This window comes from Pantherophis guttatus, chromosome 4 (genome assembly GCF_059756535.1).
Source record: "Pantherophis guttatus breed Tessera chromosome 4, ASM5975653v1, whole genome shotgun sequence".
NCBI classification, from domain to species: domain Eukaryota; kingdom Metazoa; phylum Chordata; class Lepidosauria; order Squamata; family Colubridae; genus Pantherophis; species Pantherophis guttatus.
In genome coordinates, this window is record NC_142066.1 from 107,991,240 (window position 1) to 108,063,328 (window position 72,089).

The window sequence follows — 72,089 nt, forward strand, 5'->3', positions numbered from 1 at the left end:
AGCATCTGTGTTATATTAGGAGCAAAATCTTCCCTTCACCTAACTTTCAATACTTTCCTACCAATTAAAAAATCCTATTAATAAAACTAGGTTAAGTCTCCTATGAAGAAAAGAACTAAGATGAGCATGTGCTTTGGTGTATATTGAAAAGCAGATATTTGCTTTATTGTCATGATATACTGACAGATATACTGCAGGAAAGGATATTTGCTGATCAATATTTCAAAGAGAGAATTGTTTATAGAGATACAGTATTGTTATTTTTTTTCCCCCTGTACTTCTTTCTGGGAATGAATTTTGATTTTTCATCCTCAGTGGCTATCTACTGGACACATGTCAACAGAAATATAGTCCAAATATTAACCTATAATAAATATATGAAATGGTCAGTACTATTAGATTTCCCCCCTCCCACTCATAGCAAAAAAATACCTCCCAACTTCATAACGGGGGGTGGGGAGGGGGGCTTTCTAGAGATGTTTACCTTTTGCAGGACTTTCTAGGACCAATCATATAATTAGAAAATTCATGTTCAGGTATTTTATATATTCTCCAGACATAAATCTGCCAGAGAATAAGTATGTCCGTACTGGATTTCAACCAAATTGCATATCTCTAATCCCAAAGAAGTACCGGTTTTTTTTTTCATTTACAAGGTAAGCCTTAGGAAAACTGAATTTTGTCACAACCTTCTGATTTTTTTTTCACAGCATTCATATCAAACCATATGGTTTCTTTGGATTTGTATTAGGTTCTCCAGGTTTCGTCTGATTGAAGAATCCATCTCATTTATCATTTATTCTTTTAATAGCACCAGAAATAAAACCTAACGATGGGAATTGTGCTTAACATTATAAGCTTTCCTACTCCTTATATTATGTAATAGTCTTTCTGGTAGTCTGAAACTTTTCTACCTTTGCCCACTTCAATGACATTCCTGAGGCAAAATATAAGAAGAGGCTTCTTCCCACTAAACTTTGCTAGATTGGGAAGAGTGGGAAATCATTGGGCATCAGAACATGGAAAGAAAATAAAACAATCAGCACAATCCTTTCCATGTCCAACAAAAATGTCAGCTCAGGAAACATTAACAAAAGTCATTCAAAGGCTTTCTCAAGGACCCTGAGAATAAAATGGAAAAGCAAAGTTCTTTCACAGGATAGAGGGGGGGAAAAATATAGGGCAAATTTCAACACAGATTTATTTAGAAAGAGATAGAGATACACTGTTCTATCTTCTTTGTCAGTGAAGAATCACTGCTTATATTCAGAGATCCTGAGTCCTGAAGAACGGAATGATTTTTTTGGGGGGTCAAAAAGATCTCTAAAAGATATAAAAGATGATAAAACCATTGTTTTAACTCACCAATCTTGGCCTAATCTAATCTCCATTCTGCCCTAGACTCATCCATAAACCACAACAATTATTCCTTTTTATACTATTGCAGTAGTATACAAATATGATAAATAAATTAGGGAATAGAAAATTAATTTATAGGCATCAAGTCCCCCTCTCCCCAATATAATTTGAAGTATACTCCACTACACTTCACTATAGTGTATACTCCGCTACAGTATCACTGAACTGTTTTTAGCTTTGATTCTGAAAATTGCAACCTTGTTAAAAAAAAAAAAAAGCTAATATTGTCATACACAGAATAGTTAAAAAACTTCTCTGTGAAGTTTTGATTTGTATTATGTCTGTTACTTCTTTTCTATTGGTTTTTTTCATGTAAGCATTTAATTTATTATTAATCTTTTTATATCAGTCTACTGTATTAAGCATCAAGCTTCAAATTTTGACCAATTAAAAGCTTTCAAAAAGGTCCTACTATTGCTTCTTGTGGTTTGTACAGCATTGAGGTTCTGTGCTCCTTATCTTGAAAGAAGCAGATATAATTATTAAGGCTTCTGCAACTGATGGGAACTATCTTCCCAGCACCAAGGGACAATAAATAAACTGCTTATTGACTTTCCAGAATTTCAGCAACTATGTCTTACTAGTGGGGGGTGGGAACCAGATGAACAATCTAATGGGATATATCCTCATCTTATCTGTGCTGTCATCAGTAATGAATGAACCTCTTGACCAGTTAAACTACATGAAATGGATCACTGTTTTCTCTCTATTCAGGGCAGAGGAAAACCAGAAACACTTAGATGACCCTCTATAAGGGGAAACAGCAGAATTCATTTCCAAAATAACAACTGCTACAAATTCTCAAATATTTTGCCAATCTGACAATGATGTCTCTTAATCTTGGAAGATACTTAACAAAATAACAGAATAACAGAATTGGAACAGATCTTGGAGGTCTTCTGGTCCAATCCCCTGCTCAGGGAGGAAACTGTAACATGTCAGACAAATGGTTGTTCAATCTTTTCTTAAAAACCTTCAGTGTTGGAGCACCCATAACTTCTGGAGGAAAGTCATTCCACTGATTAATTGTTTTAACTGTTAGGAAATTTCTCCTTAACTCTAGGTTCTCTCCTTGATTAGTTTCCATCCATTGCTTCTTGTCCTGCCTTCAGGTGCTTTGGAAAATAGGTTGATCCCATTCTTTGTGGCAGCTGCTTAGGTATTAGAACATTGTTATGTCACCCCAATTCTTCTTTTCATGATAGCGTATGATAATATAAACTCGGAAAATATTTTTAAATGTCCCTTTTATATGGATGGGGAAATATGCTTCCAATATTTAAGTGGGACTGGCAAGACAGATAAGTCTGTAATCAAGATACCTGCAGATATTATAGTGTAGGGAGTTTCTAATGAGATGTGAATAGCCTGCTGGTTTACTTGCAATCATCTAAGCCATTGAAGAACAGAAGCAATTAATTGTCACTGGAAAAGTGGCAATGAACATGTATTGGCTTAACATTCTATGTATCCACTTAACCTAATGCTTCGATATCTATTTAATAAGACAGTGTTCTGCTCTGGGTGCAGAGTAATTAGAGACAAAAGGTTGGAAAACAAAGCTATATGAAAGTGCCTGGCTAGAGAAAAGAGTTTAAGGAAAGAAGGAAAGTAGTTCTTGCTTCTTTTCTGTGAGAGATTTAGTCCAAATTTTTGAGAAAGAAGGTAATAGTGTAGTGAAGCACAACTTAATAAATTCTTCATTTCATTTTCTCCATGCTTTATACCACATTTTTGATAGGATTGCACAGTTCTGAGGCTGGAAAGTTTTCACCCACATTTTTTTATTTCCTTTCTGCATTTTATTCTAGAGACTCTAAGAAATAAGAAAACACAGATGTGCAGCCTTTTTTAATCTGATGCCATTATGGCTGCAAATTATGTAATTGTACACAGGCAGAGCTACAGAGTTTATCCAGCAAATATACAGATGATGTTATTTGAAATATCACTTAGAATACCCAAAACAGTTTGTCCTGTTCTCATTATCAAGCTAAAAACAAGCATGGTAGAAAAGTAGATTTTCTGTATTTCTAAAAAGTATTAAAGGCAGAGTTTATTCACACATGCAGATAGTTTTCAGGTAAACTCATATATTAAGAAGGGTTGGATGTAAGGCTCAAAACTTAATTTTTTAATGCACTTCTTATGTATACCAAGTAATGGAGGAAAATAGGAGTTGGCTGGGTTCATCAGTCATATAAATATAATATAATGTGTTTATTTTTGGCTCAATGTGATACATGATTTACAAATAATGGTTCATAATTGCAAATGTAGGCATTGTAGAACAATCATTAATCAGCATATATTAACCCAGTTGTCTGCGGGGGAATTATTTAGAAATATGTCAATATGCCCCATTTATACTATTTAATGATAATGAACTATGTCCTCAAAATAATGACATTGCACACAACATCAACTGTTGCAGTTTAAGAGATACCCATGAAACAGAAGTTGTAAGAAGTTAATTGAAACAAGCATTATTTTTCAGTAAGAACCCTTCATGTTCACAATTAACTGTTTCAATTGAACTTCCATCTACCAAAACCAAAATGTACATAATTATATTCAAAAATGGCTACTGATGACTTTATGCTGTTCATGTTCAGGCTTGACTTAAATGGAGAACAATGAAATATCTCTGAGCATGCCATTGTTCTGAACAACATTTTAAGAGTAAATATAGGCTTGACTGTATGATTTGTCGCTCCAAATATGGGGTCATCCAATAAAGCTGCTGCAGGTCCCTAGACTCTGCATCAGTCAGCCTGAGTAGAATCCTAATCTGTGCTGTGTAGCAACCTTTGCTATGCAGTCTGCATGTTTATATGCATGTTGATCCCTTGACATTTGGTAAAAAGAAATTCTATTCACAATAAAGAAGTCACAGCTTGAAGCAGACTTAATGCAGCCTATTCACTCATAGGTGCCAAGAGAAAGAGTAACATAAAGAAAGTGTATTATTGTCAGGACTGACTTGGTTCATCAGGTTATCCAGTCCTTTGCAAGAAATAGGGTCATAACTTTAAATAAGTCTCTGAGTATGACAGAGCAGCTGTGGAACAATGCCAATGCAAGATTGCAAAACATGCTGCTCACAAACATGAACATTCTTTCTTTTTTTTCCCATCTACATCATTTCATTTTCAATCTTATTCTGCCATTAAGGATCGATGTATTCTGCACTTACAGAATATCCAATATCTCTACAAGTAAGCCTAGAACTGCAAACAGTTTGTTCTGCTATTAAGATATAACCATTTAAAAAAAACAAAAACATTTTCAGAATTCAGGAAAGAAGGCAGAGAATAGCAAGGATAACTGCAGTTTGAGATGTGCTATCGCATGAGCATATGGAATTGTTCTAGACATGATGATCAATCCACCTAGTTTACTCCTATCTCTCTGAATTAGTTTGTTTTCAGTGGTTCAGACAAAGACCTTTTCTAGTACTGCACTGCTAGTAGAGATGTGTTGAACCTTGAATCTTCTAAAGACTTCTGTTCTTACAAGAACACTAGATTAATCAATAGAAAACCTAAGCAACCTAAGGAACCAAGCATCCAAATATCAGGCAACAGCACATATCCTGAGATAAATCTCAAATCTCAAAAATATGTCATTTAAAGATACACTAAGTATTTTTTTCCTTCAGATCAGAAATATTTTTTTGCAAATTTCAATAATAATAATAATAATAATAATAATAATAATAATAATAATAATAATAATAATACTCGGAACAGCTTACATCCTCCGACGATACCTTAACAGTTCCTAGGTCCTTGGTTAGGACTCGAGCTGCTGAGCTATTAACCAGCCTCAAAGGCTGTGAATCTCACTAAAGATTAACCAATAAATAATAATAATAATAATAATAATAATAATAATAATAATAATAATAATAGTAGTAGTAGTAGTAATAATAGTAATAATAGTAATAATTTTATTTCTATACCGCCCTTCTCCCGAAGGACTCAGGGCGGTGTACAGCCAATTTAAAAACACAAGACACAACAATGATTACAAATTAAAATAATTAAATAGATTTGGCCGATTTAAAACCCCAAAAATTTAAAATACCCCAATTTAAAATTATTATGTTGATAGCCCGGCCTGGCAGAACAACAGGGTCTTCAATGTGCAACGAAACACCTGGAGGTCGGAGATCTTACGTATTTCCAGGGGCAGTTCATTCCACAGGGCTGGGGCTCCCACAGAGAAGGCCCTCCCCCTGGGTGTCACCAGCCGACATAACTTGGCTGATGGCACCCTGAGGAAACCCTCTCTGTGGGAGCAGACTGGTCGGTGGGAGGCTATTGGTGGCAGAAGACGGTCTCGAAGGTACCTGGGTCCTATGCCATGGAGCGCTTTAAAGGTGGTAACCAACACCTTGAATCGCACCCGGAAGACCACTGGGAGCCAGTGCAGCTCGCGCAAGAGGGGTGTCACGCGGGCACAACGAGTTGTGCCCATAACCACCCGTGCAGCCGCATTCTGGAGTGCGAGTTGGAGCCTCCGAGTGCTCTTCAAGGGGAACCCCATGTAGAAAGCATTACAATAGTCCAGCCGGGAGGTGACAAGGGCATGAGTGACCGTGCGCAAGGCATCCCGGTCCAGAAAGGGCTGCAACTGGCGGATCAGGCGAACCTGATAAAAGGCCCCCCTGGCCACGGCCGTCATATGCTCTTCTAAAGACAGCCGTGCGTCCAGGAGGACACCCAGATTGCGAGCCCTCTCTGTGGGGGGCAAAGATTTACCCCCAACAGTCAGCGATGGCACCTGCTGACTATATCAGGACGCTGGCAGCCACAGCCACTCGGTCTTGGATGGGTTGAGTCTGAGCCTGTTCCTCCCCATCCAGACCCACACGGCCTCCAGGCAGCGAGACATCACATCAAGGGCATCGTTGGGGTGGTCTGGGGTGGAGATGTACAGCTGAGTATCATCAGCATACAGATGACACTTCACCCCAAAACCACGGATGATCTCACCCAGCAGCTTCACATAAATGTTGAACAGAAGGGGCGAGAGGACCGACCCTTGTGGCACTCTCCATGCGAGACGCCTCGAGGTCGACCTCTACCCCCCTGCCAACACAAACTGCGAGCAGTCGGAGAGGAAGGAGGAGAACCACCGCAGAACGGTGCCCCCTATTCCTAACCCTCTCAACCGCCGCAGCATGATACCATGGTCAATGGTATCAAAAGCCGCTGAGAGATTTAATAGGACTAGGACAGAGGAGCAACCCCTGTCCCGAGCCCTCCAGAGATCATCCACCAACGCGACCAATGCCGTTTCTGTGCTGTGCCCCTGCCTGAAGCCCGACTGGCACGGGTCTAGATAGATAGCTTCATCCAGGTGCCCGGGCAGTTGTCGTGCCACCACACTCTCAACAACCTTAGCCACAAAACGAAGGTTGGAGACCGGACGGTAGTTAGCTAATTCAGCCGGGTCCAGAGAAGGCTTCTTGAGGAGGGGCCTCACCACCGCCTCTTTCAAGGCAGCGGGAAAGGCACCCTCACTCAGAGAAGCAGTTATAATCCCCTGGAGCCAGCCTCGTGTAACCTCCCGGGAGGCCAGTACCAACCAGGAGGGACACAGGTCCAATAAACATGTGGCGGCACTAATCCTACCCAGAACCCTGTCCACATCCTCAGGAGCCACAGGATCAAACTCCTCCCAGATAATATTCTCAAGACCTGCCCCTGTCTCCTCCCCTGGACTCATTCAATCGGAGTCCAAGCCATCCCGAATCCGAGCGACTTTATCATGCAGAAATTGCACAAAATCCTCAGCGCGGCCCTGCAAGGGATCTTCCCGCACTCCCCCCCGAAGAAGAGAGTGGGTCACCCTAAACAGGGCGGCTGGGCGGTTCATAGAGAAATCAGGTTGTTGTTGCATGAAAATAGGGTTTTGTCATTCAAAATATTCACATTGTTTTCTTAATAGAATTATTTGCCATTTATTTCTTTTGAATGAAATACATAAACAAACAATTCTAAACAGTAACACTAGTTCTATTCATGTTACATTCTCCTAAACATCTTACCTATTTTAGCATCTCCCAGATATTAATTAAACCCACTGTTCCCAACTAGCAGAGCTAATGGTATCTGAACAGTTATCATTTCAACACATCTGGAAGAGAGAAAGTTGGAGAAGGCTTCTTTAAACAAATTAAATAAGTAATTCAATGCTTGATACAATGCATTTATGCAAAAAATCCTATGGAATCTCAAACTGTAATTAAAGGCCTGCTTTGTTATTTTATTTGTTATTTTATTTATTTATTTATTTTTATTTTATCTATTTTATTTTTTAAATCAACTTTGCTTCATCAATTAAATAAAGCAATCTGGCTTCATCTAACTTTTTTATAAAATAGCTACAGTGGATTTAAAAAATCTGTACGGTTAAAATGCCAAGTTTTTAAGATGTAAACAAATAAGACCAAGATACTATAAATCAATTCAGAATTGATTACATGTTTAATATGACTTATAAACTGTACAATTCAATTAAAACAATCTGAAATTGTTTAGGCAGAAAAAATAAAAATGTATAATACATGGTTGCATAAATGTGTAAATGTTCTTATAAGAAGGAATGTGTCTGTGTTTAGAATTAACAAACTACATTCAAATTGATGATTAATAGAATCAGTAGATACCTGCCAGCAATTAAAGTGACTCTGTTCAGGTCCAAATAAAGTTCAGGTGTTCTAGTAGGATTTTTATGACATTTACTCAGTTGTTTCTAATAGCAAAAGCAGGATCAACAAATAGCTTACAAAGCATTAAAGGGATCTAATTGTTAGAAGGTATCAGGCAGTAGAAGAGTATAAAAAATTTCTAGGCATTTGATATATCATGGAACACAGTGAAGACAGTCATCAATAAGTTGAGAAAATTGGCTCAATAGTGACATTGCCAGAACTGGATGTCCCTCCAAAACTGGTGAAAAAAACAAGAGTCTAAGAGGCTGCCAAGAGACCTAACAGTAACATTAAAGGAGCTTCTTGAATTTCTGTCAAGTATTGGTTATGTATTACATGTGACAACAGTATTCTTCATATGTCTGTACTGTCGGATAGAGTGGCAAGCAGAAAGCCTTTTCTTAGAAAGAAAAACATCAAAGCCTGGCTACATTTACAAATCCTACATTAAGTCTGAAAAAAACATGTGGGCAAACTTGTTATGCTCTGATGAGACCAAGATTGAACTTTTTAGCCATAATTCCAAAAAAGCATGTTTAGTACAAAAATAACACTGCACATCACCAAACATACACCATACCCACAATGAAGCATGATGGTGAGAGCATTATGCTTTGGGGCTTCTTTTCTTCAGCTGGAACTGGAGATTTAGTCAAGGTGGGGAGAATTATAAATATCTAAATATCAGTCAATTTTGGCACAAAACCTTTAGGCTTCTGCTAAAATACTGCAGATGAAAAGGAATTCCACCTTTCAACATGATAATGACTCAAAGCATACCTCCAAATCAACAAAAGAATGATTTCACCAGAAGAATATCAAAGGTTTGAAATGGTCCAGGCAGAACCCAGACCTGAATCCAATTGAAAATCTGTGAGGTGACCTGCAGAGGGCTGTGAAGAAGGCTCTCACAATCTGACAGATTTGGAGTGCTTTTGTAAAGAAGAGTGGGCAAATATTCCCAAGGCAAAATGTGCTATATAGATAGGCTGGTACCCCAAAAAACTGAATGCTATGATAAAACCAAAAGGTACTTCAACAAAACAAAGCAAAATTTGTTTTTCACTTTAATTGTTCAGTTATAGATTATATTAAAGGTGAAAAAATTCTAAAGTGACTTATCTTGGCCTGATTTTTTTACATCACAAAAACCTGGCATTTTAACAAGAGTTTATAGACTTTTTAAATCCACTGTATGTCACAAACTTTCCCTCAGATAAAATCTTTGTTTAAGCCAGAAGCCACTACAATAAATACATAAATCATAACATTCATAACAAAAATATTCAGTAAATTTAATAAAGTAATAATGCAGATAACAGTGGCAATCAATCAAAATTTGTACTAATCTTCAATTGTAGGTAGGACTGGGCACACTAAACAACCTGTAAATATACGTCAATGTCCAGGTCAGACTTAAAAAGTGGCAGATACATATTGAGCTCTCTACCAGAGTGGGCATAGGTATATGTCTTCCTAAATTCCCTATAAAGAAAGCAATAAAGGAGTATGTGACTTGTGGTTTCCAGAAAACCATCTCATGAGCCTTCCCTAAAATAATTGATCTACAATTATCCTCACACCCCATGTAGTCCTGAGATAATGGATTAGCTGTGATTTTTCTTTTTGGTGCAAACAGCTACAAAATTAAGCTTAACTTCAAATTTCTTACAAAAGGATTTTCTCTAAACATGTGTAGAAGACTGTTATAATTATAATCTTTAATAAAATTATGATTACTATTACTACAAATGTTTACTACTAAATATTTGTAGAAGCAGAAGGAATTTAGAAGCAAAACTATTTTCTTTCCTTCCTCTTACATTTGTTCCACCTGCTCAAATTCAGTGGAATTGACAATTCTGAGTCCCACTAGAAGACTGATGGTCTCCTCTTTTTTTTTTTCTCCAGAGGTCTAAAGTGCAGGTAGGAAAATCACAGTTTTAATACGAATCTAATCACTCCAGGTTTATTGCTTTCTGAGAAACAAAACTTGTGAAGGTAATTGCTGTCTATGTTCTCTAAGAAAACACTGGGATGTTCCTGCAACTTGAAAGTGAGGAGAAAAGCACACATTTTGGCCCATCCGTATCACAATAATTATTTACTGTAAAAGTCAAGATTGCACCACCGTGATTTTGTGCTTTCCATAATCATCCAAGGGTTATATTTAAATATAATTTCAAATTTATTTTTGAACCACTCTACATTTTCTCAGCAGCTTTAAAGTTTACCTGGCTGCAAGTCAGCATGTTAACTCTCTCACTGAATTAGTTTCATTGACAATTAACAACAAAATGGTATTAGGAAATTGCTTTCAGGAGTGGTGAAAAGACAGAAATAAAATGAAAAAGCAGTTACTTCCTTCCCTTGTGGCAGCAGTATTAATCAAATGCTTGGGCATGAATTCGCCTCAGTAGCAATCAGTTTTGTGAATAAGGAGCAGTTTTGATAACGCCAACAAGTTACTAATTTTGGCAAGAAAGCTGTGCTAAGGGAGAGATTACAACTGTATATAATATTACACCATCATATTACTCACAAAATTCAGAAAGCCTCTCACATTTAGTATTTTTCAAAAAGCAAGCTATTGGTTCAGAAGATTACTACATGTAGCAGCAGTCTCTTGTGACCAGTTTTTAATTAAAAAAAAAACCAAACCTTAATGGCAGGAGTGATATATAGACTATTGCCAAGTTAGACTATTCAGACTATTCTAGAATCATCAAATTAAAGGTTAGAATAGACTTTGTCCATCCCTTGCCCAAGTCAAGAATCTTAATACTTCTCCCTCCAGTTCATTAACATAATATAAATCACATTTGCAAAAAAAATTCATAGCTTACTTGTTACACTATGGTTTATTTATGTAGTTTTATCTTGCTTGCTCTGATTGATTGATTGAAATCAAAATGTTGATTGATTGACATTATTATAGTACTTTTATTTTCAATGGTTTCCTAACAACTGCTACACAAAAGCTTGCTGTTTTAGCTACACATTTTGGGATGAACACCCTTTGAATGATATGGGAGTAGGAATGGATTTCCAGAGAAAAAATTGCAGACTACAAGAACCAGAAGCAATACTTATTTGACCCTGAGGACACAGATAAACCTCCAAGCGCTTCAACAACCCTCTAAAAGGTGCAAATGACCAGCTATCTGCAAGGAATATAAATCTTCCATTCCCCACTATCCTGTCATATCTGAAGAAGCTTCTTGGATGAGAAGCAAAACATCTTCAAAGAAAAAACAAGAAAGTCCAGTTGCCTCCTGAAAAAGCATCTTTGGGTTAATGGATTGCATGTACTCTTTGTACTATCTGCATATATCTCAGCAAGATGTGTATGTGTGTGTATTAATTGGAAGTGGGTGATACTTCTAATGTAATCTACCAGATCCCCTGGATGGATCGCTCCTGTGACTATGTAGGATAGATAAGGAGGAAGGTAACCACCAGATTGCAAGAACACAAATGAGGGGTCAAATGAAGAGACCCAAACTCATTGGTATCCTCAATTTGCAATGAACAATGACATATATTTAATTTTACAACTATTAAGATTGTTGGCTGAGCAGGTACAAAGATAGCCAGGGAAATGATTGAAGCCTGGGAAATGGGCTCCTTGTCTGTCAACAGAAATGCTGATTTACCACCAGTTTACCAGATATTTAGGAGCCACACAAGGAAACAACAGCCAACAACTTAATAGCCAGACATCAACACCCCATTCAACAAATAAAAAGCTACACACAACCAGACACCACATAAATACTATGGATAGAATAGTCCAAAACACATATTGTAGTAGAGAAAAGTTCCCTGAGGATGGGCTACAGCATGAGTCTGAACATTTGGAAGACTAAACCTCTGATCTCCGTGACTGACCCAGATTATATCCTAGAGCCCAGGTGGTGAATCTATGTTCTGCCCCAGTTACGGACCCCAAAGAACACAGCACACACAAAGTCTGTACAAACCTTAGTTTACTAAATTAAATCAATCTTTTTCAAACAAAGGCTGTTAATTAACTTTCTTAACAGCCTACAAGAATACAAAGAATAAATAATCGTAATCTTACTATGGTTGGCAGAAAGCCCAGAAGCAATTTGCAGAGAACTAAGATCAAGACGAAGGAGAGTGAACAAAGTTGTTCCCTGCAAATTGCCTCAATCTTTGTCCTTCCTTAAATAGGCTAAGGGAGTGGCCAATTAGCCCAAGCCTTACTCTCAAGGAGACCTCCTCCTGAGGAGCCACTCCTGCCTTTTGGCAGCTCTGCGTGCCCGTGCATCGAGAAGAGGCTCCTCCTCTTCTTTGTCTTCACTTATGGGAGCTTCTGGAGGTTCTGAAGGCCCTGGCTGAATCCCCGCCTCTGGCACCACATCTTCTCCAGCCTCCTCATTATTTGACTCGAGTGCCAGCTGCATAGGCTCCTGGCGCAGCACTACACCAGCCTCCTCGCTGTCTGAATCAGCTACTAGCTGCACAGGCCGCATACAGGCCACAACAACCTATAGCACATGTGCCAGAGGTGGCACGCAGAGCCCTCTCTGTGGGCATGTGCACCGTCACTCCAGCACAGACAGGGACATCTGGGGAAGGGGTAGCCAGTGCAGCCCGAGCAGTGAGCCGCTTTGCTTTATGCACGCCAACCTCCACGCTTTCCTGGACCGTTTCCAGAATCAGGCTCCGACCGAGGCAGCAAAAATGTATGGGGCTTGCCGGGAAGCCCGGCAACATGTTACAAGATGGCAGCGTCCAGGAGGGCTGAAGTGCTGTGTTTTTATTGGGCCTTGCTGCAAGAAAGCCAGGCTTTCAATGCCTACGGCTATAGATAGGAAGAGGGGGGCATCTTGGAAGTGGAGTGGCCAAGTTCCTCTTCTGTCCCCATGAAAATCATCCCACCCCACTCCAGTTAAATGCACGCCATAAGGTGATAGGGTTTGTTTTAAATGGAGAAAAAGATCTGTGCTGCTTGTTGTCAAAATCCAAATGGAACAGAGGATGGAAATAGTTTTAGTTTTAAGCATTTATTTTTGACTTAAATACCAGAGTAGAGGGAAGTAAGTAAAAGAAGACTAGTTCACCAATCAAGAGTTGAAGTTTATAGTTTACAAAGGAAAACAAGACAGAAATATAATGTTTAAATTACTCTGTCTTTATTTTGGCATTTACTGCCTTGTCCTGTAAATGTGTTTTGGTTTCATAATGTTGTATAATAAAGGAGACATTATTCAATCTTGCTAATCTGCGTTTGCATCTTAGAAAAACAGGCTAGCGATGTGTGAATAGGTGCATAAAATATGTAAAGTCCAGCCCCTTAAATGTGGCAATTCTGAGAATACATGGGAAAGGAGATATTAAAAAGTTATACAAATTGAATGCAGTACAATGTCTTTACTAGGGTTCCAGATCTGATCTGGAACACTTCAGAGAACCAGAACAAAAGTGACAAAAGTTTACACTTTTCCATATCTATGCTGTCATTTAATAATCATTTGGAGTTTTGTCCTCCATATCTGGTAGCCTTACCCAGGAGGTGAATTTTTTTCTGCTGGATGCATTGGCATTTTCATCAGTTTTCATTTCAAATATTTTGAGCAGAGCGTATATAGTCAGAAATTAGAAAACAGTGTTGGTTTCTTTGGGACACTGCTAGAGGAAGGTTCATATGATCATAAAATATCTTAACCACTAAAGCCAGTTTTCCAGATAAGCCTTTTATTGTGCAATCAGTGTGCCTTATGGAATATTCCAGACAACTTTTAATATGATTTGTTGAACAAGCCATAGTAGTCAGGTTTTCTGTATAAAGGTAGACTGAACTGTAATTACAAAATCCAGTAAAATGGCTGGGTTTCTGGAAAAAAACCACTTCTCATGGAAAAATATGTACAAGAAAGAAAACAGAATTACGAACACAAAATTAACTGGCTTTAATTGTAATTTAGAAATTCACATTATGTTATACCTTGGCTTTTCTTAGGGAGTTGAAGGTGACAACTACATCCTCCAATTTTTTTCAACAATAATTCTGTTATATCATTCCGAGTATCTTAGTTTTTGCAACTATCTTTCTAGAACAAATCATCTGACAGGTGCCAGTTTTCAAATTTCACTATGCATAGCAAAACATGGTAAGCTCCTCTCTGATGTGGATATTATCAAAACGGCCATGTTGTTTGGGGGTAATTCCCTTTTTCATGATTTCCAAAACAAGGATAAAATTATTCAACGCATCTCTGAGATGCCACTTAGCAGAAATACTGTTAAAGATCAAGTCCAGTGCGTGGCAAGTGATATTAGTCAGCAGCTCACCACTGACTTACAAAAGGAATCTGTTACTCTATGTGTTTGGATGAAAGCACAGATATAAATAATTATGCAAGGCTAGCAGTAATTTTGCGTTATGCTGTTGGTGACATTATGAGAGAAGAGCTGGTGAAACTGGTGTTTTGCCTGAAAAAACACAAGGGACAGATATCTACGATGCTGTGATGGAGGCTTTTTTGTCATAAGACATAAGATCAGAAAAAGTTACTAGTCAATTACTAGTGATGGGGGACCTTCTATGGTGGGGGCAACACTGGTTTCATACAGTTCTTAAAATGAATTTAGAAAATTCTACAACATTTGCAGACAATCCTACAAGCCATCAGGAAATCTGTAAGGAATTTTCTAGCATTGTAGCAGCTGCAAAGGTGAATTTTAGTAACAGATTTTTACAGTTCCGTATGATGGAGACAATCCTCTATCTTACTTCTCCAGATAAAGCCAAATTTGAAGAACTTGAACTTTCCTGCTTATACTGGTTAGATTTAGGAAATTTGAAAATGGAGTTATAGGAATTTCAAGAAAGCTCTATCTGGAAAAATAAATTCTATAACCTGTGTGAAACATTTGAGAAGATAGAAGGGATGATAAAGGACAGCACAGTTAGTTCTAAAAATGAAATCCTTAAAGTGTGGAATTCTCTGCCAAATAATTTTAAATCAAAGAAAAGCACTTGGGATTGCTTTCCTTACTTTGTTTGGATCATCTTATGCTTGTGAGCAGCGGTTTTCAGCCTTGATTATATCAGATCTGACACAGAAACAGACTACCAGATGATCTGAGTGCTGTATGTGTTGCTCTCAAACTTACAAGTATGAGCTAACGTTAGACAAATTATCAGCATGCATACAACAGCAAAAGTCACATTAATCAAAAGCATTATGAATGTGAACTTTTACCTGTCAATAAAAAGTTGTTTGAATCATCGAAAACTCTGTTTTTGTGTTTTTTTTAAGACAAAAGGTATTAATCACATATGAGTTGTTTTTTCTAAACTAAAACCTCAGTATTCAGGTTAAATTGCCATGTTGGCACTTTGCAATAAATAAGTGGGTTTTGGGTTGCAGTTTGGGCACTCAGTCTCTAAAAGGTTTGCCATCACTCTCCTAGAGCATTAATAAATCAAACACCAAGAAGCATTTCATTATACAGACCAATATAATACTTCTGGACAAAGTATTCTACTGACAAGGTAATATGATAGAAGGCATCTTAAATTTCTCATCCAACACTGACTCTGATTTTGGTAACAGAATTATCAATGGAACTCAGAGCTAGGAAGAACCATAAAATGTGAAGGGATAAGAACCATAATCTTTGTCAAATATGAGATAGCAACCAATCAAATTAGGAAGAATGCATGGAAGAACTGATGCTGAAGCCACTGCAGCAATTGAAAACTGAAACATTAATTGAAACAGTTCATATCAGACATGTAGTTTTAGATTGTTTAGATGTAGAAATGTTAGTGAATTCTATGCCATCCTAAACTAATTCTTTAGTCTTTTGATGTTACATTGTGCCAATTAATCTTTATAGATTTGTGTTTTCTTAAAAAGAAATGTGCTATTTTGTTTGAGAATTAACTGAAAATAAGTATTTTGTATGTAAGGTGTCAGGGCGTTGATTAATCCCATTTTTGGCTCTGGGACAAATCACCCTGGTTAATTAGAGGATGGATCGTGGCTCCTCCTTGTTGCAATATTCTGAAAAGAAACGTGAAGAAAAGTTTCTAATAAAACTCATTTATTTGTTATAAAGAAAATAAAACACCTCATTAACTAAGAAAAGATAATGGTTACATTTTGAAAGTAAATCGGGCCAGTTGCTTTTCACAGCAACCGGCACTCCTGGCATGAAAACAAAGGAAAAAGTGTGTGAAGCAAGTGAAGGAATGTGGGTGGATGGACATGCGTAGTAGCTTTTGATAACAATTCTTGGCAAGGTATGGAAAGTCTGATAGTCCAGAAATAATTGGCTCAGCTGGTAAATAAAATAACGCAGTAACATTCCCCTTCTTTTGCCAGTTGAGCGAATATCAGTACATCATCAAATAAGGCACATCTTCTTTCGCAGATACTCGTGTTGAGCTGCTGGAAGTGGTTTGTTGAGCATATCAGCAATTTGATCATGTATAGATACATATTGCATTTTGACAAAACCTTTTTTCACCAAATGTTTTATGTTTTGATAATGAAGGTCAATGTGTCTGGACCTAGAACCTGTGAAATGAGATTGAGAAATATAAACCACCGATTCATTGTCTTCCATCACGGTGATCGGTCGGATCGGGTGTGTCCAGATATCTGTGACTAAAGCATCAAACCAAGTTAGAGAATTACATGCATCTGAAACACAAGCATATTCAGCTTCAGTAGATGAACAAGAAACAAAATTCTGTTTACGTACTTGCCAATAAACAGGACATCCATTTAAGAACATCATATAACCTGAAGTACTTTTACGTGATTTCTTATCACTTGCCCAATCAGAATCTGCATAACAACATAATTCTGCATAATCAGTATGTGTTGGTTCTAACAATAACTTCATGTGTTTGGTGTATTTTAGGTATCTCAATAATTTCTTAATACATGTCCAATGAAACTGTTTTGCCTTACCTACGTGTCAAGATAAGAGGTTAACACTAAGTGCAATGTCGGGTCTGGTCCAACTACTAATGTACAATAGTGACCCAATGACTGAACGATAAAGTGTTTGATCCTCGAACTCAGGACTTGCTTCTTGTGTCAAGTTGTGAAAATCTGTTTGCATGGGTGTCTTTGTTGTGTTAGCATCTTTCATGTTGCAATGATGCAAAACTTGTTCAATTTTATCTTCTTGTGAAAGACTAAACCCCTTCTGTGTTTTTTCAATCTGAACACCTAAATAAGTGCTAATGTGACCCAATGATTTCAATGTGAAGTATCTCTGCAAAACTTTGGCAAAAATCTCACTCATTTGCTTATTTGGACCAATATAAACAATATCATCAACATAAACAAGAACTATCTCATATGCATTGTTAGATCTTTTTGTGAACACACACTCATCAGTTTCGGACTTAATAAAGTCCATTGAATTTAGTTTGTCAGTAAGACATAAATACCACATTAAACCAGATTGTTTCAGACCATAAATTCGGAAATTTGTGGGAAATTGCTGTCGGAATCCTGGAGGACTTCTCACGTAGATCTCTTCATCTAGGTCTGCATGTAGATAAGCCGTGTCAACATCAAACTGGAAAACTTCTAAACCAAGGATAGTTGCAGTTGCTAAAGCAATTTTTACACTCTCAGTTCTGACTGTTGGTGAGTAGGTATTTGTGTAGTCCTCAGGATAACGTTGAGCGAAACCCTGAGCTACAAGTCTGGCCTTGTACAGTGACTCACCATTTGGTTTCTTTTTGATTCTGTAGACCCATCGAGTGCCAATGACCTTTTTGTTTGCTGGAGGTTTTTTTTGCAGGTGTAAATACTTTAAGTTTCTTTAGACTGTCCATTTCAACCTGCATTGCTTCATACCATTTGTCTTGCTCTGAATCAGGGAGCTGCTTGATTTGTGTGAAATTATCAGGTGGAAGTGTAACATTGCAAATCAAAGGCAAGAGTGCTTTTGTCAGTTGCCAAGAATATCATTGTGGAGGGATCCCTTTTGTGGCCCTCTTGGAAAGTCTCGGGACAACTGTCCAGTCTTCTTCTTCTTCGTCCTCGTCCTCACTTTTGTCGCTAGCGTCAGCATCTGCGGCTTGCGAAGACGGAACATCGGGTTGAGAAGAATCAGTGGAATCTTGATCATCAATCTGCGTAGCATCAGCAATATCATCTCTAGGAAAATAAACTCCAGGATCATTGGAATGAATCCTGGACCAGTCAATATCTTCCTCAAAATTAGCAGATTGGGAAATCACAATTACATGTTTAGAGTCAATAAATCTGCTCCATTTTGAGTTATCATCAATACCCATAAATCTCAGTCTCTTTGCTGCTGGACTTCCTTTTCTTCTTTGAGCTAAGGGAATGTTCACCATAGCATATGAACCAAAAATATGAATGCTTTTAAGATCGGGTATGTAGCCATACAACATGAAGAAAGGAGTCTGATTTGTTACACTGCTCCAAGTACGGTTGACAATGTAATTTGCATACTTGATAGCTTCACCCCAGTATATCATATCAAGGTTGGCATCTTCTAGGAGACAACACATCACGGTTTGCAGTACCCCTTGTCTTTGTTCTGCGACTCCATTATGAGCTGGTGTGTAAGGGGCCGAAGTCTGATGAATAATTCCATTCTTACGCATCCAGTCCTGGAAACGCTGAGACATGAATTCGGCACCACGATCACTCTGGATTCTGGCGATGCGAACTTGGTGTTGGGTAGAAACAAGGGTTGCAAAGTCTTTAAAGATCTGAAAGGTCTCTGATTTTTCTTTCATAGGATATACATATCCATATCTAGAGTAATTATCAACAATTGTTAGAAAATATTTTCTACCACCAAATGATGGCGGGAAAGGACCAACTATGTCAATGTGGACCAAATCAAAAATGCGTGTTGACAGGCGTGTAGCGTGTTTGGGAATTGCTGCTGCTTTGGATTTAGCCTTTTTGCATACAGCACAATCCAAAAACACCTTACACCCTTTTAGATCCAAACCTTTTGCGAACTCCGGCATCTTCCTAAGAACACGGAAACTGGCATGCCCCAATCTTCTATGCCATTTGTGGATACACCTGGAAAGCAAAGGTTTACCAGTTAGTGAATTCTCAACATTAACATTTTTATGTGGAACCTCAGGCTTGCTCTGAGCAACCTGCTTACCAATTCTATTTTTGTTGGCTTTAGGACCCTTAGGAATAGCAACAGGATCTCTCTCTGGAGCATCTCTTTCTGGGCCTGTGCGTTCCCTTTTTGGAGTTTGTATACTTGCCTGTGTTTGTGTTTTAGGCTTTGGCTTTAAGTAATAAACACCACCAATTAATATGGTTCCAGCAACAATATCTCCATCTTTAACTATGTAACTTGCATTTTCAAGGTGGTGAACCTGGAATTTTAATGCTCCAGACAAGTGACTCTGACTAAGCAAATTACTGGTTGCTGTTGGTATGTAATAAACATCAGGAATGAATGCATTGAGCTCTTCAACATAAACAGTTCCTTTTCCTTTGATCTGACAAGGATGATTGGAAAAAGAATAAAGTTCACATAGTTCTGGTTCAGGCTCGTGCATCTCTGTGAAAAGTTCCTTTCTGTAGGTAACATGCAATGCTGCACCACTGTCCAAAGTCCACAGGAGTCATCTGTCGTACTCTGGTTGAGGTTGTGGATCATTGGTTAAAGCCAGTGTGGCGAGTGGAGTTTGTGGATCACGCCGGGGACCACGACGACCTTGTCTTCCTCCTCTGCCTCTGGAGTCTGTTCCTCTGGGCTGGTACGTGACGGGAGCTGGAACTCGTTGGGGACAATCCCGGGTGGCATGTCCCACACGATTACAGGTGTAGCATCTTGGCATCCTTGGAGCATAGGTCCTTCCTTGGAAGGGGCGCCTAGCTGGAGCTCTTGATGTGGGTGGTCCTCTCAAATGTGGCGTGGCCAACATGAATGCCTCTTCTTCAATTAAAAGTCTACAGACATTGTCCACTGTGCGTTGAGCAGTTGGGACTTGGTTAATTTTTGTAACAGCATCTTTCCATTCATAATTCAAAGAGTTAATAATGATGCTGATCATTTGAATATCTTCAATATTATGGCCTCTTTCTCTCAATTCTGTTCTCAGTCCTTTCAGTTTGGTCAAATGTCCTCCAATTTGTTCACTGGGTTTCAATCTCGAACCGTGGAGTTCAGACATGAGTAAACATGAAGATTCAATTGAGACAGGCCTGTAGCAATTTTCCAATTCAGTCCAAATTTGTCGGGCCATTGTATTTGGTGGAAAAGTGACCTGCAGTTCAGTATCCATGGACATCAATAATGTTGTGCGAGCCCTTATCTCTAGATCTCGTATTGCAAAATCCCATGGTTGTGCAGGAGGATTAAAAACCATGGAGTGAGTGCCTTCTCTAAGAAGCAATAGTGTAATCTCACTGACCCAGGCTTTGTAATTGTGTCCTGACATTTTTAGTTTTGACTCACCAGTTAGTGGAGAGACAGAAAATGCCTGGTGAGGAGCCTGCACTTGATATGCTGGCTGTGCTGGCAGAAATGCCTGTGGTATTTGCTGTGCCTGTTGTGGACCTAAAAATGGTCTTGGTTGTGCCATTGGAGGTGGGCCAGGAGGTGGCCCTATTTGCATTTGTGGCTGGGGCACATATGCAGGCATTTGTAGCTGCTGTGGCTGATGCACTGGAATCTGTTGTATTCCAGTTGCCATTTGTGCTTGATCTGCAATATTGGCATGACCTGCTGGAGATGCAGTCATTTGCCTTTGCTGCATAAAGCGTGCCTGTGTTCCATCTAAAAAGACACCAACACCACCAGGGGGTGTTTGAGTTCGGGCCTGTGGAAACACTTGTGGCATTTCTGCTTCTTGTAGTAAATTACTTTTGCCAGCAGATGGTGCTGCACCTTTAGTTTCGGGCAGCTTTGCAGTTACAAGAAATGATTGCGTGGCAGGTTTATATGTAACTTGATCAGGGAGACTTTCATGTGACGTATGCAGTGCCTCTGTCTTAATTGGCCTGACACAGGATCCACCAGGGGGAGTGTCTTTGGCTCCGAAGAAGAAGACAATATGGCGCTTTTTGAAAATCTTAAGTTATCTCCCTTATCTTGCTCAAGCATAGATATAGTCATTTTTGCCTGGGATAGCTCCTGTTCATAGAGTTTTATACGGTCACGATAGGCTTTCATAGCCAGCTCATCCAGGGTGAGCTTAGAGCTTCGAGGAAAATAATGAATTGTTTCTCTCTCTGCGTGGGAGTAATTTTGCTCAGCAGTTTGCTTTGGCCTTGCACCAAGCGTTACAAATTCAGAAGTTTCTGGGAGGACTTTTTTAGAGCTTGGAAATTCAGAAGAAGACGTCACTGACCTCAGTTCCAGTACGTTATCTTCAAAAGCAATTTCTTTCTTATCTCCCTCCATTTCTGTTCCCACGGCTTCTTGTTCTAGGCGTGTGGCTGTAGTAAGGGGCTGGAAATCTGAAAACCTCCTTTCTGCCACCTTCTCAGCAAAATACATTTTGTATTTGTTTTTCTTCTGTTTCGGCATCTTAGCAATATAATTAGCGTACCTCAGTAGCTAAAAACTAATTGCCTATGTGCTCTTATCAGAAATAACAAAACAAGGAAAAAAGCCATAAATCAACCGTCCGAGCTACCAGATGTCAGGGCGTTGATTAATCCCATTTTTGGCTCTGGAACAAATCACCCTGGTTAATTAGAGGATGGATCGTGGCTCCTCCTTGTTGCAATATTCTGAAAAGAAATGCGAAGAAAAGTTTCTAATAAAACTCATTTATTTGTTATAAAGAAAATAAAACACCTCACTAACTAAGAAAAGATAATGGTTACATTTTGAAAGTAAATCGGGCCAGTTGCTTTTCACAGCAACTGGCACTCCTGGCATGAGAACAAAGGAAAAAGTGTATGAAGCAAGTGAAGGAATGTGGGTGGATGGACATGCGTAGTAGCTTTTGATAACAATTCTTGGCAAGGTACGGAAAGTCTGATAGTCCAGAAATAATTGGCTCAGCTGGTAAATAAAATAACGCAGTGACATAAGGCCCTAGGAAAGAATATGTCCCATGAAAGTTTGATACTATACGTCAAAGAATGTTAAGTGTGTTTGGAGATGCTAGAGAATATAAAGATAAAACCAGAAACTTTTCTTTTGGACTTAATGGATAAAGAGTTTGGAGGAAAAATGGAATTTTGATGTTTTATATGCTGACAGCAGCAAGAATACTTTATATACAAAAATGGAAGGATACTTTGATTCCCAGAATGGATGAAGGGCTGCAAAAGTTAAGATGGAGTTAAGCAGAGATGGCTAAATTGACTGCTTTAATTAAAGAAAAGAACACAATTGTGTTTCTACTTGGAAACCACTTTTGGACTTTGTGCTTGAGATGGGGAAAAAATTAAATTTTGATTTGGGGTTTTATTAGAGAGGGTTTTTTGTTGTAGAATGGCTTGTATATATTATTATGTAAAAGGAAAAAGTTGAGGTTCTATATTATTACCTTATTCTACTGCACCAAAAAGAATCAGAAGTCAATGCTTTTCTTTCTTTTCCCCTTTCCCCTTTTTCCTCTTTCCCTTTCCTATTATTTTCTTTTTTTTCTTTGTATTTCTGTATTTTATATTTTGACAAACTAATAAAAAAATTGAAAGGTTAAAAAAAGTGTTTTTGGAGATGCTGAATAAACCAGAAAGTGGATTTTTGAATATAAAGGCTCCCCCACCCCCCCTTATAAAAGGTCAGTAAGTTTATCAGCTAAAATAAAGGACATTTAGTGATGGACATTTAGTTGAGCCTTTCATTTATTTTATATCTGAACTGGATAGATAATATATATCTCATTCTAAAATATTATTAATCTCACAGTAAAAGAGATCTGAGGGTCTTCTGACAATCTCAGATATAGTAATAAGCTTCATGCCTTATACTTTACAACAACCAAATTGAGTCAAATATTCTGCCAGGATGGAAAATGTACAGTCACAATGCTGATACTTGCTGTAAAGTCAAACTTCTTGACCAAGTATTTTTTATCATAGTTTAAAATATCATTTTAAATTATGAAAATGTCTGTTAACTTTGCTCAAATATTTACAGAAAATCATTTTCATTTTTTATTAGAGTTAATAACCGGAGTAGTAAATACCGGTAGCTTATTCATACTTCCTTTCATAAGATAGGCAATTATTTCATTGCATAATTGCCACACAATTTCTTACACAAAGAAAAAGGCATGGGCAATGCCACCAATTTAGCTGCTGGTAAGGCTTTATTTATTTATTTATTTATTTATTTATTTATTTATTTAATCAAATTTCTATACCGCCCTACTCCCGAAGGACTCAGGGCGGTGAACAGCCAAGATAAAATACAGATAATACAAATATTAAAAATCCCTTAAAATTATTAAATATTTTGGCCGAAACACAGATTAAAACACCCAATTTATAAAATCACGAATTAAAAAATTTAAAAAATTTAAAAGAGGGGAGTTAGGCCAGGCCAGCTTGCTGAAATAGAAAAGTTTTGAGAGCACGGCGAAACGTGCGCAGGTCCATGATCTTCCGTATCTCTGGGGGGAGCTCGTTCCAGATGGTAGGTGCCCCCACAGAGAAGGCTGTCCCCCTGGGGGCCGCCAGTTGACACTGTTTGGCCGACGGCACCCTGAGGAGCCCCTCTCTATGGAGCGTACTGGTCGGTGAGAGGCTATTGGTAGCAGAAGGCGGTCTCGTAGATACCCCGGTCCGATGCCATGGAGCGCTCTAAAGGTGGTAGCCAAAACCTTGAAGCGCACCCGGAAGACCACTGGGAGCCAGTGCAGCTCGCGCAGGAGGGGGGTCACATGGGAGCGCCACGTCGCTCCCATAACCACCCGCGCGGCCGCATTCTGGACCAGCTGGAGCCTCCGGGTGCTCCTCAAGGGGAGCCCCATGTAGAGAGCATTGCAGTAGTCCAAGCGGGAAGTAACGAGAGCATGAGTGACCGTATTTAACGAGTCCTGATCCAGAAAGGGACGCAATTGGCGAATCAGGCGGACCTGATAAAAAGTCCCCCTGGCCACGGCCGTCATATGCTCTTCTAAAGACAGCCGTGAGTCCAAGAGGACACCCAAGTTGCGAACCCTCTCCGTGGGGGCCAATGACTCACCCCCAAGTGATGGCACCAACTGACTATATCGGGATGTCGGAAACCACAGCCACTCGGTCTTGGATGGGTTGAGCCTGAGTCTGTTTCTCCCCATCCAGATCCGCACGGCCTCCAGACACCGGGACATCACTTCAAGGGCATCATTTGGGTGGTCCGGGGTGGAGATGTACAGCTGAGTATCATCAGCGTACTGATGGTACTTCACCCCGAAACCACGGATGATCTCACCCAGCGGCTTCACATAAATGTTGAACAGAAGGGGCGAGAGGACTGACCCTTGTGGCACCCCCACGTACAAGGGGCCTCGGGGTCGACCTCTGCCCCCTTGTCAACACAGACTGCGACCGGTCAGAGAGGAAGGAGGAGAACCACCGTAGGACGGTGCCCCCCACCCCTAACTCCTGTAGCCGGTGCAGCATGATACCATGGTCGATGGTATCAAAAGCCGCTGAGAGGTCTAACAGGACCAGGACAGAGGAACAACCCGTCCCAAGCCCTCCAGAGATCATCAACCAACGCGACCAATGCCGTTTCCGTGCTGTACCCAGGCCTGAAGCCCGACTGGAACGGATCCAGATATGACGATTCATCCAGGTACTGGGGGAGCTGTCGCGCTACCACACTCTCAACAACCTTCGCAACAAAGCGAAGGTTGGAGACTGGACGATAATTTGCCGGTTCCAGGGAAGGCTTCTTGAGGAGAGGCCTCACCACCGCCTCTTTCAAGGTGGCAGGGAAGACACACCCTCACTCAAGGAAGCATTTATAATCCCCTGGAGCCAGCCTCGTGTAACCTCCCGAGAGGCCAGCACCAACCAGGAGGGACACGGGTCCAGTAAACATGTGGCTGTGCTCAGTCTGCCCAGTATCCTGTCCACGTCTTCGGGCGTCACAGAATCAAATTCTTCCCAGATAATACTCACAAGACCTGCCTTTCAGCTCTTGCTTTCACTTTAAGAATCAATTAAACTCAAAGGAATATCACTTTAAGTGTAGTATATTGTCTCTCGAGTTCCAAACCTCTAAGCATAATATCATATCAAAATATGGGTGAAGAGGACTGAATTTATTTGTAACCCTATCTATGGCCCTTAGAAGCCTGCTAATTATTCTTCGGATACATTGAAGTATTTTTTTTAGCTGCATTAATGAATAATCAAAGGAAGAAAAAATTAATGATTTCTCTTCAATAAATGTTATAGCCATTTAAAAAACAATTACTATTACTCCTTTAATAATATTTACATTATGTTTGAAATATTTCTTCAGAGCAATTATCCGTCAGAACATACAATGGCTTTTCTGAAAAAGAAAAAAGGGGACTGATTCCATTTTGTAGAAAAGGAAATTGAAAATGAATGCAGTAATGTAGATAATATAAATTATTTTGGGATGTTCTTATTGCATAACCATTTTAAATATATTGTAACTGATATATTGTAAATATATCATAACTGAGTGGCATAAAAGTATATAAGGGTGTTTTTGTTTTTGTTTTTTGCTTTGCAAACAATCTATTAAATAACTCTGGTTAGAAAATGAGTAACAGTTAAAGTCAAGGAGCCTGCCTACCATACATCTAAATCTAAATCCATATTTACTACAATATTGCATATATAGCTGGAATCTTGTGGAAGGAATCAGTATGTTGGTAAGAGGAGATTAAAAAGTCAAGATGGTGGTTGTGAACATGTGATTGGTGCCTCTTTTTTGTGCATATGATAGCAATACACAAAGAAAAGGAAAGGGACTTTGATCAAGTTATGACCATTAATTTAAATTTGTTGACAATTACTTTACTTAGCTTTATGAACATTGCTGATGTTACTGAAATGAATTACATCAGATTAGGCCATCTAATCCTATATACCAAGATATTATAATCAAGAGGTCCCAAATCTTTTGGGACCTCTTGATTATTTTTTGAGTCTTTTGAGTCAATCTTTTGAGTCTCCGGAGAAGGGCGGCATATAAATCAAATTAATAAAAAAAAGATATTTAAATTGTTCCTGGCATATTATTTTTACAAAATAAAAATTCATGAATCATGAATTATTCCTCACCAAAATGGCTATTGAAATGGTCTCTTATTACCTCAACTTACTTTTGTCTTTTTCCATTAGCAGAAGGGCACATTTTTCAAACAAAGCAGTGAGCAGGAGTCATCATTTTATTATTTTATATTGTTAGAACACTTAAACACTTGTGACTATTCAGAAATATTGTTGGAAATATAGATGCTGCTTGAGACATTTGTCGTTAACCTTTCTATTCTTCCTCTCATGAACCCTTTACATTTAAAGAAGTACATGCCACTTAGAGTAAAATGTGATCTTAACTAGTTTAAGGATAGGCGATAGAAAGAACAAAGCTTTCTATGGCTAGGAAGGCCACAGCGGGAAAAAGAAAAAGCAGAAGCTATTTGGGAATTAAGGCTTTCTACTATCAAAAGTCTCTAGATATTATAAACAGTTTGTATAACTTTGTCTTGTAAATAAACTAAGTCTGCTGTTAACTTGAAATTTTGCACATTTTTAAAAGAAGAAATTGTGACCACAGATCTCACCTAGGGAATCCAGAAATTATGTTGAGTAAGAGTGGCTTTTCAGTACAGGCAGTCTCATTTAACAATTGACTGCCGCATTTAACAACCATTATTAGTTCTTACAGTGATGAAAAAGTAACCAATCTTGGCATTTATGATGTTGACAGATCTCTAAAGCAAAGTAAAGCTGCTGCTGTTTTGCTTAATGATAGATTTGCCTCTCCCAATTATAGCTGCTAAACAAGGACTTTCTGTAGGTCAAGCCATCTTCTCCCATCTTTTCCTGCTACCAGTAGCAAAATGTCAGTAACTGCAATCTCCATTGGCAGAAAGAGTAGATAAAAGCAAAATTATGTTAATAACAGAACATGTCATCATTGATGTTATAGCACCATCTGTCTCAGCCTTCCTTCCTCTCTCCTTTCCTTCCTCCCTTCCTCCCATTTAAAAAAAAAATAAGATTAAAAACTTAAAAGGAAAGAAAGTAAAAAAGTAAAAGAAAAGTAAAAAAGAAAGAAAAAAGATATAAAGAAGAAATTGCTCATTTACAACAATTTTAAGTACCAGTGTAATTTTATCTTTTACTTTAGCATACAACATCTGTTTTCTTTCTCTCTGTTCTGTCTACTCAACAAACCACAAACCATAAGTTCATTTTCATGAACTTTTAGGATTCATAAGATCATAAGTCTATAAATATTTTCCAATCAGCAATAAACATATTGTTTTTCTCTGATCAAAGAAATCAATTAATTATTTCAGCAATTTCTATCGTCATCTCCATCCCTTCCTCCATTATAATGCTAAATATTTACCTATTATACAATAATCTTCCTGAAGTTATCATATATAAATAAAATTATATTGTTGCAAGTTATTTTTTACAACTTTTAATTTCTCTTCCCAAGCCCTCCAGTTTCAATTTTATTTTATTTTTCTTCCATTCAGTTGGGTTTGATTCACAGAAACTGCCAAGACAAATCCAAGCAGTTTTTTGAGTAAGGTTTTCCAGAAGTGGTTTGCCATTTCCTGCTTCTTAAGGATCAGGAAAAGTGACTAACCCAGCAGGCTTTGTGCCTAAAGCAAGATTAGAACTCACAGTGTCCCAGTTTGTTTAGTGTATACACTAAACTGTATAATAATCTTTAAAATCCTCTGATTCAGCGTATGCATTTGAATCTGAAATTTTCTAGCTTTTTTGCATGTCCACCAAACATAATTAAATGTTTCTTCTTGTTTACAGTTCCAACATAAATTTGTAATCCCTTTATACATTCTAGTCAGGGGTGAAATGTTCCTGGTTCAGACCGGTAGCGATAGCGGTGGGTGGTTCGGAGAACCGGTAGCAAAAATCCCTGTACCCTTCCCATGCCCAGCTGAGCCACGCGATCATCAGAGGCTGTTTTTTTTTACTTTTGAAAGCATTTTTTCTAAAACCTCTTCAGCCGGACTTCCTGTCTGGCTTCCGGTGCTGCCAGATGGTCCTCCGTGACCGCCGCCCCGTTGCCTGTAAAAGAGCCGCCTTTACATCTGAAAGGTGGCTCGAAAAACTCCATTTCCTGATGGAAATGTGAGTCTGAGCGGGCGGGGGTGGGTAGAGCCCTCTGCGAAGTCCCCAGAGTCTTTTTTAACTCTTGGGGACGGGCAGGTTGGAGCTCCCTATTGTCCCTTGCCGCCGCTCCGGGCATCGAGTGCAATCTGCTTTTTTTGCAGAGCCAGGCGCTGGAACCGGATCAACTAACGAAACTAACAGATGGACTTATTAAAAATGATGAGACTTGGATTTTGGACCCTAAATCGCAAGTATCCTTAATGAATTTACAAGCATTTTAAAGTGAAAGAGGAAAAAAAAAAGCTTTAAAATGGCCGCTGAGGCTTGAGAAGTAGAAGAAAGCTGAAACTAAGAGTCCTTCCATAACAGATACAAAGTAGCGGAATATATACTGTTGGCTACAATTTGAAAGAAAAAGAGTTATTTTAAGTTCCTCTCTTCTTGGAGATTTGTACTTGATCTTGTTTGGGGGGTAAAAAGAACAGCCTGCTGGAAGGATGGCGTTACTAATGAAATCTGATAGACAAGAAGGGGGGGCGCTCCCCCACCCACAACTGTTTGAGCAAGCGCTGAGCCTACAGACTTTGCAGAATGGTTTTAATTTAAAAGAACTTATTCAGGAGGAAATGGCAAAATGTTATGAGACTGTGACCCAGAAATTTGAAAATTTAAGGCAGGAAATTAAAGAAATGATACAACAAAAGTATGACAATTTGCAACAAAAGATTGTAAGACTGACTAATGGTTTTTCAGAAATTGTTATAAAGTTGGATACAAATATTAAATTGCTAGAGTCTAAAATGGAGAAAATTGATGATTTGGACAATAAAATATTAAGAATTGAAAAGGACTTAATAAATATTCGAGATAATAGCTCAGAACTAAAGTCTAAAAAGGAAGATGGTCACGAGATTTATAATGCAGAAGATATAAAGCAAGGAATTGAAAGAGAGGTTGTAATGCTGCAATACAGAATTACAGAATTTGTGATCAGAATTAGAGGCTTACAGGAAAATAATAGTCATGATTTAAGAAAAACATCTGCTCAAGTTTTGGCTGGGATCTTAAAGGTTCATCCTGAGGAGGTATTCAGTAAAATTAATAAGGCTTATAGAGTGAATTCCTGGATTGCAAAACAAAGGCAACTGCCTAGAGATGTGGTGATTTACTTTACAGACAAAGAGATAAGGAATGATATTGTGCAAAAATCTTTTAATTCTACTTTACAACTGAATGGGAGAAAAATCTGGATATATAAGGAATTACCGCCTAAGATGGTAAGAGATAGAAAGAAATTTGGTCTACTGGTGACTGAGTTAAGAAGACAAAATATTCTATTCAGGTGGGATGTCCCAGTGGGTATAATACTGAGATATCAAGGAATAAGATATCAGATAAATACTGTTGAAAAAGCGGAAGAATTTTATCATAAGGTACTTAAAAAGCAAAATCAACAAGAGATAGAAATTCAAGAAAAGCAGAAGGAGATGGAGACAATGAAGAAACAACAAGTTAAAGAGGTCTCCACAGATGAGCTGCTTCTGGATTCTTCTTTAGAGGTCTCAGCTGGATTATTTAATATAAGAGAGGCGGTTCCGGATCCTATTGCGATGATTTGTCAAACCACAAACCAGCATGGAAGTCAATTAGTTGGTATACAATTTACAGAACCAGAAAGATCTCAGCCACAAAAGCACTCAACAGGATCAAGTTATACACCAGCAAAACCAAATAGTTGATATACAATCCACAGAAAGGAATTTAGGATGGAGATCCAACCCACAAAAAATCAAGAAAAGAAGAAGTAGGTCTCACAAACATAAAAACTTTTAAACTAAACAACAGTAATGCCAGTTACTTATGAGAGGACTGAATATATGAAAAGATAATTGGCAAAGTATTGGTTTATTTTATCCTGAGGATAGGGCAGATCTCTGCAGTGCTGAATTATTTTGGGATGTGAAAAAGGCCCTAAATTGAATGGTTGGAAACATCTTGTTTGATTTTTGGATTTCTGGATAAATATATTACGTGTATGTCGAGTTATATGGCAAGAGATTTACTGGATTGGGGCACGCAGAAGATCTGGTTGTTATCCTATTACGATGGTTGGAATTAATAATCTGGATAAAAGACACCTCCATAAACATTATACGGAATATAATTATAAAGTCACTCGGGTGGTTGTTGGGGGATCTTTTTGTTTCTTTCTTCCAATATGAAGATATTCGTTACTGATGGGGGCAGATGGTAATCGAAGATTCTGAAAATACTGTTGGAATAAGGATGCGATGTTACCCTAACATGGGTGATGGAATTTATCATCCAGTTGAAGGATATTACAGAAGATGTTATATGGATTACAAGCAAAAAGTTTTTTTTTCTTTTAGGATTTTATCTACATAAGGGAATATTCTTCTAGGGGAGTGGCAGAAGAATAAAGATATTAAGAATAATTATGGTAATTTTGTAGGAAAGTGGGTGGAGATAGGATAGGTTACGGATTGTTTAGTTTAAAGAAAAGGGATATTATGTTTAGATGTGAAGGTATGTAATGAAGGGGGGGAAGGAAATGGGTAGTTGAACTGAATAAGTGTTAAATTGGGAATTATTGAATAGTATTAGAGTGGAAGTATGCTTTGAAATGTTATATCGTATGGGGGGTAGTAAAAGGGTAGATTACGAGCGGAAATTGTTAAATTGGGAGATATAATAATATCATTATGTTAAATCAGGAGTTACTAGATATTGTTATAATAAAATGTCACTTTGAAATGCATATTATAGCATAGTATAAGGGGGTATGATAATTTTATTAGAAAGAAAGGGTCAGTATATGGAGATGGAGTAAGTGGATAGCAAAGTATGATATAATCTGTTATGAATTTGGGTTTTATTATGAAGAAGTCAAAGGGGAAGGGGGGGTGAGGGGGGTTAGGGAGGAGGGGGGGAAAAGGGGGGGGAAATTTGTATTTGAAAAACTTTTTCAATAAAAAAAAATAAAAAATAAAACCTCTTCAGCCGAAGAGGTTGTAGAAAAAACACTTTTAAAAGAAAAACAAAAGCCTCTGATAATCGCACAGCTCAGCTGGGATCGTCAGAGCCTTTTAAAAGCATTTTTTTTCTACAACCTCTTCAAGAGGTTGTAAAAAAATGCTTTTAAAAGGCTCTGACGATCCCAGCTGAGTTGCCTAATCGTCTGAGGCTTTTTCTTCTTTTAAAAGCAAATAAAAATGGTTTTAAAAGAAAACAAAAGCCTCTGATGATCAGGCAACTCAGCTGGGATCGTCAGAGCCTTTTAAAAGCATTTTTTTTACAACCTCTTTGGCCGAAGAGGTTGTAGAAAAAATGCTTTTAAAAGTAAAAAAAAAAGTTGGCCATGCCCACTCAGTCAATTATCCCCCCACACCAAGCCATGCCCACAGAACTGGTAGTAACAAATTTTACATTTCACCACTGATTCTAGTGTATTCTCTGGTGACATACAGTATACCTCATCCTTCTTCTATGAACACTATTTTTTAATTTAGTTTCCGTGTATTAGTAGCAAAACAAATGAAAACAGAAACAACTAAAATATAATAAAACAAAGCAAGAAATACAGAAAAAAGGAAGAAATAAATAATATGTACTTCGTAGAATGCATATCTAATTTGGTATTTATTCAACAAATTGAACTTTAAATGTGCAGAAAAATATTGGTCTATTTTTCCTAAAACAAGCTAATGGGTGGGAAGAGACTCTTGCTAAGAAAGCACAGCCAACGGTGGGTTACTGAGAGCTAGAGTTTTCCACAGCAGGAATGCTAGTGGATAATAGTCACTTAGCATCAAGACTGACAAATGTAAAGGTATCTGTTAAAGCTTCCTAAAAGCAGGGGGGGAAAGTGCCAGAGTTAAATTGTGGTAGATTCAAGAGAGAATTACACCCTCTTGTTGACAGAGGGCAATCAACTGCTTAAAATAGCTTCATTCTAGCATGCAATAAAGATTCCTATCAGGTTATATCTAGGTGGTTTCTGTTGCATTCAAAAGTCTGAAAGCATGAATGTTCTCTCAACCTAACTCCTATACTACCTTAGTATTTTTTCTTACTGCTGATGGATGAAGGCCTTCTATTTCCAAGGCATGAGCTTCAGGACTGAATCATAATTTCTGGGAAGTTAAAAAGATGAAGAAAATATTTTACAATTAGCTTCTGATCTCAAAATTCTCTCGTTTTCTCGCATCTGCCTATTACTGCCTATTAATAGTTTTAATGTGTCATTCTGTTACATAGTCTTCAATTTCAGTTGTTTAATGTTTTGTCCTTAGCATCCTAATTACATATGGTGGGAATGCTGGGAGAAATCTGTGCTGGACCCTTGGGGGATTACTGTTGGTCATGATACAGAGATCAATAGATAAATGGTGAACCTGGTATAAATAATTGCTTATCTTTTTCATCAAATGGCATAAATTACATTGGATTATTGGTCCCTTGAAAATCAAGAGTTCATCAATGATGGTAAGTACTGACACACTATCTTCTGGTTTTACAATTTAATTCATGAGACACTGAATCAAGAAAGCTGGATTGCAATCAAATTAGATGCGTTAAAATTAATGTAATCTCAAATAATTTCAAATCTGAGCATTCTGATACTATTGGGATCAAACAAATTAGGGAAGAAAACAATACCATTTTTACTAACTTGCTCTTCAGAACAGTTGTTCCATCTTACATTGAGCTTTTTTATTAAACTTTCAATGCACATAATTCTTATTAAAGATTTTAATACATTTTTCATATTATGGACATTTATGTAATGCAAACTTCATAAAATTTCCTTGACATAACTCCATTTTAAAATAATAAACTGTTCCCTTTTGTGCATTTTTATAAATGTTCATTCTTTTTGAAATATGTCTTTACCAGATAAATGGTTTCTTTTCACCTGCAGATTTCTGATCAGACAATAGTAAACTCCAGTCAACACGGCTCCTCATACCACAGCAAAATTATACTGGGAAATTACACAGATCTACAGCCCCCAAAATTCATGGCCAATTTCTTTTACATCCCTAGTTAAATCTTTGTAACCCATATTCTCAGTGGAAGACATTAATTTGCTCTTTGTCAAGCCTGCCAGCTCTGTGCTACTAAATTTTGAAAGAACCTATTTGTGCATATTGAAGCACGGTCCAAAGGGCTCTTACTCTTGGGGCAACATGCTCAGAATACATACAAACTTTGTGTTTGTCATTGGTCATGCTGAGCAGGCAGGCAGGCAGGCCTTTCCTTTCTAATCTCATCAATGTCAGAGTGATGGTGAAACCAACAGCTGTGTCAGAGCAATTGGAAAAATATATTCAGAACAAAGGGGAAGACCCATCACAACAGGGCTTTTCCCTCTAGAACATAAGCTTAGCTTCAGCAGAATGCATAAATATTTGATTCACTATTATGTACTCTTATCGCTCTTGTGCTTTTTTTATCTGCCCCTCCCCCAGCCATCAGCAGCACTGCTAAATGGGTTCCCCTGTTTAACAAGCTGTCAGAGATTAGCTGCTTAATAAAAAAATGCATCTCTCCTCAAAAGCCACAGACACCCTGATTCTAATATATTTATTTTCAGATTGGAAACATGTGATTTCCAGTAAAAAATACATTGTGGCATTCCAGCTTTTCTTCCTTCCTTGATCATGTACATATTCTACAGCGATAAAGAAATGCACCACAAATGTTGTGTCTAAAAGCAGCCAAGGAAACAAAAATTCCACACCTCACCTAAATGCTAAAAGGTAGAAATTGTTCTAAAACATTGATTTTCATCAAAGTAGACTTGCTGTTGGAGAATAATACAGATGCAGCACCCCAAAGCAAATGCAACCTCAGACTCCCTCTAGCATTTCTGGTAATTGCCAAATGTGCTGTGGGCACGTTTTGGGTGGAACTCAGGATCTCGCTGATAATGAGTTACATACTTGTAGTATGTACAGACTAAGCTTAGCCAAAATGAGCTATTAAAAATAATGAAAGTTAACACTGTTGATTCAAAATCCAAGGAGAGGTTGCATGCTTGATAATTACCTCACCCAATATCCTGATCACAGTGTACAGTCCATCAGATCACTGGGTATCATCTGCAACTTGAAGGTTGCATTCACATTATAAATGACACATTGGAACCAAACTCTATACCCTAATGGGTAAAGCCAGAAAAGAAGCTAAATTTGAAAAGAAGTTTAATTTCATTGACTTCATTTAATTAACATAAAATATGATTAACATAATTATTATCAAATCATGTTAAAAATATGATTCTGTTGCATGTTAAAAATATGATTCATTAGCATACCTTTTTCTAGTGTATTGTTTAAAGATATTGCTTAGTTGATTCCCTGAGTAGCAAAAGGTTGCTTTTCGGAGAAAAATAACTGGGAAATATAACAGAAACAAAGATAATTTTTGAGGTTCTGAGTAATCACAATTGCTTAAATTAGTGTTAATGGACTTGGACAAGATCTCTATGTATTAATTCAAACTATAAGTGCTAGTTCCTTGCCAAACACAGTTTATCTTGTTTTAGGAGACTAGATAAATTTCAAGGAAGCTGTTGTAAAAACCAATACATGAAAGGGATTCTTTGAACGGCTCTTACCACAAAATGGGAGATCAATTATTAATGATTTGAAAGCCAAGTGATAGGTGGTTTATGATGATTGGACTGTAGATTCTACTAAAAAAAATCAATGCTTTATGACTCCATTTCAATATGGCTTCAGACTGATTCTGAGACAGAAAATACCTTGATTAATGTGATAAATAACTTGCACTTGGAGACAGAGGAAAAAACATAGTTGAGTGAAAAACTACTTCAAGTAGTTGAAAAACCCATATTTCTGAAAAGACTTGAATACTACTCCATCTAATTTCTAGACTACCTAGCAGGATTGGAAATGAGTGGCATGATTTTACAATAATACTTCTGATAGCTGCATGAGGGATCATACAGTGGCATTTCTCTTCTGTTCAATGGGTGCTTCTGTCTTGTTCACTACTTACAATATTGATGGATGATATTTCCTCTGGGAAGTCAAGATGGTGTCCCAGATCTTTCTTTTACTATGGTTATCCTAAATGGACCAATTCTTGTCTCTTCTCATTGTTTTTGTTGCCTTAATTTTAAAACATTCTGATTTTATGGCTTTTAGATCTTAAAATTGTATGGCTTTAATCTTAGTTTGTACCCATTTGATGTCCTTTATGATGGCAATACCATCAGCAAATAAATAATTAAATAAATCCTGACAGGTGGGTGGGCCTAATAGATAACAATTGGCCTAAAATAACTCCAGTCCATGTAGATGACATAATTTTTGGAATAGCTGATGTAGTGAATAGGACATGGGGATGATTTGTTTAATCTCACAATTTATGTTATCTAATTAACATTTCCAAAATCAATATAAGAATATAAATGGGGTTATACTTCAATAGTAATAATTCCTTGCATGTTTCAGTTCAATTCATCAATAAATAATATATGCAAAATGCATAAATTATATCAAAGACTTGAAAATAGCATATAGAAACACATTATATTAAAACCAACACTTTCAGATTGCTTCTGTCTGCATAATGAAAAATCAGTGATGCATTTAGTGTGACTTATTTCTAGGATTTTACCCAATAACTCCAACACAGGATGCAGTGAATCAATTCTCTTTATTAATCAATGTTTCAATTACAGGTATGTGGCTGGAAGTGACCTCTGGATGCCTGGACCATGTCTTAAGTACCTGGGAGGCGGAGCTGAGGTAAGGAGTGGTCAGGGGAGGATCTAGGTGGATATAGTGTTAACCCTTATCATGCCTGGGGATGGGCAACGGTGGGCATTTATACACAACAAATTCCCCTCTAAATGCCCAGCAGTTGGACCTGCTTGTGTGTATTGCACCCGTACCCCTAATTTAGACGTAAGGTAAGCATGCTGTTTACTTGGTAGAGGTTTGGTCAGGATGTCTGCGGCTTGCTCGGTGGTCTCACAATGTACAGCCTTAATAAAAGCAATGTTCGTTAATTCTCTGACATGCTTGTGCTTAATGTCTATGTGTCTGGACCTTTGGCCTACTGCTTCTGCCATGGATATGTCTATGGCTGCCTTATTGTCCTCATGTATTACTATCAGGTAGGCCGGTTCGGTCCAGATGCTGGTAAGCAGGTCGTCAAACCATGTCAGGTTGTTAGCTGCTTTGGAGAGACAGATGTATTCCGCCTCGGCTGTGGAGGTGGCTACCAGGTTTTGTTTCCCGGTGTACCAATGTACTGGGCAGCCGTTGATGAGAAACACGTAGCCGGATGTGCTCTTTCTACTTTGTGTGTCGCCTGCCCAGTCAGCGTCGGCATAGGAGCTTAGGATGGGTTCTTTGGACATCTCTGGCTCTAGGTTCAGATATGCGTCCATGCTGTGTTTTAGATACCTGAGCACACGTTTCACACCCTCCCAGTGGTACATCTTTGGATCGCTGACATGTCTGGATAGCAGGTTGACTGCCAGGAGGATGTCTGGCCTAGTCCAGTTAGCTATAAACAGTAGTGACCCAACAACAGATCTATAGAGGGTATTGTCTTTGAAAGTCTCACTTTCCTCATTCATGTGTTTCAGGAAGTCAATGTGTATGGGCGTATCACATGGCTTGGCTTCCTTCATGTTGCATTTAATTAACAGGTCCAATATTTTCTCCCTTTGGGAGATCCTGAATCCCTTCTGAGTTCTATCAATCTGGACACCCAGAGTTCACCTTTCCCAGAGTCTTTAGGGCAAAGTGTTTCCCCAACTGATTGGCAAACTTGTCACAATTTTGTTTATGCTGACCAAGTACAAAATGTCATCCACGTAGATGAGTACATACTCTATGGATGTGCCCTCCCTCTTGGTGAAAAAGCATAGGTCGGCGGAGGTGGCTGTGAACCCATGTCCTTGAGGATCTTTGCTAGGCACTCGTACCACCTCTTACCGGACTGTTTCAGCCCATACAGACTTTTGTTCAATAACCACGTGTCCTCCCCTTGTGTGTTTCTCCCCGGGGGTGCCCTGATAAAGATCTCTTTATCTAGCTTCGCGTGGAGGTAGGCTGTCTGCACGTCGAACTGGTAGACTTCTAGTCCTAGGATTGTGGCTACTACCAGAGCGCTTTTTACACTCTCTGCCCTGACCGTGGGTGAGTGGGTCAGTGTAGTCCTCCGGGTACCTCTGTGCAAACCCTTGTGCTACTAGCCTAGCTTTGTACAGTTTCTTATTGTCCTCTAGCTCTTTGATTTTGAAAACCCATTTAGTCCCAATGGCTACTTTGTTCTCTGGTACTCTGGATGGGGTATACACGTTTAACTCTTTCAGGCTGTTCATCTCCTTATCTATGGCCTCCTCCCATCTGACCCTTTCCTCTTGTGGTAACCTAAGAATGTCCTCGTATGAGTTGGGTGTTGTGGTGCCTGTGTGTATTGAAAGTATGTAATCGTCGAATCTTTTTGGCATTTTGTTTCTGTTGTGTCTTATGGGTCTGCTGGGCATTGTTTCTGAGTCGTGCATGTCTTGGGCTTCCCTCTCTGTGAGTGCATCTACTTTTACCTTTATGATGGGGTGGTTCTCCTTCCATTCTTTGGAGTTGACCCCTTTGTGTTTGGGTTTTTGTTTCTCGTGTGTCTCGCTTTCGGTTGTGTCTGGTTTGTTGTTGTTTCTAACATTGTCATCAGCTCCTTGTCCGGGCAGCACCTCGTTGAGGTGTATTCTTGACCAGTTTGTGTTCTCGTGGAACACAGCTGATCTGGACACGACAAATCTGTTGTCTTTGTCGATGAATCTGTACCCCTTGGTTCCGGACTCGTACCCCATGAATCTTAGTCTCCTCGACACTTTGTCCCCTTTTCTCCTTAACTGTCTGGGTATATGTACATCCGCAGTTACCCCAAATATGTGTAGGTGAGCTATCTGGGGCGTCCTATTATACATGACCTCATAGGGAGTTTTGTTCACTACGCTTGACCATATTCTGTTCAGTGTGTAATTTGAATATGTGAGTGCCTCTGCCCAGAAGTGTTGCCCCAGCCCGGCGTCTTCTAGGATGCACCTTACCATTGTTTGTAAAACGCCGTTCCTGCATTCTGATACTCCATTCTGGAATGGCGAAAAAGGCGAAGAGGAGAAGTGTAGTATCCCGTGTTTCTTTGTCCAATTGGAGAAGTCCCTTGATAGGTACTCTGAGCTTCTATCTGTCATAATTTGTTTTATTTTTATGTTATGTTGAGTTTCTACTCTCTTGTAGAACTCTTTAAATTTTTGGAACACCTCACTTTTGTGATTGAGGGTGTACACAAATCCGTAACGGCTATAGTCATCGACTATAGTTAGGAAGAACCTCTTCTTGTATTTAATAGAGGGTCTCATGGGTCCCACCACGTCCATGTGAACTAATTAGAATATTGAATTGGTGGTGCGGGAGGCCTTCTTGGGCCTTGGTTTGGTTTTGATCTTTGAGCATTTGCACACAGAACACTCCAAATAATTTTTACAGTTCTTTAATGGTAAGCCATTTGAACATTCATTTTTTGTACTGTTGGAAAACTAGCGTGGCCTAATTTTCTATGCCGTAGGTGGGCGCACTCATCATGAATGGGTTTGCCAATGTGTGGTTTCTCTTTGTGTGTTGTGTCTGAGGTGGGTTTGCCTTCTGCAGTGTGTTCTCTTTCACCCCTTCTAGTTTCCATTGTCCCTTTCTCCTTACTTTCTGAGTTAGTGTTTGTTTTTGTGTGTTCTTGGGGTACTAAGTATGTGAGTCCCCCTTCTATGATGATTTTTCCTATGCTTTTCTTTCCTTTAGTCATGTATGCTTTCCTTTCCTTGAAGGTTGTCTCAATGCCCAAGTCTTTACTGAGCTTGAGCGTGGCTAATATATTGTGGGGTATCTCAGGGATGAGAAGCACCCCCTCTATCTTCCCTATCCCATCTATGGGTGCGCTACCTTCTCCTGTCACCAATACCTTGTTCTGATTGGCTACATTGATGTGATATTCCTTTGGCATAAATGACTTCAGTATGTTTCTGTTATTGGTGTGGTTGGTGGCCCCTGAGTCAATGAGCCATGTGTTCTTTCCTTTTGTTTGGGTGTGTGAGTGTTGGTGGTCCCTAAGTTCATATAGTGACCCAGTCTGACTATCCCTGGAGCTATCTGTATATCCTCTCCTATCCCTGGGGTTGGGTGAGTCCCTGCGCCTGAACCTGCTTTCTGGGGAGTGCCTGTCTGAGTGTTCTGATTTTCGGCCCTGTCTTTCCCTACGATAGCTGTAGTCTCTGTCCCTCTGGTTTCTGGGGCAATCTCTCCTATAGTGATTCCTAGAGCCGCAGTTAAAGCATTCTGGTTTGTCTTGGCTCCTGGTCTGAAAGTCTATCCTTTTTATTGGTCTGTTCTCCCTACGGCTTGATGAACGGTCCCTTCTTAGGCTGTCCTCCGCTATCAGCCTGTTGGATAATGTCTCTAAAGAGAGGTGCTCTATGTTGAGGCTATCCAGTTGCATAATAAAGTTTTCCCAACTGGGGTCTAGAGTGTTTATGATGATGCTCTTCATGCTATCATCAGATATGGTTTCCCCCCTTTGTATGAGTTCTGCCCTGGTGGCGTTTAGCTTAAGTATGTGCTCCCCTATGGGTGTCCCTGCCTTATGCCTGGCTGAGTAAAATTCCCTGGATATTTTGGTTGTTGTGGCTGCACTTTTGCTGTAGAACAAATTAAATATTTTTTGTAGTATCTCTGCCATGGTTAAGTGGCAGCCAAGACTGGGGTAAATGCTGGGTGATAAGCTAGACATTAACAGATAGTAAGCCCTGTGGTGTAAACAGTCAATCTCAAAAGTCCATGATTTCTTTGGTGGGTCATCAAATAAATACAACATATTTTCCTTTAGAAAAACAATTTGGAGTTGATGGTTCCACTCCAAGAAGTTAGACCCATCTAATTTCAACTTGTGGTTGTCAGCAGTAAAAGTTATGTTACTTACAGTCTGCTGCTGTCTATGGTTCTTTATGTGAGGGAACTCGCAATATTCTGGTGGAATGCTTGTTGCTAGTCTGAATGGATTTATCTCTATGTTCCTTGTACTTATCTCTATGTTCCTCTCTCTTCCTGTAGGTGGCGACTGGGCATACGCGAAGGTCGTCGGGTGAGGAGCTCTCTGCTGCTGCTCTCAGGCCTAAGCCTAGGCCTGCCGGTGGGAGGCTGGGCTCGCTCCTGGCGGGCCCGTAGCCCTCCCTGGATGTCGGATGCCATGGCTGGGCCCCTGCATCTTGGGCGAAGATCGGGAAGAGGCGAGGCGGTCGCAGGTCGAGGACTCCTGGAGCTCGGTGGCATGGCAGCGGATGTAAGTCAAGGATCTCCCGGATTCGGCGGTGCGGTGGCGGTGGCAGCAGCAGCAGCGGCAGCGGCGGATCCTGGGCGATGCTGGAGGGCCTCCGGATGGGTTGGGAAGCCTGGCGGAGGCCATGTGGCTGGTGAGTTGTTATTTCTTCTCCTCATTCCGCGGCCTAGGGAAGTTGGTGCGGGAGGTGGTGAGTGCGAATCCTGCGGGTATTCAGTCCTGCAGGCAGTTGGGTCTTGGCTGTAGTTTCTGGGGTGCGTTGTCCCGCGTGGTGTCTGCTGGAGTGTTGCAAGGGTTCCGATGGCTACCCTGCTGCTCTTTTGGGGTTGTTGAGCGTCGGTTTGTTTCTTTCTGGTTGTTGGAGGCTTGAGTGCTGAGCCGAGTGCTGCAGCCAGGTTCTCGATCGCTTCATCTGCTTCGGGCTCAATGGGCGAGCCCCTGCAGGCTTGCGATCTTGCTTCGGTGTTATTTTCAGGTTCTTCCCCATCGAAGTTGGGGTTCTCGTTGTTTCGCGCCATTCAGTTTGAATCTCGGCTTCCCATTGGCTGTTGGCCATTCCAAAATGGCCACCGAGAGCATGGCGCGGAAATGAAATCTTCCATGTCTGGAGCTTCAGCTTGGGGATACCTTCCCCTTGCTGGGCTGGTGATTTCTTTTCTTTGTTGGTGGATGCTCATAGCTGCTCCATTGCTCTCGAGTAGGCCATGGAGTTTCGCGATGAGCTCCTCTTTGCTGGCGGTCGCTTCCATCATTTCCAGGATGGTGGATCGGAATTCTTCATTGCTCTGTGGCTCTGCCCTTTCGCAGTGGTAGGTTTCTTCTCTTGGCCCTTCGTCTCTGAGTAGTGGACTCAGGTCGTAGTCTTCATCATCTTCTGTTGTGGCGATCCTCACTGTGGCACCTTCGAGAGCCTGCAGTTCTTTCATCTGCTTGATGTAGGGTCTGGTGGCCATTCTTTTCTCTGCCTCTGTCTGGGTTCCTGATTCTGCCATCTCTGTGAGTTGTGGGTAAACCATCCTCTGCTACCAACTTGTGACTTATTTCTAGGATCTTACCCAATAACTCCAACACAGGATGCAGTGAATCAATTCTCTTTATTAATCAATGTTTCAATTACAGGTATGTGGCTGGAAGTGACCTCTGGATGCCTGGACCATGTCTTAAGTACCTGGGAGGCGGAGCTGAGGTAAGGAGTGGTCAGGGGAGGATCTAGGTGGATATGGTGTTAACCCTTATCATGCCTGGGGATGGGCAACGGTGGGCATTTATACACAACAAATCCCCCTCTAAATGCCCGGCAGTTGGACCTGCTTGTGTGTATTGCACCCGTACCCCTAATTTAGACGTAAGGTAAGCATGCTGTTTACTTGGTAGAGGTTTGGTCAGGATGTCTGCGGCTTGCTCGGTGGTCTCACAATGTACAGCCTTAATAAAATATGGTGGATATGGTGTTAACCCTTATCATGCCTGGGGATGGGCAACGATGGGCATTTATACACAACATTTAGTGAAAAGTAGCAATAACATTTCAGAAAGAAATACAAAATGCAGTTTTAGGTATATTCCTTTTTGTCATGAGAGAATGTTCCTATCTTTTGTTTGCTTTTATGCAGTGGGTAGTGAGAAAAAATTAACACTGATTCAGTTAATAACACCATAGACATCAATTGATGTGAAATTTATACATAATTTATAAAGCTTTCCAAAAGAAAGAAAAATTCCTATTTGCCAAAAGGAAAGAAGAGAAAGAAAAATTTCTATTTGCCCTCTAGGATGTCTTATTTACTGCAGACAATACATTATGAGCCAAATGAGGATGGGGAACATTTTCATCTAGACCTATTTAAAATAGGAGTTACTAGATCAAGGATCACCTAGCTGTTTCTCTTTTATTTAAAATAAAATTAGCAAGCACTAAACATGCCTTAAAAATAAAAAAATATATAATTGAAATTGGCAGTCCCTTCCTTGGTGAAATTAATCTAGAAAGTGGTTTTCTGATAGTATTCTCATGGTCTAATTTATTCAGAGTTCTTGAATTTTCCTCTTCCAAGAGAAATCTAGCATGTATAATTGTTGCCTGATTTATTCCTCACTCTTCTGAACAAGTCTTTGATACATTCCAAACAGAAAGTTATAAAAAACATTTCACCTAGTATTATCATTCAAATGTCACACTGAAGTGGTGGGCAAGAGTAAGATGCACAAACGACTAATGATAGAAAAGTGTGTAGCCATACTTAAAGTGTGAGGTCTGGGTTTTGTTTTAAAAACATAATATTTTTAAATGAATAGGAATAAAATAAAACCCAATGCACCAAAAACCACAATAGTAAATAAAAATCCCAACACAAATTATTATAGGTTGCAAAGTAACACAAATTATTATAGGTTGCAAAATAACCTTTGACACAAGGTTTCAGGAGCAAACTACAAGTTCAAACTCTGGCAACCTGATGAAGAGTTTCCAGAAATATATTTTGTCAATGCATTAGTTATCCCTGACCTGAGCAGTTTAACTTGATATATTTATTATGGAAAAAATCCAGCAGAGGAAAGTATTTCACATGTGCAAAGTACTTACCGTATTTTCCGGCGTATAAGACGACTGGGCGTATAAGATGACCCCCAAATTTTCCTGTTAAAATATAGGGTTTGGGCTATACTCGCCGTATAAGACTACCCCTCTTCCAACGCACACCAAATAAAAATTAAAAAAACATCAACTGGCTCACCCACAATGTAAAAGCAGCTGTGCTAGACCCAAAATGGCCCCTGAAACAAGCAGGAACCTCACACAGCCACAAAAAGCCCCAAAAAACAACTTTCACACTTTACACACACACAACACAACACAACACAACACAACTGGCTCATCCACAATGTAAAAGCAGCTGTGCTAGACCCAAAATGGCCCCTGCAACAAGCAGGAACCTCACACAGCCACACAAAGCCCAAAAACCCAACTTTCACACTTTACACACACAAAATTCCACATACAGCTTTGTGAGATTTTGTGTGTTTGTGTAGTTAGAGTGAAACACTACAGAAACACACTAAATCTCAGAAAGCTGCACAAATATTATTTTATTTTATTTTATTTTTATTTTTATTTTTATATGAAAGCTAAATTTAAAACTTCCTAAACTTTAAACGGCTAGGTCTAAAAAAGAACAACTAAAAAAAAACCCAATTAACTTTTTTTTTTTTTAAAGATCCCAAAGGGGAAAAAAACTTACCCAATAGAACAGGGGTCTCCAACCTTGGCAACTTTAAGACTTTTAGACTTCAACTCCCAGAATTCCTCAGCCAGCTTTGTTTTGCTGGCTGAGGAATTCTGGGAGTTGAAGTCCACAACTCCCTGCCTGCTTGATTGCAGGCAGGGAGTTGCTTGCTGATGGAATGGATTCAGGCAAGCGAAGCAAGGCAAGCAGCTAAGGCAGTGGTTCTCAACCTTCCTAATGCCGTGACCCTTTAATACAGTTCCTCATGTTGTGGTGACCCCCAACGATAAAGTTATTCCTAAAACCATCAAAAATATGTGTTTTCCGATGGTCTTAGGCCAGGGGTCCCCAACCTTTTGGACCTCAGGGACCACCAACTTCATAATTTTAAATTTCGTGGACCACTAATACGAATCCAGTGCACTGCTTGCTGAAGCACCTGGACTCCCAGTATGGGATGGGGTCCTTCAGGCACTCTCCCTCCTGTCTGTCTGTCTCTCTCTGTCTCCCACTCTTTCTCTCTCATTCTCTCTTTCTCTCTCTCTCATTTTCGCTTTCTCTCTCTCCCTCTCTTTCTTTCTCTCCCACTCTTTCTCATTCTCTCTCTCTCCACCTCTCTCATTCTCTTTCTCTCTCCCCCTCTCTTTCTCATTCTTTCTTTCCCCCACTCTTTCTCTTTCTCTCCCCCCTCATTCTCTTTCTCCCCCCTCTTTCTCATTTTCTCTCTCTCTCTCTCATTCTCTCTCTGATTCTTTGATTCTCTTTGATTCTCTGTCTCTTTCTCTATCTCTCATTCTCTTTCTCTCTCTCTCTCTGATTCTCTCTGTCTCTTTCTCTCATTCTCTTTCATTCTGTCTTTCTCTCTCTTTCTCTCTCTGTCTCACTCTGATTCTCTCTCTCTCATTCTCTCTCTGATTCTTTGATTCTCTTTGATTCTCTTTGATTCTCTGTCTCTCATTCTCTCTCTCTCACTCTCTCTCTCTGATTCTCTCTGTCTCTTTCTCTCATTCTCTTTCATTCTGTCTTTCTCTCTCTTTCTCTCTTTGTCTCACTCTGATTCTCTCTCTCTCATTCTCTCTTTCATTCTTTGTCTCTTTCTCTCTCTGTCTCATTCTGATTCTCTCTCTTTCTCTCTCATTCTCTCTCTCTCTCATCTCATGGGCCAGCCAGTGTCTTGGGGCTGAGAGGAAGTCAAGCATCTCCCTCTCCCCAAGACTGAGGGCTGAAAGAAGTGTGGGAGCGAAGTACTACTTGAACTTGTGCAGCATGAGCATTCGCCTTGGTATATTTGCGCCAGCCGATGGCCAAGGCAGCCCTCATCTGTCTGCTGAAAGTGCAGCATCAGGATTCTGCCTTGCTATATTTGCGGCGCAAGGCAGCCTTTGTTTCCTGCTGCTTGGGACTCAGAGCGGTAAATAGCGTCTGATCCAGAGAGCAGCTGGATTTTGCTCTCTAATCCGGATGCCAGGTCGGCCCCCTGCAAACTCTCGTCTCTTGAGGAGCGCTCCCTGAAGCGGGGCTGGAAACTTTGGTTGGACTGCTTGAGAGAGGAGAGCTTGCAGGGGGGCGATCTGGTGTCTGCAATGGAGAGCGGCATCCGGCTTTTTCTCTCCGCTGTAAGAGCGCTGTAAGAGCAGCAGCCCTCATCTCCTAATGCTTGGGACTCGGAGCGGTAAATGGTGACTGGTCCGGGGAGCAGCTGGATTTTGCAGTCCCAAGCATTAGGAGATGAGGGCTGCCACTCTTACAGCGCTCTTACAGCGGAGAGAAAAAGCTGGGTGCCGCTCTCCATTGCAGATATCAGATCGCCCCCCTGCAAGCTCTCCTCTCTCAAGCAGTCCAACCAAAGTTTCCAGCCCCGCTTCAGGGAGCGCTCCTCGAGAGACGAGAGTTTGCAGGGGGCCGATTTGGCATCCGGATTAGAGAGCAAAATCCAGCTGCTCTCCGAATCAGACGCCATTTACCACTCTGAGTCCCAGGCAACAGGAGAGGAGGGCTGCCTTGCGCCACTCCTGACACAAATATACCAAGGCGGAATGCTGTTGCCGTACAAATGAAAGTAGTGCTTCACTCCCACAGCTTCCAGCCATCGCAAACGCTGCTTCTTCCCGCTTCTGCTGCCCCCTCCCCACTGCCACAACAGCACCATTCATTCCGGATGGCGAGGGCTGCACTCGTTTTTCTGTATTGCACCACCTGCAAAACCCCTGTGAAAGGGTTGTTTGACTCCCAACCACTGAGCTAAGGTAAGCAAGCCGGAGGGGGAAAAGTTTTTCCCTTCTCCATGGCTCTGCTGATCCCAGCTGAATTGCCTGATTAGCAGGCAAAGCTGGGATCGCCAGAGCCATTTAAGGCTCGTCAGAGTCTTTCGGGCTGGTCTGCCTGGTTACAGGAGAACGACACCCGGCATATAAGACGACCCCCGACTTTTGAGAAGATTTTCATGTGTTAAAAAGTCATCTTATACGCCGGAAAATACGGTATATATCATATGTAGTACAGACCCCTCGCATCCAGGACATAAATTGTTTCAACTCCTACCTTCAAAACAATGCTATAGAGCACTGCACACCAAAACAACTAGACACAAGAACAGTTTTTTTCTTCTGCTATCACTCTGCTAAACAAATAATTCCCTCAACATTGTCAAACTATTCACTAAGTCTGCATTACTATTACTATTAATCTTCTTATAGTTTCTATCACCCATCTCCTCCCACTTATGACTGTATGACTGTAATTTGTTGCTATATCCTTATGATTTATATTGATTGTTTCCTAGTATGATTCAATTGCTTATTTGTAGCCTATCATTAAGTTTTGTACCTTATGATTCTTGATGAATGTATCTTTTCTTTTTGTGTATACTAAAAGCATATGCATCAAAGACAAATTCCTTGTGTGCACAATCACACTTGGCCAATAAAAAGTAAAAACTTATATAGAAAGAAAGGAAGAAAGAATTCAAATACAAGATTTGCCAAGAATTCTCATCACCTTTTGCAAAGAAAAAAAAATCAGTGTAAATTATGTTCAATTCCATTGCTTCCTAAACTGTAGATTTTAAATATGGTGCATATTTAACCATAGAATTCACAAAATTTTGAAAAAAATCTGCATATATTTTGGCTCCGTTGGTGTCAACAGCAGTGAAGGATTAAATGGAGTGGTTTGAATTAGTATATTAGGGGGCTCCCATAGAAGCATTGCTTTTCATCACTTACTATTATTCTTTTGTAATTTGTCCAACTTCCATTTATGTACAAATATCAAGAATATATACAGATGTATGTCCCAATCCAAACATATTTGGAGTATGACAGTTTGGAAGACTGTATTTTGAAAACAATCTTGAACCAGTGATAAACCATCTTGAGCCTTCAAAATCTTATTTTGTCTTTCAAACAAAATTGCACTGAAAGATCCATCTACTTTTTTTTTCTAAAATGGTTAATTTTGCAGGGGCTTGAGATATCTTTGTCAGTCTCTAATTTCCTCAAATTTGGATGGATCTTTCATGGGATGCAGTGGAACATTTACAGTACAAAATAGCACTTTAACCCTAAGAGAAACCATAAGAGCCAATATAAATAATTAGAACCTCAAAACCCAAACTTTGGTCCTACACAATAAGGTCTCATATCTTTATGGTTTCAGGCAGAAGGAAAGAAGGTAAGATGCTAGGTAAAAATATTGCCTACCCTGTACTAAATTTCTCAATAAATTAACTAATTAGCTATTTCTTAAAAAGATAATTTTTGCAGTTCCCCATCGCAATTCCTCACAATGAACTCTTCATCAGATAAACATATAGAATTCTTGCACAAGGACAAATTCTATACATTCTAAAATTATGAGCCAAGGAACAGAACAATGCTTCTTCATTTTGACCACATAAATATACTGTTTATACACAACAGGATTCTACATCAATATATTTCAGAAGGATTAAACTATCCACATACTCCTACCTGCCTCAATGTGTCATTTTGTTAAGCATGGCAGAAAAGGTGGCTTCAATCTGACTTCAATGTGCCATTTGCAGAAACCTGTCATTCAATACAGTTGAGGAAAGTGGTCTTCTTACTGCCACCAATTATCATTATTCTACCTCCAGGAAAGATATTTCCTTGAAATCTGAAAACTTTCACATGTTCTATATTATTATGCTCTTATGCAACATCTCTTCATTTCAATGGACCTCTCCTAAGGCATTGATCCTTGATGCTTTCCGATAATTTCATGATTATGGATTGTTTTAAATTCACCATCACAATTTCATTGCAGCCTTTGAATTCCAACAAGATTAAAATGTACTATATTGCTGCACTGCAACAAATTATCTAATCTGAATTCTTTTAATTTTTCATTCATGTTATTCAAAGTTCAACTCTTCTTTGAATTAACTTTGTTAGTTCTCTATAGAGCTGTTCTTTTATCTTATAGTTATGCTATTTTTCAAAAGTGACATACAACAAAATATGTTGTCAATGAATTTTGCCCTCTTATTGTGCATGTGTGTGTGTGCGTGCATACGTATGTGTCTGAGACTATATAAAAAGCAGAATATTTCTAGGGCAGCTTTTGCCTTCATTTACCTTCAATATTTTGAGAGCTACTATGTCCTGGACAGCATAAATGCTCAAAATTTGAAATCCAATTTTGAAAAGCTATTGAAAAGGTCCTATGTGTCTCATTGGAATTCTATTGAAGCCTGACATTTACTCTTGACTGTGATAACATCAAATTGTCCCCTGGCTACTGGCCATGGATTATCACCTCCCCTTGATGTCCAGATGTACTCGGTGAATGACCTTCGTGCCCTGCGAGATTCCCCCCTCTCGCAGGTTTGGCCCTCTTCGTTATCGAGGGCCTATCTTGATGACGGGCGTTGGAGCCCCGAGAGATGGCATGCAGCAAAGAAGAGTTTGAGGGGTTTTTAAAGTGGGTTTTTTAGTAGGTTTTTAACAAACATTTTAAGGGGTTCGGGGGGGATTAGGGTGGGTTCTGGGGGAAATCCACCGGGTTCAAGACCAGCCTTAGCGAAGGGCTGCGACATTAGGGACGTAGAACCAGAGGTCGGGGAGGGGGTTGGAGTTCGATTTGAAGAGGGCTGTTCCATCAGCATAGTGAGTGGGAGGGGCAGATATGGCGGTAGCTGGGGACCACATCATGTTCGGGGAATGCGCACTCGCTATTTTAGAGCGATTGCGCACTCCGGTCCCCAATGCTTTTCTCGTTCCCCAGGCTGTCCAGATTCTCAGGGCCAGAGCCTTCGGCTGATGTTATGCAACGCCAGGTCCGTTGTTAATAAAGCCCCCCTCATTCACGATCTTATTCAGGAGGGGGAGGCGGACCTGGCGGGCATTACGGAGACCTGGTTGGGCCAGGAGGGGGGAGTTCCCCTCGTGGATATATGCCCACCAGGCTTCCGTGCATTTCATCAGCCGAGGGCTCAGGGCAGGGGCGGGGGGGTGGCGGTTATTATAAAGGAAGGTCTGGATCCAAGGGAGACCACTGTTCCACAGATAGCCGGATGTGAGTCCCTCTTTGTAAAGTGCGGTCGTGGAGTACAGATGGGCTTGTTGGTCACGTACCTGGCTCCCTGCCATGTGGCAACGGCCCTGCCCGAGCTGCTTAACGTTATAGCCGAGGTGGCGGTGGACACCCCCAGACTTGTTATTATGGGGGATTTCAACCTGCCATCTATCGGTGAAACGTCTGAGGTGGCTCGAGAGTTCATGGCTTCCATGACGGCCATGGACCTTACTCAGTTAATTCATGACCCCACTCACACAGGAGGACACACTCTGGACTTAGTTTTTGTCTCTGGTCAGTGGTTGAGTGGCCTTGATATAGGGGATATAGCCATCGAACCCTTGTCATGGTCTGACCACTCGCTCCTTCGACTGGACTTTCTAACCGCTGCACCCCACCGCAGGGAGGCGGAACTGACCAGGTGGTTCCGCCCCAGGCGCCTGATGGACCCTGATAGGTTCCAGATGGAGCTTGGGCCATTTCCTGAGACTCTGGCTCATGACTCGGCTGAAGACCTGGTGGCCACCTGGGATAGTGCAGCTGCCGGGGCCTTGGACCGTGTCGTGCCTTTGCGGCCTCTGACCCGGCACCGAACTCACCTAGCTCCTTGGTTCTCCGAGGAGCTTAGGGAGATGAAGCGCCGGAAAAGACGCCTGGAGAGTAGTTGGAGGACCAGCCGCTCCGAATCCGACCGAACACTGGTGAGGTCTCATATTAAGACCTACCTAGTGGTGATAAAAGCGGCGAAATCTAGCTATTTTGCCGCTCTTATCGCGTCATCAGATAATCGCCCGGCCGCCCTGTTTAGGGTGACCCGCTCCCTCCTCCATCTGGAAGTGCGGGATGACCCCTTGCAGGGCCGAGCTGAGGATTTTGTGCAGTATCTGTATGACAAAATCGCTCAGATTCGGGAAGGGCTGGCCTCTGACTGGGTATGTCCGGACGGGATGACTGAGACAGGTCTTGAGAGTGTTATCTGGGGGGAGTTCGATCCTGTGGCTCCCGAGGACATGGACAGGGTCCTGAGACGGCTGAACGCAACCACATGTTTATTGGACCCGTGCCCCTCCTGGTTGGTACTGGCTTCCCGGGAGGTGACACGAGGCTGGCTCCAGAAGATTGTTAACGCTTCTTTGAGTGAGGGGGTCCTGCCGGCCGCTTTGAAAGAAGCGGTTGTGAGTCCCCTCCTCAAGAAGCCCTCTCTGGATCCGGCTGTTTTGGCTAACTATCGTCCAGTCTCCAACCTTCGCTTTGTTGCGAAGGTTGTTGAGAGTGTGGTGGCGCAACAGCTTCCCCGGTACCTGGATGAAGCTGTCTATCTAGACCCGCTCCAGTCCGGCTTCCGGCCTGGGCACAGCACAGAAACGGCATTGGTCGCGTTGGTGGATGATCTCTGGAGGACTCGGGATAGGGGTTGCTCTTCTATCCTGGTCCTGTTAGACCTCTCAGCAGCTTTTGATACCATCGACCATGGTATCATGTTGCACCGGTTGGCGGGGTTGGGGGTGGGGGGCACCGTTCTGCGGTGGTTCTCCTCCTACCTCTCTGACCGGTCGCAATCTGTGTTGACAGGGGGCAGCGGTCGACCCCGAGGCACCTTGCTTGTGGGGTGCCACAAGGGTCGGTCCTCTCGCCCCTTCTGTTCAACATTTATGTAAAGCCGCTGGGTGAGATCATCCGTGGCTTCGGGGTGGAGTTCCATCAGTATGCTGATGACACCCAGCTGTACATCTCCACCCCAGGCCACCCCAACGATGCCCTTGAAGTGATGTCCCAGTGCCTGGAGGCCGTGCGGGCCTGGATGGGGAGAAACAGGCTCCGACTCAACCCCTCCAAGACCGAGTGGCTGTGGCTTCCGGCGTCCCGATATAGCCAGCTGACGCCATCGCTGGCTATTGGGGGCGAATCACTCGCCCCCACGGAGAGGGCTCGTAACTTGGGCGTCCTCCTGGATGCACGGCTGTCGTTAGAAGATCATTTGACGGCCGTGGCCAGGGGAGCTTTTTATCAGGTTCGCCTGATACGCCAGTTGCGCCCCTTTCTAGATCGGGACTCCCTACGCACAGTCACTCAGGCACGCGTCACTTCCCGCCTGGACTACTGCAACGCTCTCTACATGGGGCTCCCCCTGGGGTGCACCCGGAGGCTCCAGCTGGTCCAGAACGCGGCCGCGCGGGGGATTATGGGGGCGACGAGGCGCTCCCACGTAACACCTCTCCTGCGCGAGCTGCACTGGCTCCTGGTGGTCTTCCGGGTGCGCTTCAAGGTGTTCGTGACCACCTTTAAAGCGCTCCATGGCTTAGGGCCGGGGTACTTACGAGACCGCCTTCTGCCACCAATAGCCTCCCACCGGCCAGTACGCTCGCACAGAGTGGGCCTCCTCAGGGTGCCATCCGCCAGACAATGTCGGCTGACGACCTCCAGGGGGAGAGCCTTCTCTGTGGCGGCGCCCACCCTCTGGAACAACCTCCCCCCAGAGATACGTACAATAACAGACCTCTGGATTTTTCGTCGGGCCCTGAAAACCCATTTATTTCAACTAGCGGGGCTGGCTTGAGTTAATTTTAAAATGATTTTAAATTGGGTTATTTTAATTTACGGCCAATAATATTTAATTATTTTAAATTGTTTTTAAATTTTGTATGTATTGTTTTTTATTCTGGCTGTTCACCGCCCTGAGTCCTATTCTGGAGAAGGGCGGTATAGAAATTTAAATAATAAATAAATAAATAAAACCTATTACCAACATATTTTGTTTGACCTGGCAATATTTCTATCACCATTTCAACATTAAAGCAAAAATATAAAACTACCTGGATTCCTTCCAAGTCTTATCCTATATTAGTTTCAGTTAACTTGGACAGTATTATTTTGAAACAGTACATGAAGAGCTGTATTTTAGCAAATTGTTTATATCAAGTTAGAGTTGATTCACATACCTTGTCTGGGAGAATCATATAGTTCCATGAAGTGCCAAAAAATGTGTAATTTCAAGAGCTAAACTTTCATCTAGTAACACAGAAGGCCTTGACCTTGTTTAAAGACCACTTGTTCAGTGACTGTTTGAACCTGCAACAGTGCTGAACAAATGATACAACCAGTCCTTTTGAAGTTCTGAACTTCCCTGCTGACTTCCGCAAGCACCAATAGAGAAACCAGAAATTGCAACCATACCTAAGGTTTTTACTTAACAACCCACAGTGATTTGTTAACAATGGTAGCCAGGGACTGTTGGACTTGCTGGCATTAAGCATTGCAATCATGTGATGTCACACTTTATGTCCACATCATTTAACAACAGAAATTAATTTCTGTGGTTAAGGGAGAACTACTTGTAAAAGGCACCTTATTACTTTCAGTATGAGGCAGCTATCTGTGCAATTTCTATATTATCATTAGTCTTTATTAAGCCCCTGTAATTGGCTAAAATCAGGACATGGTTATACTTGTCACATTTAGTGGTTTTGTTTTTGAGCCTTTAAGTAAGTGTTGACTCCTGGTAACTGTCTGGATGACCCCTGGAGCTTTCTTGGCAAGCTTTTACGACAGCGGTTTGACATTGCCTCCTTCCTTTCTGACTAGACCAGGTCACCCTAGCCTTGTGCATGAGGTGGGACTAAAACTCATGGTCAATGCTGTTTTAATCTGTACACAAAACTGGTTCACTTCATTTAGTGTGTACATGTATATTTGCTGTATAAATCCAAGGAGACAAAAGCTGGAGTGAAAATTTGCTTGTGTGTATGTGTGTGTCTGAAGCTTTTAGCTGTTCATGGGAGGGAATGTCATCTTTTCTTCTTAAATAAAACAATAATATTTGCTGATCCAAAATCAGTTTTGCAAAACTGGGGCTACTCAAACTTTTAAGTTATCATGTAGAGATCAGCCAAAATTGGCTAAATATAAGATATTTAACAGAATTGATAGAAAAGAGAAAGATGCATAAATCACAGGCTAAAATTAAAGGACTATATTTTATTCCCATTTTCATTTTAAATCAAGGAGACATAAAGAGTGGAAATACTTGACAATGTATTACTTATTTACTGTATGAATAACATAAATGAGCAACTACAATTATAACGCTAATATGGGTCATTATTTCATAATCATTTAGCAAAACTGGACTTTTCTTATCTATGGTAACATAAAATGCTACAAAAAAGCAACAATTAATTAGGATTCAGTTAAGCAAAGCATTTCTTTATGGATAGGTTGGTGGGTTTAATTATAAACTTATGGGAACTTCTGTGGGAGTTCTGAAAATAGGTTATACAGTAGGGAATAGAAGCACAAAAAACTTATTTCATGTTGCTATCTTCTATTTAGACACATCTATAACATGAGTTATTTTGATAGTTGTAAATTGCCATAGAATTGTTTTCCATAAACAATTCTATGATCCTAAGCACAAAGGATTCATAAACCAGCAATTTGGAACACAAAATAATCAGTGCAATCAAAATGTCATTCATATATATATTTATATGCAATGCTCATAAGAAACAGACAGAGTTTCTATTCCATCATCGTAGCCATTTGACCATTCCTACGGATACTTTTACAAAGTCTCAATTAAAAATTCTCATTACCATCATCATTACATTACTGATTTAGTTTCTAAATCATTTTAGAAGGTCCTCTGCATTTAGAATTCACTGAAGTTATTCATATGGTGATGATAAAAGCATAGTTACTGAAATCAGACTTCCACTTTCATATATACAGGTAGTTCATGGCTAGATATCAATTAATGGTGATAAAGAGCCCTCTGTGCTACCAAGGGTACTGATGCCTCTAACTGAGAGTAATACATTTAAGAACAGACCCAGTGGTGGGATTCAATTTTTTTAACAACTGGTTCTGTGGGCGTGGCTTATTTGGGTGGGCGTGGCTTGGAGGTCATGTGACTGGGTGGGCATGGCTAGCTGGTCATGTGACCGGGTGGCCATGGCTATGTGTATAGGGACTACTCAGAGGGCTGAAAAAAGTCATTTCTGATCGGTCCTTGCACTTTTGACTGGTCCTCACACTTATGACCATCCTCACATTTATGCCCGTTGCAGCATTCTTAACAAACATGTCACTCATTTCACAACTGCTTCTCTTCACCATGGTACATGGTAGGGCAAAAAAACATAAAATGTGAGGACAGTCATAAGTGCGAGGACTGGTCATAAGTGTGAGGACCGGTCAAAAATAACTTTTTCAGACTTCCGGTTTGCTGTTTGTCGCTGCCAGACGTTCCTTTGGGATCGTCAGCTTCCATCACCTGTCAGAGCCGCCTTCACAACGGAATGGCGGCTCGAAAAAACTCCGTTTCCATGAGGAAACGGAGATAGAGCCGGCAGGGGTGGGTAGAACTCTCTGCGGAGTCCCAAAAGTTTTTCCTTTACTTTTGGGACGGAGCGGATGAGATGCCCCGTATCCCCAGCCGCTGCTCCGGGCTTTGGGAGACCTCTGCTGATGCAGAGCCAGGCGTCAAAAGCAAGCCTGCAAATTTAACAGACTACTCAAAGAAAATGTGAGCTGGACCTGTAATACTGAACCGCAAGTATTTTACTGATTTTTTAAAAATTACTTAAGAGAGAGGAGGAAAAGAAAGAGGAAAAAAAGCCTTTTAAAATGGCGTCGGCTGGAGGAGAGGCTGAAAGGGAAAGTCCTTCCGTTTTCTATTACTACAAAGTAGTGGAATAAATACCACTGGCTACATTTGTAGACAAAACTTCGCTCCTGTGTCTTTTTCTCTTTTTTTTCCCTTGGAGACTTGATATTGTTGTTGATTGGAAAGAAGTCTTTTTTTTTCTTTCTTGCTTTTTTTTTAACAAAAAAACATGGCACTGAGACTCATAAAGTCAGATAAACAAGAAGGGGGGGGATTCCCCCACCAACAACTTAAAGGAACGAGTTTTAACTCTTCAGTCTCAGAAACCTGATTTTAATATAATAGAATTTTTTATAGAGGAGATTGAAAGAAGGGAGGAGATTGTGAATCAGCAACTTGAAAAATTTAAGCAGGAAATTAAAGAATTGGTGAAATCTAAGTTTGATTTTTTGGAGAAAAAATTCTCAAAAGTGGCTAATGGTTTTACAGAATTTATGATACAGTTGGACACAAATACTAATGTACTAGAGTCTAAAATGGAAGAAACTCAAGATAAATTGGACAATAGAATTCAAAAAATTGAAAATGATTTGACAAACACTCAGGATAATAGCTTAGAAGAAAAACCTAAAATGGATGCTGATCAAAAGTATGGTAATGCAGAAAATCTGCAACAGAAGATTGAAAAAGAGATTTTAATGGTACAATATAATTTCACAGAATATGCGATAAGATTAAGAGGTTTGCAGGAAAATAATAGAGGTGATTTACGGAAAATATCTTCTGAAATTCTAGCTGGGATTCTAAAGGTTCAACCTGAGGAAGTGTTTTGTAGGATTGACAGAGTTTATCGAATAAACTCCTGGATTGCCAAGCAAAGGCAATTGCCTAGAGATGTGGTGATTTATTTTACAGATAAAGAAATTAGGAATAATATCGTGCAAAATTCCTTCAATTCTAATTTGCAATTGTATGGAAGAAAGATTTGGATTTACAAGGAACTCCCACCTAAGATATTGATGGAAAGGAAGAAATTTGGTTTTCTGGTGAATGAGTTAAAAAAGAGAAATATCCCATTCAGGTGGGACGCCCCAGTTGGTATTATATTTAGATACAAGGAGAAAGATATCAGCTAAATACTGTTGAAAGAGCAGAAGAATTTTATCAAAATAGGTTGAAAATGAACTTAACATCTTCAGGTATAATACAGGATAAGCAGAAGGAGCTGGAAATAAAGGTAAAATATCGAACTACAGAGACTGTACCAGATGAATTGCCTTTGGATTTAATGGATACCCCAGCTGGACTATCTACAAACTTGAGAGAAGTGGCATCTAACCTTAATGTGATGACTTATCAAGGCAAGGATAAGCATGGAAACCAATTAGGGGATATACAAGGGATAAAAAAGAAACATGAGATACAAAAACAAAACCAACAAGACCAATCTACAAAGCAGAATAAAAACCGACCAGATGATACACAATTTGTAGAAAGGAAACCAGGATGGAAACCAAACCCACAAAAAGAAAAGAAAAAAAGAAATAGGTGGCATAAAAATAGAAATTTCTAAATCAGGCAACAGTGAAGCCAGTGACTTTAAAATATGAATGATTATGTGTAAACACAGAAGAGGCGACGTATTGGTTAATATCATCCTGAGGATTGTGGCAGATCTCTGCATGGCCGTAATCTGGGGACGTGAAACGAGCCTTAAACTGATGGATTTGAATTATCCATTTTGGAATTTCTTTTTGTGTTGATAAACATATTATATTATCTTGAATCACAAGGCAAGAGAATTATGCTGGGGCATGCAGAAGATCGGGTTGTTACCCACTACGATGATGGGAATTAATAATCCTGATGAAACCCACAATTATTACTATATGGAATATAATTATAATGTCACTCGGGTGGTTGTTTTTACTTTTATACATATAAGAAGATATTTACTACTGATGGGGGCAGATATGATTGAAGATCCTGAATAAACTGTTGCACCAGCAAGCTATGTTACCTGATTATGGATGTTGGTTCTACCAATCCAGTGGAAAGACCTCAAAGAAGATACTATATGGATTATAAATTTAAAGTCATTGTCTTTTCTTTTTTTTTATTTAGATATAATGGAAAATATAGACATATATTTTTAAGTAGTGTGGGCAGTGAATCAAAGATATTAAGAAATGTTGTGTATGGTAATTTTGCATGATAGTGGGTAAATAAGCTAGTTAGTAGATTGATTAGCCTAAGAAAAGGGATTTTTAAGTGATATATTTAGGGGAGTGGAGGAAATGGATAGAGTGGAATAAATGTTAAACTAGATTTTATGGGGAAGGCCGCTTTGAAATGTTATAGTAATATATATAGAAGATTAAATGTTAAAGTAGGACTTATCGTATAGTTTTAAAGTGGAGAAGTTATTCTATAATGTCATAGTATAATGTCTTTTTTTCCCCTTTCTTTTCTCTTTTCTGAAATGTATGGATAAAGGGGGATGTTATAATATTAATAATATTTTTAGTAAGTAAGGGTCAATATCTAGAGGAGGGAGTAAGTAATCTGTTATGAATTAGGTTTTTTTTTTGTTATGAAGAAGTCACAGGGGGGATGGGTGGGGAGGGGGGGTTAGGGAGGGGGAGGGAGAGGGGGAAAAAAAGGGAAATTTGTATTTGAAAACTTTTTCAATAAAAAAAAAACTTTTTCAGCCCTCTGAGTAGTCCATATGCACAAAAGGACTACCCAGAGGACTGAAAAAAGTGATTTCTGACAGTTCCTCGCACTTTTGACCGTTCCTCACACTTATGACTGATCATCATTTATGCCCATTGTACCATTCTTAACAACCATGTCACTCATTTCACAACTGCTTCTCTTCACCATGATGACAAGATAGGGCAAAAACGTAAAATGTGAGGACAGTCGTATATACGAGGACTGGTCAAAAGTGCGAGGACCAGTCAAAATAACATTTTCAGCCCTCTGAGTAGTCCATATGCACAAAAGGACTACCCAGAGGGCTGAAAAAAGTGATTTCTGACAGGTCCTCGCACTTTTGACTGGTCCTCACACTTATGACTGGTCATCATCTATGCCTGTTGCAGCATTCTTAACAACCATGTCACTCACTTCACAACTGCGGTGCTTCATGTGACCGGGTGGGTATGACCAGGTGGTCATGTGGCATCGCTTCTTTGCCCTAATGACAGTTTGCTGCAATGGTCATAAGTGTGAAAAACAGTCATAAGTCACTTTTTCCAGTGCCATTGTAACTGTGGTAAGTCAAGGATTACCTGTACAAAAATACAAAAAGCTTGTTTACTTGCAAAAAGCTGCCCTAAATACCAATCATTAGATTAGAAATACCTGCAAACTGGCATTACAAATCAGGGAGGGTGCCAGAGCACCTTGAGGAATTAAAATAGTTAAAATGCAATGATAACTATCAGCAGCCAACTCTTGCTCATAAAGTGAAATCCTTTAGCAGAGAGGTCATTTAAGATCTCCAGAATGAAGCAAAGGAGCAGAGTATCTGTTGCTTGTTAAACCAATTACCAGAACAAATAGATACAGAACTAGTCAGATTTCCAAAGCTGCTTCTTTTCAGGAGCAGAGATTAACATTTTTCCTTCCAAACAAAGCTGAATAGGGAAAATTATCCCATCACTAAACACAGGATTAAACATCACCAAGCACAGCATCACCAAAAACCAGTTTTAGACCAAAAATCAGAAAGGGTATGTAAACTCATGTTTGAATGTCAATCTTTCTAGCTAGCCAAGAAGCCTTGCTGAATGTCACTCATCTTGGTTCCTTGTCATTAAAAGCTTCTGCTTCGTTATTCAATTATTTCTTCAAAGTGCTGATCATTGCACCCTGGCTGGAAGAACTCCAACAGGGGAATATTTCCTCCCAACAGCGGTGTAAAAAGCTTAAAACAACCCTTCCCCTTTAAGAAAGTCAAGCAAATTGACTATTATTATTATTATTATTATTATTATTATTATTATTATTATTATTATAAAAAAACCTCTGAGAACCACTGGAACTGGAAGGGACAGTAAGTCTAGGCATACTGCGGGAAAGGTAGTTTCTGTAAACAGGGCAATAAAGATTAGGCTAGGAAACAACACCAAATGTTATAATTCCTTACAGGATTAACCCTGTAAAAAGTGGAAAAAAACAAAAGGAGATTTCTTTTAACAACTGGTTCTCCGAACTGCTTAACTACTTAGCTATTTAACTATTTAACAACTGGTTCTACTGAATCGGTGCAAACCGGTAGAATCCCACCACTGAACAGACCCCAGGGTATGAACCCGAGTCTTTCCATTCAGGGTTGACAACTTGAAAGCCCCAAGCCTTCCCTTTTTTTGCAGCCTTCTGTGCTGGTTTTCAGTACAAGTCAATTACAGTGGTGTGTAAAAATGAGTGACATTGCTTCCTCCATGGAGAACTATAAAATATATATAAACTGAAAATGTACCCCAAAACCCCTCTTAATATGTTAAAAAAATAAGAAAGAGCCCATAATCGACATAAAATTTACAAAACAAGAAATCAGGAAATCTTGCAGTTTCCTTTTTTAAAAGAAATTATTTAAAGATCTAAAAGCAATAATGAAAACTAATGCAAACTAAAATAGAACAGATAAAAAGGAAAGGAAAGAAATAGATAAAATAAGAAGCTAAGAGTACAATATGAAGAAAGCAGAAGGGAGGGAGGAAGGGAGAAAGAAAGGAAGTTATATTCTTCGCAGCCATTACCGTACCATTACATTTTAATCTTCTTTAAAGTTACAACATAACTTTATAACTGTCTTCTTCCTATAATCTATCCTGTCTGATAAGCAAAACCATAAATCACAAGTTTATTTTATCAATTTTTATGCAAAAAAATCCATAAGGGAGTTCCAGTCACAAATAAAGATATTGCCTTTTCTCCTATCAGATAAATCAATCTGTCTGTCTCATTAAGTTCTGTCAATTTCATCAACCATTCCTCCATTGTGAGAAACTGTGGTCTTTCACTTAAACATGATGGTGCTCCAACCATTTTATCTGATCCATTTTGTCCCATAAATACCATCACTACAATATAAAATAAGTTTGCTCCCATACTCCAAAGATCGCCACTGATGCTTTGGGGTAGAACATCCCTTGTACTTGTAAAGAGGAAATATTCCATGCCGAATTCTGAGTATGGAGTTGTTATATGGTAAGTTTTGATTTCAGCTTTCTGAGATTTGGCTCTGAGGGTACAGATACAAATAGTGAAATGGCACTTAGCCAATATTGTTGTCACTACCTCTTTTTTATTTTTTATTTTTATTTATTTATTTTGTCAAGCATATATAAGATAACAGGTAAAAGTATAAACATAATTTGAATACATGAAAAGAGTAAGTAAAAGGGAATATTAGGACAGGGACTGTAGGCACACTGGTGCACTTATCCATGCCCCTTACAGATCTCTTAGGAATGGGGTGAGGTCAACAGTAGACAGTTTAAGGTTAAAGTTTTGGGGGTTTGGGGAAGAAACTACAGAGTCAGGTAGTGCATTTCAGGCATTGACCACTGTTACTGAAGTCATATTTTCTGCAATCGAGTTTGGAGCTATTTATCTTGAGTTTGTATCTATTATTTGCTCATGTATTGTTGTGGTTGAAGTTGAAATAGTCATTGACAGGTAGGACATTGTGGCAGATAATTTTATGTACTATGCTTAGGTCAGACTGAAGTTGGCGTAGTTCTAAATTGTCTAAGCCCAAAATTTGGAGTCTGATGGCATAAGGTATTTTATTGTGGGTAGAGGAATGGAGGATTCTTCTCGTAAACTATCTCTGGACTCCTTCGATTGTATTTATGTCCAATATGCAGTGCGACTTCCAGATAGATGAGCTGTATTCAAGAATTGGTCTAGCAAATGTTTTGTATGCTCTAGTTAGTAGTACAATATTACCAGAGAAGAAGCTACGCAAGATTAGGTTAACAACTCTTAATGCCTTTTTGGCAATGTTGTTACAGTGGGCTCTGGCACTTAGATCTTTAGAAATGAGTACTCCAAGTTCCTTTTATCTTTATCTGTATCTTTATCCTCAAAAAAGAATGCAGGGAAAATTATGAATACCAATTCAAAGGAGACGGTCTTTTGTATTTTTTTTCTTACCAAATTAGGGGATTTCATCAGAGAATGGAAAAATCTGTTCTTGCTAAATTCATGAAATAAAACAAGATTAAAGTTTGAATTGATAACAGCTCAGAAAATTGGAGTAGAATCCTTATCCAATGCAAATCAACAACTCAAGATTGTAGTAAATATTTCACATATTGTTCATATATGTGAAAAATCCATTTGTATTTTGTTATCTCCCTCCCCACTAGAAGCAGAAAATGTCTTCTTTCTGAATGCCAAGGTTTCTATCCACTCAAGAAAACAGCCCCCTGAAGAGTGTGAAATGAAAGTGGGTAACACATTTTCTTGGGCAGTTTGCATATTTCTCATGCATCCAGTGTGACATAATTCCCTTATTAACACAGTTCTTTGACATTTTATTGTCTTACTGTAACTCCTGTCTCTGCATGAATCTTAACTAAACAAGTAGGACACTATGATGTGAAAGGATAAATAATGTTCCTAGTTATAATATAACCAGGTCACCAGGAATCAAACCCTATGATGTGCAAGGGAAAAACAATGGCCAAACAACCCCCACTGATCAGAAACATTTGTTCACAAAGGCCTAACATATTTTCCTATAAATTTACACTGAAATTACTAAATTTACTAAATTACAGTCAATCAATTCACCATATTATGATATCTTAAAAACTACAAGATTAGTAATGGGGAGACATTAAACTATCATTGTCATAAGAGCCTTGGTAGTACAGTGGTCTAAAGCACCCTATTATTAAGAACAGCTGCCTGCAATTACTGCAGGTTCGAATCTCACCAGGCTCAAGGTTGACTCAGCCTTCCATCCTTTCTAAGGTAGGTAAATTGAGAACCCAGTTTGTGGGGGCAATAAGCTGACTTTGTATAAATATACAAAAGTATGAAGGCTATTGCTTAGCGCATTGTAAGCCGCCCTGAGTCTCCGGAGAAGGGCAGCATATAAATCAAATAAAAAAAAAAAAAAAAAAAAAAAAAAACACCTCATAATATATGAAGTGATCTGTACTGATTACAAAATAGATGTTCTGTATCTATTAATTTCTATGTCCCATATTCATTTAATACATTGAAATTATATTTGAGTGTCAGATGGCATTTAAATAAATCATATTGTACGTCTTTCACATATATTTGTTATTTGAATATTTATTCTATACATGTATATAGAGAGTCAGTGAGGAGTAGTGGTTGAGATGCTGAACAAGTAGTAGGGATGGTCAGTATGTCTCCCTTAGGCATGCAAGCCTACAAAATCACCTTGGATTAGCAGCCTCTCTAGCAGCCCTAGATTGGGAAGTCATAGTCCATCTATTTATCAACCCACAGTGGAACTTATAATTCATAACCTTCAATGAAAAGAAGTTCACTCTGCCGTGTACTGTTCTGGACTGTAAATATAGGCAAATACATACATGCATACATCATGTCTGATGCCCCATTCTCCAACAACCACAGAAGTTTATATAATTATCTTTAAAAATAGCATTGATTGCAAATATTAATTTATTCTCACAACATATTATAGTTCATTCAGCAGTTCCAAGATAGTTCTATATTCATTTGAAATATTCAGGTGTCTGAGGGCACAGATAAACCTCCATGTTGCCTCAATAACTCACACAGAGAGTGCTAATGACCAGATAACTGCAAGTAATATAAATCCTTCCATTCTCCATCATTCAATCAGAACTGAAGAGCTTCTTGGATGAGAAGTAAAAAGTCTTGAAAGGAAAACAAAGAAAATCCAATTGCCTTTTGAAAAAGCACCTTTGAGACAACCATGACTGGATGACTGAGAATCTCCTTACATTACTTTGCTAGCATGTGAAAGTAAGTGTACCATACCATAGTTACCATACTCTGTTAAGTCTCTTTTCTTTCGTATTAATATATAGCTTGTCTTCTTCCAATCTGTTGGCCATGATATTATTATCCAGATTTGCTGAAAGTGCTTTGTTAGAAATATTACTGATTTTCTTCTTTTGGCTTGCCATGTATCCATGGATATTTTCATATCCCTACTCTTTTCAAGTTATACAAATTAATGGTACAGTAAGTTAAAACGTTTCGCTTAAAACAGGAAAAATTCATTTTGTATTTTAGTTCTACTTCATACCTTAGGAAACTGATTGAATATTCGGACCTATTGTATCACAGAATTTTTTTTTTAGTATCTTAGTTGAAGTTCACCTTGATGAATGTTAATGCTTCTTCTATCCTAAATTATGACTAGTTTTCAAATATGAGGATATAAACAAAGTTAGTAGCTTCCTACCAAGACTATGAGGAATGAGAAAAGCAATAATAGAGATAATTCCATCTCTATAATTAGGCAGACCCCACACCCGTTTCCTTTCCATCCATCTATATTGCATTCTGTCAATATCATGTTATATAAAAACTACTTTTGACATAAGACACAAGAGCCTTGGTGGCACAGCGGACTAAACTGCTGTTAAAAGTAGCACTTAGCTGCCAGCTGCCTGCAATTACTGCGAGTTCAATTCTCACCAGGCTCAAGGTTGACTCAGCCTTCCATCCTTTCGAGGTAGGTAAAATGAGGACCCGGTTTGTGGGGGCAATAAGCTGACTTTGTATAAAATAGAACACCGCTCGGGGGGGCCAAAAAGCCCTACTGAGCAGGTATATACAAAAGTATAAAGGCTATTGCTTAATGCATTGTAAGCTGCCCTGAGTCTCCGGAGAAGGGCGGCATATAAATCGAACTAATAAATAAATAAATAAATAAATAAATAAATAAATAAATAAATAAATAAATAAATAAATAAATATAATTTGATACATAAAAAATAAAATGTAACAATGACAATTCTAACTTCCTTACAAGCATCGTTTTTTAACCTTGTGTTTTATACTGCTTCTAGTAATAAAATCTACATCAGGTCAGTCTTATTTACAAACAGGGCCAGTGTGAAGTAATCGAAAAAAAATCAAGATCTTTAGGTTTGCAAAATTTATTTAATCTTTTTAAGTGAAGTTTTTCACAGAAACTCCTTTAAAAATCACTTCTGTATAAGTCCAATTAAAATATGAAAATAGCTAAATCGGAAGAGGAATTCTATCACTCGCTGCTTTTTATAGCTGAAAGTAGGCAACATATAATATTAACCCTAGCCATAACTGTAACCTTGTTTTACATTAATGTGATATGAATACCTGAACATAATAACTATATCCAACTATATTCCATTACAGGTAGTCCTCGACCTATGACCACAATTGACCACAAAATTTCTATTGCTAAATGAAATATTTGTTAAGTGAATTCTGCCCCATTTTACAACCTTTCTTGGCTCAATTGTTAAGTTGATTACTGCAGTTGTTAAGTTAGTAATATGGTTGTTAAGTGAATCTGGCTTCCCCATTGATTTGTTTGTCAGAAAGTCACAAAAGGTGATCACATGACCCTGGGACACTGCGACTCATAAATATGAACCAGTTGCCAAGTGTTTGAATTTTGATCATGTGACCATGGGAATGATGAAACAGTCCTAAGGGTGAAAAACTTCAGAAGTTACTTTTTTCAATGTTGTTGTGACTTGGAATGGTCACTACATGAACTGTTGTATGTCAAGGACTACCTGTATTAGAAAAGAACCATCCTACTAAATTCCAGTGCATTTTCAGTGCAAAATTAGAATTAGTCCCCAATAATTGTACAAAGTGGAGATTAGAGACAAGGCATAGTTAGACATTCATCTTGGTTTATGCCAAATATACTACTTGATAGACCTTTATTTAGTCCTAGCAAATTAATTAAATGGAAAGTTGCCTCTCTTTTTTAAAAAAAATGTTTTTTATTAAACAAACATTAAAAACATTGGACATAGTGTGACCATCCCAGTCTTATCATATCTATACATATTTTTAACATAACAACAAATATAATTACTATTTAACATACATTACTATTTTGTTCTTATATACATATCTCTTGTCCTCATTTACATATTTGTCTAAATAATATCCAGTATCCATTTTACAAGCCCTAATTCTTTTTTGTTCCAACTCCTTTTCTCCTTTCCAACCATTGGTACACTTGGTTCCAAATGTTATAGTATTCTGTCTTGTCCTTGTTTTTGAGTTCTAGTGTCAGCTTGTCCATTTCTGCACAAGTCAAGATTTTCTTTATTATTTCTTCTTCCAGGGGAGTTTCTTCCTTTTTCCAGTATTGTACATAAACCAGCCTTGCTGCTGTTATAATGTGCAACATTAAGTATATCAATTCTTTGCTATATTTTTCTTTTGTGATTCTTAATAGGAATAATTCTGACTTCAGATCTATGTTTTGGTCCAATATCTCCTCCAACCATACCTTAATCTGGTGCCAAAAATTCCTGGCTTTCTTACATAACCACCACATGTGATGGAAAGATCCTGACACTAAATTGCATTTCCAACATTGTGGTGATAAATTCCTGTTCTTCTTTGCTAATCTTGTGGGCGGGAGATGCCAACTGTAAAACATTTTATATAAATTTTCTTTGTATGCGGTAGCTAATGTTAATTTTCTGTTTCTCTCCCATAGGTACTGCCAATTATCCATATCGATATTATAACCAAAATTCTGGGCCCGTATTACTATAGTTTCCTTCACTTGTTCTTCAGCTATTTTATATTCTAATAAGTATTGATAAATTTTCTTTATCACCTTTTCATCCGTTCCTAATAAGTGCCATTAATTCTTTTTTAATACCCCATTCCTTTTTGTCCTTCATGTAGCGTGATTTGATCTGTAGGTATGCCCATTTCAATTCTACCCCTTCATCTTGTAATTCTTTTCTAGGTTTTAATTCTCCTTCTTCATTTAAAATCTCTTTCTTTGTAACTGCTTACCCAGATTTACAAAATTTGGGTGCACTAACACCTCTAATGTTGAGAGCCAAACAGGAATTTCCAAATAATTTTGTTGTTTTACTTTTGTCCATACTTCAAAAATAGCTCATCTGACATGGTGCCTTTGGAAGTACTGATGTGCTTTATGTCTGCCATCTCACAAGAATGCATGCCATCCTATTTGCATATCATATCCTTCCAAAATTAATAACCTCCTATTTTTTAAATTTATCCATTTTTTCGCCCAAGTAAGTGCGGTAGCTTGATAATATCTCTCCCAGTCTGGTAATCTGAATCCTCCTGTTTCTTTAGCTTCTTGTAATAATTTTAATTTAATTCTGGACCTTTTCTCCTGCCAGATAAACTTAGACATTATTTGGCCAGATTTCTAAAGTATTCTTTATCTAATTTTATGGGTATGTTCTGAAATAGGAACAATATTTTTGGAAAAATATTCATTTATATTGTTGCAATTCTCCCCATGAGGGAGAGTTGCAACTTTCCCCATCTTTCCAAATCAACCTTAATTTGATCATTTAATTTGTTATAATTGTCCTCTTTAATTGTTATACATCTTGCTGTTAATAGTATTCCTAAATATTTTACTCTTTCGCTATTTGTAGACTTATCCTCTCCGTCAATTCCTTTTTCTGTATTTTGGACATGTTTTTAACTATCATTTTAGTTTTTCCCTTATTTACCCTCAATCTGGCTACTTCCCCATATTCACCCAGTACTTCCATAAAATGCAGACCAGATTGTAATGGCTTTTCTATGATAAATACAAGATTGTCAGCAAAGCTTGTAATTTATAAACTTCCTTTTTAATTTCCAATCCCTTAATTTGTTCATCTTTCTGAATTATTTTTTTGTTAGTACTTCTAGGGTTAATATGAACAATAGTGGCAATAACGGGCATCCTTGTCTCGTACCTTTCTGAATCTTAAAACTTTGTGTCATTTCCTCATTTACTATGACTCTGGCTTCCTGATTGGAGTATATTGCTTTAAACACTTTTATAAAATTTTCTCCAAATTCCATATATTTTTCAATTTATATGCTAGCCATCTCCCTGGCTTATTTGCATTTTCGGGGAAAAAATTGCTTACTCCTCTTTATTTCTTGCGCTAAATCTTCCTTTTTGAGGATACTTAACTTATGTTTGATTAATTCCATTTCTTGTTTAAGGTCACCTCTTTGGAGATCCTTTTGTAATCGTATCTCCAACTTTCTGAATTCCTCCTCTAGATTGTTCTGCAGTAATTTCTTTTTATTTTCTTTTGCCATATATGCAATTGCAATGCCTCTCATATAAGCCTTCGCAGTGTCCCATAAATTTTGTAAGTTTGTATCTTCTTTTTTATTTTCTTGAAAGAACAAACACATTTGTTCTTCCATCTTCCATCTAAATTCTTCATGTTTTAAAATTGATCATTTTAGTGTCCATATTGTTATTTTCTTTTGTCCCTTTCATCTGATTTTCTTTTTCTTTATAAAAAGTTCATTTTTTTAAAAACAAACATATAATACATCAGTCCTTTCCTGTGTTATCTCGGTGTTTCTTTGGTGACTTCTTCTTTTTGTTAGTCCGCCTCTTCTTATTTCTTCCTTAATACATCCCATTTCTCTATTTCCCCAAAGTACATATATTTAATGTAGCTTTCTCCTGTTTGCTTATCAAATTCTTTATCTATATCTCTTTTCTATCCAATCATAAATTTCCCCCCATATCTTAAAATATTTCGTATTCTCTTTCTCTTTAATCATCCATATGATTTTCAAAGGATTATGGTCTGCCCAAAGGTTGGTCTGTATTTTTACTTCCTCCATATACGAATTTAACTCTGTCGACATCCAGACTATTATCAATTCTGGACCATGATTTATGCCTGTATGAATAGTATGTTTAGTGGCTTTCCCCTTGATTCTGCTCTCTCCAGCTATCCTGTATATTCAATTCTTTGACCATTCTGAAAAAAGATTTTGGTAGCATTCTTCTAATTCCTTTTTTTGCTTTGTCACTTTTATGGACTAGTTTTTTATCAACAGTCACGTTAAAGTGCCCCAAGATGCAAATATTTTCTCCTTTTATCTCCCCAATTATATTATGCAATTTCCTATAAAATTGTTCTTTCCCCTCATTTGGGACATAGATTCTTACTAGTACAACTGGCTTATAGTTTAATATTACTTCTGTTATTAAGATCCTACCCTCGTTGTCTTTATAGATTAGTTTAGTCGATATTTTCTCCTTGATATAAAACACTACCTCTTTTTTGTTGTTGTTGCGAAAGCGATGCAAACATCTTTCCCAATTTAGGATATACCAGTAGTAGTTCATTTTGGTTCTTTATATGTGTTTCTTGTACCGCTATTATGTCTAAATTCATTTTATTAAGTTTGTTTTAAAAAATTCCTTTTTGGAGGGGAGTTCAAACCATTGCTGTTCAAGGATAGGATCTCAATCTCTTCTTGCCTTTCTCTACTTATAACTGGATCTTGTCGCCCTTGTTAGTCTTGTTTCTCTTGGTTCATTAAGTCTTCCTTCATTATTTTCCTTTTTTCCTCCTTTCCCTCTGTCTCTCTCTTTAATTTGAAATTCTTTCTCTTCTGTGTCTATTTGTCTTAATTCTCCTTCATCTCTTACTTCTCTTACTCCTCTCTCTTCTGGTTCCTCTTCGCTACTAAAGTTCCTATTGTAAAATTCCTCTGCTTTGTCTACTGTATCTATTCTGAATCTTTTTTCCTGCCATGAGATCATTATTCCCTCTGGCATCAACCATCTAAAATTAATATTATGTCTAGTCAGTTTTGAGGTCAAGAATTGATATGGCCTTCTTAGCCCTCTCACTCTCCTTGGCACTTGTTTAAGCACCACCAGTTGCCTTCCTCTGTGTTCTATGGGGTCATCTCTAGTTCTGTGGAGAATTTCATCTCGAATTGATTACTTTACAAACCTAATGTATACCTCTTTTGGAAGATTATGCCATTTTGCATAATTAGTATGTATGCTATATATCTCATCCATTTCGATTAGCATCTCTTCTTTTCCAATTCCAAGAGCTTTCGCCAATATCTCCGCCATCATTTCTGGTAAATCTTTCTCCTTTTCTACTCTTATATTTTGGAAGTGTGGGTAGTGCGCTGCCTTTTCTGATTCGAGAAATGTAACAGTCATTTCCAGTTCTTTATTTGCTTGCATTGGTTTCTCATTCATTTTGTCTACTCTTTTTTCCTCTTTCCCCATTCTCTCTTCCATCTCTTGAAGTTTTTATTCATTCCTCATAATTTGCTGTTGGAAGGTTTCAAATTTTCCATCCATCGATTGCATTTCTTCTTTCAGTTCCCCCATGTCGCTTCTTATCTCTCCTATCTCCTTCTTTAGGTCCTCATGATTTTTTTGCCATAGCATCTTGGATTATTTGCAGCATGACTTGTAGGTCTTTAAGTGAGTTAGATCGTTCTCTGGTCACCATTTCTTCAATGGACCTTTGGCAGGAAGGACTCAAAATAGCCAATGTGGACTGGACTGCCTGTTTCCTCTCTGTCCCAATTCTTGTTAGGTTTGTAATACTTGTCATCTTTAACCACCTCTTAAACCAACAGTCCCACTTTTTTTCCCTTCTTCTATCTCCCTCCACTGCTCAACTATTATTAACTACTTATTAACTTAACATTAGCTTGGCATAGAAAGGAAGGAAGGAAGGAAGGAAGGAAGGAAGGAAGGAAGGAAGGAAGGAAGGACCAACCAACCATTAAAGTCAACCACAGAAAATCTGGAATTTGCTTTTTAATGTTAGGTACCCCAATGACTACTCTAATTCTATTAATACTATTGTTGTTGTGACTTTGTGTCATATTTTAATTGTCTGGACTAGGCTTTTCAGTTTTCTTGACAAGTTTTTTCAGAAGTGGTTTGCCACTTCCATTTTCCTAGGGTTGAGAAAGTGATTGGTACAAGGTTACCCAGTTGCCTTTGTGTTCAAGACTGCACCTCATAATCTTTCAGTTTCTAACCTGATACTTAGCCTGTATGCCAAACTGCCTTTTTTATTGTTGTAAGGTATAATAAAGTAATGTTGGAAGCATTTCCTTTTCCTTATTGTATATCACAAAATCAAGATTTTTTTCAAGCTTCCACCTTTTACGGGACTGAGATGTTTAGAGAGATCTTTATTGTCTCTTTTATCTACTAACTGTTCTTGCAGTCCTTCACCAAGTTTATGTCTATTTTCCTGTATACACATCTCTCATCCGAATTGGTCTATCATCTTGTGGGCGAACACATTCTCGTCACATGACCATAGGAAATGGCTACACACTATTTGTAGTGGTGAGATTCAATTTTTTCCATTACCGGTTCTGTGGGCATTGCCTGGTGGGTATAGATTGGGGGGGGAGGGTCATGTGACTGAATTGGCGTGGCCAACTCGATGCCACTCATGGCAAGGTGGGGTGACACCACCCCACTAAGCCATGCCCACCAAGCCACGCCCACAGAACCAACAGAAGTTTGGCCAAGGAATTATATAACAGACTACAGTTGTGATAACTTTGACATGATTATATCTGACTTCTTTTTTTGTTTACATGTTCTGTATGTTTTGTTATTACTTGTCTTTTTTGTTTGTATTTTTAAATAAAAAAAAAATTTCAAAAAAAGAAAAAAGAAAAGTTCAGCCAAGTCTTCTAGCGTTCAACCTAGTTGCTTCTCCCTCCTTCTCATGTTTGCTCTGTGTGTGTGAGGTCAAGAAGGTGGAGAGAAGCAGCCATGTCGAATGCTGCAGCAGAGAGAAGCTAAACTTTTCTGCCTCCCTTTGCAGCGGAGCTGTGGCCTGTTGCTTCATGGTCCCCCCCCCACATTGAAGTACCTTAAAGACTGTGGCAGCTGCCTTCCGAGCAGCTCTGCTGCAACACCATCCCTCCAGTGCAGCAGGCTGTTCTCCTGGCCAGGTCCGGCTCTGAGCAGCACCGACAGGCAATGGAGTGTGTGGCTGGCATGAATAGGGCGGCAATCACAGTGATGGTCATAGCACTTGACTGTGACCATCGCCACTGTCGCTGCACTATTCTTCACACCGGCCACACATGCGCACCCCATTGCCTGCTGGTGCTGCTCGTGGCTGGACCTGGCCAGGAGGACAGCCTGCTGTGCCATCACAGTGGAGCTGCTTGGAAGGCAGCTGAAAATGACTGGCAGCTGGAGGCTTCCCGCAAAAGGCAGCTAAGCCTCACTGTGTCCCCCCACACCAAGACGACCAGAACAGAAGGTAGGTGAGCGAGGCGTAGGACGAGTGGGCGTCAAGGGGGCAGCAGCTCCAGGGCAAGGCCGGAGGCAGGGAATGGTGCATTCCCTGACCCAACCCCCAACCCAAAGCAAAAGGCGAGCAGGCGGCATGCTTACCTTTGGTGATCTGAGCAGAGGCAACTGGCAAAGCAATTAGCTGGGCTGCATGGCGAAGGCAACATATATAGTGCGAGTGTGGGTGGGTTGAGCGGTGAGTGAGTGGGCGTGGGCAGGGCCAACCAGAGGTGGTATTTACAGGTTCAGGGAACCAATTCAAATTGCAGCTATCAGTTTGCCCAAACCGGTCTGAACTGGCTGAATACCACCTCTGCTACAGACTTACTGTTCTCAGTCTCATTTGGCAGTTCCTGAAAGTCAGATGGAACTGGAAGTGCCCCTCTCTGCATGGTAACTGGTATACAGAGTATTTCATGGCAGAAAATACTAGTTTTTCCTTCATTATGATATTCATTATCTATTAATAATGATGGAAGATCAAGGTAATGGTTCTTATACAGAATTTCAAACAAAAGTAATGTACAAGATATCAAGCCTGGACATCTGCTGTGCTCTTCCATGACCTCTCAGATTGATAGTAGTC

General features: G+C 39.3%; 1 pseudogene; it reads right to left on the bottom strand.

Annotated features, from left to right (window-relative positions):
* Positions 1 to 34,288: 34,288 nt before the first annotated feature.
* Positions 34,289 to 37,099, bottom strand: LOC148114286 (uncharacterized; annotated as a pseudogene).
* Between the last annotated feature and the right edge of the window lie 34,990 nt (positions 37,100 to 72,089).